General features: G+C 40.5%; 1 protein-coding gene and 1 long non-coding RNA gene across 3 annotated transcripts; one reads left to right on the plus strand and one right to left on the minus strand.

Moving 5' to 3' along the window:
- Window positions 1-30,098: 30,098 nt before the first annotated feature.
- Window positions 30,099-37,260, minus strand: BMP4 (bone morphogenetic protein 4). Of its 2 annotated transcripts, none has more exons than XM_081289120.1 (4): window positions 36,989-37,260; window positions 33,690-33,814; window positions 32,197-32,576; window positions 30,099-31,229 (listed from the first exon to the last, which is right to left on the minus strand). In XM_081289120.1, exons 3-4 carry the CDS (start codon window positions 32,567-32,569, stop codon window positions 30,373-30,375), a joined length of 1,230 nt encoding a protein of 409 aa, XP_081145246.1. In that variant the 5' UTR covers window positions 32,570-32,576; window positions 33,690-33,814; window positions 36,989-37,260; the 3' UTR covers window positions 30,099-30,372. The 2 variants fall into 2 exon arrangements, with proteins under 2 accessions (XP_081145246.1, XP_081145247.1); XM_081289121.1 differs by having other exon boundaries at window positions 32,197-32,523; window positions 37,199-37,258.
- Window positions 37,261-37,420: 160 nt separating this feature from the next.
- On the plus strand, window positions 37,421-53,140 carry LOC308647614. The gene is made up of 3 exons (XR_014021665.1): window positions 37,421-37,528; window positions 39,844-39,898; window positions 52,967-53,140. It is a non-coding gene; the product is annotated as an uncharacterized lncRNA (long non-coding RNA).
- The last annotated feature ends 18,949 nt before the right edge of the window (window positions 53,141-72,089 follow it).

Here is a 72,089-nt window from a genome sequence, read left to right on the forward strand (position 1 = left end):
CTGCCGGTCGGTAGCAGGTCTGCCTACCTTGCAGGCGCAGGCGCCAGCTCTGCCCCTCTGCAGGCCGCTGGGCCTGTTCTGTTGGTGGTCGCAGTTCTGCCTACCTTGCAGGCACGTCGGGGTGGCTCTGCCCCTCCGCAGGCCACTGGTCCTGTTCTGCCGGTGGGTCGCAGGTCCGCCTACCTTGCAGGCACGGGGGCAGCTCTGCCCCTCTGCGGGTTTCTGGGCCTGTTCTACTGGTGGGTCACAGGTACGCCTACCTTGCAGGCGCGCGGCTGCTCTGCCCCTCCCCCAACCGGAGCGATGTGTCTACCACACTAAAAAGAGTAATTTTTTAAAAAATCACATGGATTTACTTAAGTTTTGGTAAAATGAAGAAGATTTAAGTTGGAAATTTGCAAAACAACATAAAATTAGAAATCGGTCACCCTTACTCCTAAAAGTTCTCTTGGTTGCCACCATTGTTAATGCCCTGGCTACTCCAACAGAACATGCCAGGTTTCCTCCTTCATTGTCCTATATCTGTCCTCCACCATCTTTCACTCCCCACCAAATGACTCCAATTAAAATCTCCTGTGTGATAGGATAAGTCTAGCATCATAGACTTACCTTTAAGCACGAAATAGTCCTGTCCTGAATATGAACATGACTAGACACTTCTTCAAAACAAGTTTTGGGATGCCAGTTGAACTACTATAACCCCTAAGTTAAAAGAGAAACACACCACCTGTGATTCCTCCTTGACCATCATGTTTTGGTTCTTCCAAAAATCAAAATTTGTATTTCCATTTAACCCCTCTGTCATAGACTGGGATTTTCCAAATAGTGGTCCATGTTTGAAAAGGTACACTATAGTCCTAAGGAGCTGACAGCAAAAGAAAAACTGGACTTTAAAAATTGGAGTCAATGTTTATATCAGCCTGTAAATTAAAAATAGGGTTTTTTTATTTATTTATTTATTTATTTATTTCAGAACTAGGTACTAAACCCAGGTCTTCATACATGCTAAGCAAGCACTCTACCACTGAGCTACATCTAAAGGCCTTTTTAATTTATTTTGAGACAGGATTTTCCTAAATTGCTGAGGCTAGCAATGCCTCAGCCTCCCAAGAAGTTGATATTATAGGCTTCACCATCATGCCCAGCAAGAGGTTACTTTTATTTCTCTCTCTCTCTCTCTCTCTCTCTCTCTCTCTCTCTCTCTTCTCATTTTTAATGAATATAAGATAATGTTAAGAAAAAATTAGAATTTGACTGATGGAAGGAGTAGATGAGAGAAAAACTATTAGAGTGAAAGTGTTTATCAGACTTAGTATTTGCACAGAGATGATTCTTTTTTCAGCAGTAACATGTTTCAGGGTCATTTTCTTCGAAAGGCTACAGACCATATTTCTGTGGGCTATTGAAACCATGAATTAAAGTGATTAAACCTATAACTACTACCAACCATAACAATCAAAATGTCAACTAATGATTCTCTAGCTGAAAGTCAGAGCTCAGGGGTATAAAATAATTTTCCATTAAATAATAATCATTTTTCCCCTGAAGTCTTAGTCTCATGTTCCTTGAAATTAAGTTCTTTCCTAAGTTTTCTTTAAAAGCTTTCCTACCAATTCCAGTTCCCAGAACCAAAATGCTTGTCTAGTAATTGGGAGTCTTAATAAAGATAATACAGGACTGTTTATACCCTGTTTTTCATATTTTTTAAAAAAAATATTGGAATTGCATAGATCCTCTTATCATCCTTCATCCATCATAACAAAGGGAAATATTAAAGATATTCTCAGTTTCAGAGCTGAATTATGTTGCACACCTGATTATTATTTCTTTCCAATTCCCCAGCAATAAAATTGTTTGGTCTAACACACATGTAAAGTCTGCTTAATAAGCTCAATCACAACTAAATAAATATAAATAACAACAATAGTGAAAAACTTTCCTTTTCATCCAATGGATCAGGTGTATGAGAAGGTATGGCAATAGCCAGTAAAAGTGATGGTTCCAGGATGTGAACAGGTGCACACACTGTTCATGGGAATACAAAATGGTGTATCCTCTTTGGAGTATAATTTCAGAATCTATGACATTTTAAATACCCGTTTATAGTCATCCCACTTCTAGAAATCTGACTTATGTGCTTAATAGTGATACATGAACTCATACATTCTTTGCAGGATTGTTGCTTTAAATTAAAGATTGGATAAAAGCAATGTGTCCCTTAATGGAAGAATGGATGAAGAAGCTACAATAACCCTATGCAATGGAATAGCCTGTGAATACTAAAAGAATGAGAGATCTATGTGAACTGAATTGCCTGGAATCTGCTCATGACTTGGTTACATTAAAATTTTCAATACAAAATTAAAGCAATGTTTTTGAAAAACTAACTAGAGGAAACTTATCAATGGATATACAGGAATAATTGACAATTTATATTGCCCTCCAGAGTCATGTGTTGGTGAAGATCAAGTTCTTTGTGGGGCAGTGCTGCCTTCCACTCTGTGTTAATAATATTGTTACATTTTATAACAAGTTCACAGAAAGTCTCTGATTTAGAAGAAACTATCACTTATTTGAAAGCCAGATCTGTACCATAGATTAATTCAGAAGTAATTGTCTATTTCACAATAGTTCAGTTTACTTTCAAATGGATTCAAATCAAGAATCTTTTAAAAGGCTATTTTTGTTGGTGCTTTAAAAATATGCTCCATTTACATAAACTTTAGAAGAATATATCTTTTATGTAAATCAAGGAGTGCAAACAATCTAAGATTCCTGGCATTCCCTTTTTAAAAAGTATCCTGAACAACCTTTGGATCTGTCCCTCTTCAGTTTGCAAGTACAAATGGAATTACCCCATCATCCCTGCTCTCTCTGTTTACAATTCATCACTCTGCACAATGCAGGTCAAGTGCAGTGTCTAAAGACCTAAGTTTTATCACCAGAAGTCACACAGGCCCTCAGTTATCATTCACTCAAATGCTGGAATATCAGAATTTGCTGGTATATCATATTTTTACGTAAGAAAGTAAGTTTCTATGAACTGCATTTTGGCAGGGGTTGGGGAGGTAAGTCACAAAACAGGAATCACAAAACACGTTGGATTCAACTGTCTAGCCAGTGAACGACAAAGACAAAGATCCCTTTAATCAGAGGTACTATTCAAAGCACAATTCAGCTGGATTAGACATCAGAAGTAGCCAGGTTCTGGGCCAAGCACAAAACATCCCCTCTATGGCCTTAGGCAAGGCATTTAGCAACTAACTTCAGTTTCTTCTCACCTGTAGCAGATCTTCATCGTTTTTCTCAGAGACATGTATAAATTAATTGATATTCAGAAAGGGATGTGAAAAAAAAATGATGCTTGAAAACGCTAAATATTCAGTGCTTTTCTTTTTGGCTTTCATGGTTTTATTTTGGCATCATAGATCACATTACATACGCTGAGAAGCAGGGAATATCACCAACGTGCATCTGATTATTCTTTCTTAAATGACATAAGGCTTAACCTCAGGAACTAAAAATAATTCCAAAGAACTCATAAGTCATCATACATTATTAATAAAAAATTTGTCATTTCCAAGGCATCTTATTGTCCTAGTAACACAGCTTGTTATTTTTATTAGCTATGTTCCACAAACACTCAGAGGTACTGTAGTTTTGTCACCATCTCACTGCTTAGGAAATAAGCAAAGATTGAACAAGGCCCTTGCACAGACAACTTCCCAAAATTAGACATCTTGGTTTCTAAATTCCTAATACTCTCTCCTAGGAATCACATCTTGTATATAAAATAAAGCGTCCATACACACACCCATAAGCATCTAAACAAAAAGGAAGTATGGTTTTTAGAGACTTTGCAAATGTCAGAAATAGCTTTATCCTGTCAAGAAAAAGTTCTATAAGCTCAAAATTTCCTTCTGAAATTTTTTCATTGAGACAAATCATGTACTGAAAATTGACTTTGTTGTTGTTGTTAGAGACACATGACAGCAGAGTGAATTTTGACATATTATACATACAGGGAGGATAACATTCTAATTAGGACCCTTTCTTGTGGTTGAACATGATGTGGAGTTTTCCTGGTGAAGTATTCATTTATGGACATAGGAAAGTTATTGTCTTTTTTAAAAATATTTCTTAATACCAGAGATTTCATTAACCTGCATGACTACTATCTTGCTAAAAGGTGATCTGTTATCTGCTCCCCAAGTTAAGCAAAGGTTAGACCAGGACCAGCTCTGGATGCCACACTGGGGTGGGTGTTTGAGCCCTACTAACAACCAAGGGGAACCCAGGGTGGAGGGATAAGAGGAAGTTATGTGAAATGCTCAGGTTTACAATCTGGAAAGTTCACTGACTTCCTGAGGAAGGATGGTCTAGAAAAAGGCAGTGCTATATATAGGGAGTCAAACTAGGGAACAGAGGGATTGTGAGAGATTGTGATGGTTTGAATTAAGACAGAGGCAGTGAAGATGGAAATACAAAAGGAAAAAAAATCTAAAATGTAAGGTAGGCAAAATCAGTGAGGCCAGAGGGAATGGAATCCTCAGCCTAGGAATAAGGATTGACCTTAGGCAGAAAGAGGAAGATCTTTTCAATCATGACAGGGAAAAGGGGAGAACAAATGATGAAGAAGGAATGTACCAAAGCCAGCAATGGATGTCAGAGGAAGGGGAGGGAACGTGGCCAGAAGATGGTGGTCAGGAGAAGATAGCAAAGGACGGAGATGACCTCAGAGGAACAGCGCTTTCAGCAACCATGTAAGGAGAAGCAGGGACTGAACAGGAACCTGGGCAAGCAGCCTGAACTGTGGAGTCCCCAGAAGAAGGACCCCTGGAGAGAAGCCGTATCTGCAGGAGACAGAGAGAAGCTCTGTGAACCTGGGAATGCATTTGCCATAGAATAAATTTTGCTCTGCTAATTCCTCAGCTTCTGTCAAAAATTTTCTGAAGTCTAATTCTGACCTCAAATGTATGCTTTTAGGCTTTTGCTTCCAAGAAAGTGTCATCTATAAATTAAAAGGGTCATGTTTTCTAGTTCTACTCACCAAAGGAAATACTGAAATATCGGGCCATGGGGAATGTGCCGACTGCTATCAACCCAAGGGTGGGCAACCTTGGTTCCAAAGCTCCATGCACTCTGGGACAGGCGGTCCCCATGCACTGATCACTAGGCATGATGAATAGTCTCAAAAGTCTTCTAAAGTCATACAAAATAAGACAAATTTCAGAGATGAGAACATGAGCATGCACATGCACACACATACACCAGGAATGGTGTTATTCAGGCCAGATATGAAACAAAAACATATTTTAAAATACTAATAAAATACCAAGTAAATGTCCCCCGTGATGATATGAAGTGCTTCATAATTGAAATATAAATTTAGATAAATAAAATAATCATCTAGGGAAATTTTGTCATGTAGCCTACAGAAAACAAACATTAAAAGCCCTGAGTTCATCTCAAACATCGTGCTTGTCAAAATATTTCCCAAGTTTACTAATATAGACCATGAGACAAAATAATGTCAAGGACTCCTTAAAGCAACATATAGTACTCTGCTCAGAAAAAAAAAATGTGTTTTTTCCATTCCATAAAAAAAAAAACAAAAGGTCATCAATTCAACCCAAAAATTCATATAGAGGTTCTTCCAAGCTGTGGAGTCTATTATGCAGCAGAAAACATCAGTTAGGCAGGTGTCTTTTGCGAAACCCTTCTATCTGGGGACTTCCTTTTAATGCTTATCTCCTTTCACTTAATCTCATTAATTCCAATTTCTCAAAGCCAAAAATGACACAAGCAGAAGATGCTATTTATGGAATTTTTTAAAAGCTTAATCTCTATCCAAGCTGAAATAGTAATGATACACATGTTCTATTGCAACCACAAAATAATTATCTCTATTCCCTACCACATCCGTCCATGATTTTGTGCTTCTGGAAAACTTTCTATCCCGGGACACATAGTTTATATACACAGGGCCAGATACAGAAGCTCAGCCATTGTGCAGGAGAAACTGTGTAGGGCCATGTCGCCTTGTTTGTTTTTTCTGGCAAGCTTCCCTGGAGGACCCTGCTGGAGGGAAAATGCATACCTCTTACAGACAAAGCTAAATAACCACCCCTAGAATTGTCCTTCCTCCTTCAATTATTATTATTATTTTAATCTTGAAGAGTAAATTCAAGAAAAAAAGGTGAAAATGGTGGCCCTTCTCTTTCTAGGGTAGTAGAGAAAACTCCAGGACTTCCCTGTAAAAAAAAAGGAAGCCAATTGCATGCAGCCATGTGATTAGAAAAGGAGCTATTACTCCGTGTCCTTCTCCATATAGATTTACGAGGGTTTCTGCTGACATGAAGTATGTTCTTTACTGAATTCCTCAAGTGAAGCAAAACCACATATATCTGGTTCTGAAGCAACACACTGAGTCATTAGTTTACATAGTAAATGTGAAATAGTCATTTGCAAGCCTGTGGCGTACCTGTGAAGTAGAATGAACCATAACTGCTGTCTGGGAAGAGAACAAAAAATTTTTTTTAATTAAAAAAAAACACATTTTAAAAATACCATTCCAAAAATCAGCTTACAAACCACCTTCACAGCTACTCGATAATAGAACTTTACCAAGAGAGAGGATGCTGGACAGAAAGCAGGGAATCCCGGTGAATAGATTTTCCTAGTGAATGAACTCTCACAGCTTTCGCAGAACAGACACACCTGATGCAACCTAGTTTCCTCCCTTGAAATTCAAAGTAGTGACTGCTCTGAAATCCTCTGCTAGGAAACTGCCTTTCTTGTAGTCTTTGGACCTCAGGGTCACATCTTGGTCTGGTCGTCTACTGTGGCCATGCAACACCTCTCAATGCTACTTCTGTCATCTCAGCCTCAGGTTCGTCTTTCCTTTCTCTCCCACTGCAATGACCTGGGTTTTGGCTCTGGTGATCATTGGTAACTGGTGATCATTGGTAACTGGTGATCATTCCTAACTGGTGTTGAGATGCCCCGAGCTTTCCCTGCACATTAAGGCCAGATTAGTTCTCTCAGAACACTGTTCATCTAATGGCTAGAAATGAAAAATTTTAAATCCTTAGGAGCTCCATCCTCTGCCCCCTTCCCATCTATAGCATAGCTTTATCACCCATTCATACCTTAGCACATGCCCTACCCTCAAGCCACCTGACTCAGTTGCTATTCCTCAAGTTGACCTTTTTTTTTTCTTGTCTTTATTATTATGCTCTTGTTCCTTCTTTTCCCACTACCTAGGGTGCTACTCCATCCATGGAAAGCCTCACCATCTCTGAAGGGTCAAGACAAATATCTCCTTCTGTGTGAAGTTTTCTATGAAAATCCAGGATATATTTTCTTTTTCTTTCTTTTTCTCTCTCTTTCTCCTCTGAACTTCATTCATTCTACATAAGATGCTTCCAAAATTTTCCTGGCATTTTTTAAAATATATGCTTGTGTTTTAATTCCCACCTTATTTATACATTCAAGGTATGGATATTAAGAATTTATTGGTGTAGGGGGCAGAACTCAGGGACAGAGCATTTTCCTAGAGGCCCTGCCTGGGTCCAAGCTCTGGCACCAAAAGAATAACAAAAGAATTTATCAAATTTCAGGCACTGTGCTAAAAGATGAAGATACTGGAGAAAATGAGATGAACATAGTCCCTGGTCTTGTAGAGCATTAGTCTCACAGACAAACTAATGAGTACATTATTTCTTGGATAAATAATTACAGAATGAGTTTCATAATGAATAACAATGGCAATTAGTATTCTAATTTTAGCCTTCATAATAGGGACCCTCAACCTATAGGGAGCATCAGGCAGAGTTTCCCAGAGGATGTGATGTTTAGACTGAGATGTGAGGGATTTACTATTCAAAGAAAACTTTGATGAAGGACTAGGGCTATGAGTGGCAGAACGCTTGCCTCGTATGTGCAAGGCACTGGGTTCACTCCATAGCACTGCAAGCAAAAATCAGATGACAAGCATACCAAGCCAAGGAAATTGGAAACCAGAAGGAACCTAAAGAAACCAGTAAGATTTGACCATAGAAGGAAGTGGAAAGAAAAAAAAATTACTCAGAACAATGATGCATAGGAAAAACGAACCAGATGATACAGGGAATTCCAAGCCATTTAAGAATTTTATACTTTATTCAAGTTCACTGAGAGCCTGTTGAAGGTTATTAAGTGAAGGTAAGAGGTAATTAGATATACATTTTAAAAAATCACTCTGGAAACAGCGTAAATACTGGAAGGAAAGGGCAAGAGAAGTTGTAGAGGGGCCTGTAAGGAAGGTATTTCAGCCATCCAAAGAACCAGTGTTTGGACAAAAATGATATCACAAAAATTTAAAAAAATGAACACAGTTGATAAGTACTGAGTTTAATCATTTGAAATGGTGTGCTTTTTTGTAGTAAAAAGGGATTGCTTGCAGTTGCATTTTTAGAAGGCAGGTGTGGCAGGACTTGTACTTCAGCGGGTACAGGAGATGCAGGAGACGGTGTTAAGGAGAATGTCCCATTTTCTGAATGTAGAAATGATAATGCCACTTACTGGAAGGAGAAAGGTAGGAAGAGGAACAGATTTGGAGAAATAAATCATGATTTATGTTGAGTTTTATGAGAAGCCTCTGTGCTACTCAAGAATGCATTTGTACATTGTGATCTGGAATTAAAAGCAAGATCTGGGGATGAAATTTAGATTTGGAAGTCACCAGCATATGGAAGCCATAGGAGAGGATGAGATCACCTAGAGGAAGGGAAAAAGAGACAGACAGACAGACAGAGGGAAATTGAGCCAGAGTGCTTAACAAGCAGTGTTACTAAAAAAATCACCGGTGGAATCGTCTTTTTTCAAAACACAAAGAGCAGAGGCCCAATAAATCAGATTTTCTGGGGTTTGGATATGTGGGCCTTAAAAAATATAACTCCCCAGGTGCTTCCAATGTACATCTGTGATTAAAATACCCAGAGGAGTGACATGAAAAAAAGACCCCAAGATAGATCTCAAAAGAAAAGCCAACACTCGAATTTAGGGAGGAAAGGGAGAGATGGCAAAGGAGACTGGGAAGGAGCAGTAAGAAAGGTAGAAAAGGAGTGGAGAGTAGAAAATGAGGAAGTGGCCACATGTGTCCAGTGCTCCCAGAGGTGAAATTAATAGTCAGAGAGCTAAAAAGTGAACTCCCAACATGATGACCTCAGATAGAGCAGATTCCATGGAGTGAGGGGTAAGAACATAGAAGAAAAAGGGCTAACAGTGATTAGGAGGTGGGGAAGGAGAACTAAGAAGCTTAGCAGGGAGCGTAGAAATGACCAGGGGTGAAGGTGGGCAGGGTCAAGGGGACATGTGGTTTCCACTGGGCCATAGTTTCTTTCCTGGGAATGGGAATTAATCCTATCTGGGACTTCTCTGCCACTATCTCTAATGCTCAGCACATTACCATATACACAGCTCATAATGAAAAGCATCTTAATTTAAAATCTTGGTAAAGTGTATCTTTTAGAACTTGAATCTCCACAGAGACATATACTTCAAACCAACTTGATTTCATTGCTTTCATTGATTCCAAAGACTCACTGTGTGACCCCATGATGTGCCACACACCCTGCTCACCACCAAGTATACAGAGATGGCATGGTCTATCATTACACACTTTTTAATGGGCTTATGCCCAATGGGGACCACATAGGCACAGAGGAATGGGTTCTGAGGGAAAACAGGAGATTTCTCAAGGTTCTTCACTGTAAAGCCTAAATTGAGAGGTCATTTGAATTTACAGCATGTCACTCAAGTCACATACGTATAACTATATGAACTATATTTTTGAACTTCCTAAAGGTTCCTATGAGAAGGTCAAGAGAACTGGACTCCATCCCCTCCTTCTGAAGCTGTGCAGGAAGGATAAGACACCCAAAGTCAGGAAGCTACCCCCAGGGAGCCCCAGCTCACAGCTTTGGTGCCTTACTGAGATCTTCTGTCTGCACTGCCACTTTGAAGAACACTTTATGGATTTTGTGACCTATCTTCTGCTCAGCTGGCCTCTCCCTTCCTTGGAAAGCCTGCAGAGGTAAAGGCCAGAACTCCCTGAAACATTTTGAAACCAGGGAATCAGACTATACCCAAGAACCAAGTTCAGAGAAATCTGAAGAAAGGAAGAGCTAGGACTTCAATTAGGATAAGCTCCCAAAAAGAGGGGGCACCCAGCACCTGATTGGGGTAACCTGGCCACTAGGGGGCTTTAGCGACACACTGGAAGACGACAAGATTCAGGTCAAAAACATTACACCTGTTCTCCAGTACACTGTAGCGCTCTTGACCAGTTCTTGAGAATATATTCATATTTTCTCCACCGAATCAGATCTTCCCAATTCTTAAAGTTCTCATAATATCTACTACAAGACGTCAGTCAAACCCCAGGGTCAGAATGAGCATAGAGCTTTTAAGCAGCATTGTCATAAATGATTCATGATTAGCAACTTCTGCAAGGATCTAGGAAAGTAAAATCACAGACTATCCATGAACAAAATGAGAGGTTGTGGAGGGACAGCCACCAACTGAATCCATTGACTATTTTCAAGGGAGGAAAAAAAAAAACAGAAGAAGAAGAGACTTAGGAAGAAATCGACTGGAAGATGCTTTGGTCATCTCTGGGGAATTCGCTACTCCAGGGCATAGTTTGATTTTAGAGGCATTTGGAGTTAAGACCCTTGCTTTATAAATGAAATCCAGGCAAATCTAAGTGCTTACTTTAAAAACATCCTTTCCTAGCTGTTCAAAAGAGAACAAACTTAGGCCCTGTCATAAAATGTGCCTGGAAACTATTAATGTATCAATGGCCTTAAATGGAAACATTTCCTGTAAATACACAAGATCCAACACAAGTTAAGTAAAAGTCACTTTTTTTTCCACAGGATTTCATACTTCGTAACTATCAAGTAGCTTTGGTAAAATTAAACCCTTCATTTACTAATATGCCTTTACATTCCAAAATCTTAAAAGCTTCATCTAAAATTTTTAGATATTGGTAAATAAAAAGTACTATATGGACTTCATTAGTCTCTACAAGTTTTAAAAGGCCCACCAATTTAAGAGAAGTTTAGCTTCTTCCCATTTTTTTTAATTCTCTAGATTGTGGGTTTTTCCTTCCCCCAAGAAAAGTCTATGAAAAGTCATATACATAAAAAAGCAATGAATGGAACAAAGCAGTAGGTTCTTTAATTTTGCAAGATGCAACACTGATTAAAGTCACATTTCTGTTCCAAATACTTTTATCTAAATAAATTACAGAACTCTACACCTATGTGTATAAATAACTTTGCTAAAACAGCTTAATCTAAGGATGATATTGTTTCATTTCTTTAGTATCAATTTTAGGTTTCTAAAATGGATTTTTGATGATATTTTAGGTGCAATATCATGAAGTTTATATTCATATTTTTTTGCTAACTTAAGCAGTTTAAAATTTTTTTCAAGACCATGTATGTACAAGAGAGTTAAATAAACTTTGAAATATTGCAAAATAAAAACAAGACTCTCAGAAGAGATGAAGTGGGCTTACTTGTACTAGTTTGCAAGGGCTTCCAAAGCAAAGTACCACAGACCCGGCACCTTCAACAACAGAAATCTATTTTTCACAATTCTAGAAGCCAGCAGTCCAGGATTTAAGTGTCTGCAGGACTGATTTCTTGAAGCTTCTCTCTGTGTCTTATTGATGGCCCTCTCCCTGAGTCCTCAAGTGGGTTTCCCTCTGTATGTGTCTATGTCCAGATTTCCTATTCTATAAGGACTCCAGTCAGATTGGATTGGGCTGGGCTAAGAACTTTATTTTCAATTATGTCTTCAAAGATCCTATGTCCAAATACAGTCATATTCTGGGTTATTGGGGGTTAGTAACTTCAGCATATGAATTTAGGGAGACATAATTCTGGGAGACACTTGTCTTGGATGAATTTGTGACATGTTCCTAATTTGGCCTGTTGAAATACTTCATGCATGTTAAAACAAAAGTTCACAATATACTGTAAACACTTTTAGTAATATTCTTCACATAGAAATTATTTCTATAAATGAAATCAAAATATTTGAGCAAGCCAGCAGTTTATGGAATAAATATTAAATGGAGCTCATTTGGTAAATATCTTAAGAAACACAATTTTATTCAAAAAAATTTTAATTTACTTTTTTTCTAATTAAAAGGATGTCACAAAGAAAATATTTAGAATTTGTAAAATCTAAAGAAAATTTTTAATTCATTAGATAATTAACATAATCTCAAATCTTATCCCCCAAATTGTCATTGTGAACATGATGAACAGTCTGCCAAATTAGCTCTTTGTCTATACATACACACACACACACACACACACACACACACACAATTTAAGACTGAAGGGATTGTCCTACATAGTTATTTTCAAAATTGTCTTTTTTTAACTAAACAATATGCTATTGAAGTATATTTCTATGCCAGTGAATACAGTTATGACTCATTCTTTTTAAAGGCAACATACAGTTTCCTTATATGAATGCACAATAATTATTTTAATCTATTCCTTATTGTTGGAAAGTTAAGACTCTAGCCATCTTTTTTCTGCAATTATTTCCAATGCTGTGTTGATTCATATATACATGTTGGTATATCTGAGACAAATTCCTAGAAGTAGAATTTTCAGTTTTGATATTCGGTAACACACTGCCCTCCAGAACACTGTACCAATTTACACCCCATTAATAATTTGTAAGTTCTGATCTTCCCTCATTCTTGCAAATATAGAACATCACCAATCCTTAAATCTTTACCAAACTAAGTTCAAATATGATACCTCATATTTTCTTTACTTGCATGTGTTTGGTTACTACTGAAAGCCTCCACCTTTTTTACATTTTACTTAAAATGTTTTTATTTTCATTGCATTTATTTGGTGAAAAATGCTATTTTTAAACCATCACAGAAAAATACAAAATAACAAGATTATAAAGTATTGCAAGCACCCACATACATCTTGTCCATTCACTCTTCCTTTACAGTGAATTCACCAGCTTCATCCATAGCTGAAATGGTGATAACCTGTGACCTGGCCCTAAAAAATGAATTGACCAATGACTTCTAACCTCCTGCTCCTCTCACCAAAATATCCCAGGAAAGGCTGCTGGTTTGCAGAGCTGAATATTGAAGGATCACACAGAGGTAGGTCTTTGTTATTATCAGCCACTACCATGAGCAATTTAAAATTAGAAAAAAAAAAGGGGTCTGGGATGTAGCTCAGTGGTAGACCCTGGGCTTAGCATGTATGAGACCCTGAGTTCAACCCCTAGCACACCAAAAACACAATGAATAAGAAATAAAATTAGAAAAGAGAAGATATGACAGAGTTTTATGGAAGTGGCGGGGAAAGTCTTACTTAAGAAAAACAAGTCCTGAAGCAAAAGTTCAAAACTTTGGCTAAATCTTTATGTAGCTAAAGAAGCATTTGGTTCAAGTGTGATACCATTTCTTATTCTTGGTTGGGGGAGGAAGTAAATGAAAATGGGTAGACAGAGAGGAATGGACAAATAAATAATATTTGAACAACTTAATAATAATTAGGTGTATAATGATGTACTTTACTGACTGCACGTGGGCTGGCAAATTATGGGATGGTGAGGAAAATGTTTCTCTTTCTCCTTATGAGTTTAGCCAGAGATTGCAAACCTGACTATTTCTAAGGACCAAACTGATATTGTAATTGTAAAGCAAGTGTTTGTCCACCTTAAAGGATTCAGACTTAGGATTATTCAACATGATGTTGATCAAATAGATCATGTTCATAGGCCTAAAGCTATCTATGACTTGCCAAAGTGAAACCTGCTCTAGAATATACAGAGAATTTGTGTTTTTCCTGGTCCAAAAACAATATCTGAGCTCACATAAAACTTTCCATACCTCTGTTATCACTCACCTCACCCTCATGCCATTCTCATGAACTAGATTCATATGAATCCTAAGAGTCCTGTGTTGAATCCCTGACCCCAGGATCTCAGACTGTAACTCTGTTTAGAGATAGGACTTCTAATGAGGTAATTATGTTAAAATGAGGCCTTTGGAGTGAGTGCCAATCAAATCTGGCTGGCATTCTTTTAAGAAGAAGGAATTTGGGCACACAAAGAAACACCAGAGATTCTCACACACAGAGCAAAGACCACATGAGGACACAATAAGAAGGTGGCCACCTGCAAGCCAGACAGAAGCCTCTGGAGAAAACAAACCTGCTAACACCTTGATCTTGTACTTTTGGCCTCCAGAAGTATGAGAAAATATACTTCTGTTGTTTAAGCCACCATGTCTGTAGTATTTTGTTATGTAGACTCTAGGAAATTTCTGCAGTTGTTATGTATGCACATATGTGTGTACACATAAATATTATATGTGATATATAATATACATACACATACATATATACTCGTATACTATATATGACATATAATAAATAAATGTGTGTGTGTATATGTGTGTGTGTGTGTGTGTGTGTGTGTGTGTGTGTGATGCCAGTGTTTTCAAATAGACTACATTCCTCTGGACCAATAGTTAGTACACCTACTGCCTGGTATAGTGAAGCACATGGAAGTAGTTAGTCAGCAATTTATTGAATTAATGAGGGAGTTTTACAAATTGTATAGATTTTTGCACTTAGCAGCCATTAGGTTTTTAATGCATTTTACTTTGTGACTTAAGAGAGTTACCAGTTGAACAGGTTGAGGGAAAAAAAAAGCCAAGGATTTCCACTTGATCTGACAGCAACCATGAGCCAAATGAGGGGTGCAAAAGGAGAATTTGAGTCATTTTTTTTTCTGTTCAGAGATTATAGCTGTAGGAGAAATGGAGAAATGCTACAGTGAGCACCAGCGTTCCTCATAACAACCCTGACCCCCCAACACACTTGGAACTGGGTTTTCTCTATTATGGAAGGGGAGGCCTTATCCTCCCAGGTCCTCTCTGGGATGACGGGAGGGAATGGCCCGAAGCTTCAGCACCCCTCCATTCCCTATATACAATGAAACTGAGTACACCAAGCCATAAAACTAACGCTGCGGGCCTCGGCCATTGATCTGCCGTTGTGCAATTACCTAGACTCTAGGCCATATTTTCCCAATTTGTTGAGAACTATATCATGTGGGAAAGAATTAAAAGGTTTACTAAGGTCAATACAAACATAATTTATTGCTTCCCCTCAGTCAACCAAGCTCATCTACTTAGGTCTGTGACTAGTTAGCTAAGTTGGTTTTAGCATTGTCCGCTCAGGGGCAAGGTCAAGGTATCAATTTACAAAATCTGTTACTTTCCCTCTGTGGCACAGTCACAGACTACGGCCCTAATAATTCAGTATTATTTTGGTCCCAGGAGGAACCTGAAGGGAAAAAAAAATCTATATGGAAAAGCTATGCAACTCAAAGACTAATGAAAAACCACCTCAAAGTCCATGCTGGGTATGACAGGCCAAGAACTCCTGAAGGAATCTTAGTGAACTGGCATTGCGGTAACAAACTACCATAGACTAGGTGGCATAAACTACATTTCTCACAGTTCTAGAGGCTGAGAAATCCAAGATCAAGGCAGCAGCAGATTCAATATCTGGAGAGAGCACTTCCTGGTTTATAGACTACCATCTTTCTAATGAGTCCTCACCTGGCCAAAGGTGTGAAGTGTGTTCTACTGTCTTTCTCTTCTTATTTTAAAGATACTAACATCATTATGGGGACTCCATACTCACATGACTTCTTCTAAACCTAATTACCTCTGAAAGGCCCTAGGAAAAACACAAATTCTCTGTATATTCTCTGTATAATGGCATTTCACTGGAGATTAGGTTCAGACACATATGAATTGGGGAAGGGGAGGTGATACAGGCACAAACATGCAGTCCATAGCAAGACCTTAATTCTAAATTTTTAGAAACTAGTTCAAGTTGTATTTGCTCCACAAAAGCTTCGATTTCAGGCAATTTGTGATAAACTTGAGAATTTGCACATATTAAAGCTAAATTGTCAGGCTGATTGGTTCCCATTTAAAAATACATTTATTATTCATTTAAACATCTTATCAGTCAACTCTGAATTCCTCAGAACGTTTGTTTCACATTTTATGGTAACTTCACCTGAGTCTTCTTTGACCCTAGGACATTAATTATCAGTACCTATAGATTTGAATACTGCCGGATCGATTTCTCACAAGTTCTTCTTCATGCCAAGTTTAGTTTTCTTTTCTCCTATCATATTTATTATCTGTTCTTGTTTCCATCTCATAATGAACAAATGTAAAAAATCTAAAATTAAAATGAATAGCCTTGTTATCAGCTATAAATGATCTCTCTTCATCAAATTAAAGGAAACATTTCAGTTTCTCTTCTTGATCTTTACCTTTGTTGCAACATTCCAACTTCACACCCAACATAACCATGAGCTTTCCTGTACCTCCTTGATAATACAACCCAATTCCTCATTTTGAGACCCTGCAGTTATAGTACTCAAAAGTACACTTTATTTTTTGAAGTATAAGTACTGTAGATTAATTCAGTACTAAATAATGCAACAGGGCTAGGGATATAGTTCAGTGGTAGAGCATTTGCCTAGCATGTTCAAGATGCTGGGTTCAAATTCCAGCATGCCAAAATAATCACAGTGAAGTGAATTCTATTTAAAAGTAATGCAGTAAAATTAGTTTTTAAATATTCTTTGCCTTTCTCCAAATCAATCACTTTGTAAATGAATGACATATAATTCTCATTGATGATTTCATATTTCCTTAGCTCAACAGGCAAACTAAAGTTTTTATTGAAAATGAAATTTAAAGAAGAGAATAATTTGCATGCCTGAAAAAGTATAAAGAGCTATTGAGAAGCTCAAATCCAATACAAGTGAAATTGCAAATCAGCACTAAAATATTTGAAAACAATGTTTTCATTATCACAGTAAGTTTCCCCAATTTGCAAGTTCACTACTAAATGTGTTTAGCCTATTTAAATGTTTATGAATAAATGAACTGCTGATTAAGCATCTTTTACAAGAAACTTACAACATGATATTAAAGATATTTTAAGCATCTCCTTTAATTACAAAGAAAGGCTATTCTCAAGTATTTAAAAAAAACAATTATTCTAAATTAAATAGGATGGTACTTCTTTGTTTGCCTAATAGCATTCATTAAATCACTGGAAATGCTGCTCAATGCCTGACAACTGTGTTAATTCTGTGTTTTATACCAGCAACTAAAGCACAGGTTGAGAAACTATAGAAGCACATGTCAATTTTATAATGTCCCAAAACACACGTTATTTTTTAAATTATAAATTTAAAAATATATTTTTATGCTATGTTACATTTAAAATTACTAAATAAATGTTTTTATATCAAATGTCATTGGTGAACCAATAGTATTATAAATACTGTGTGCAATTGATTTTAACTTTACAACTGTGTTTATCTTCTGCCTTAAGTGTTCAAATAATCTTATAAATAGCACACAAAGATTGTCTAGCTTGCAACATTAAAATTATTTTTTAAATTTCATTGAAGTTGGTTGTGGTAGAATATACCTGTAATCCCAGCTACTCAGGAGGCTGAGGCAGGAGGATCACAAGTTCTAGGCCAACCTGAACAATTTATCAAGACCCTATTTCAAGAGAAAATATAAAATGTGTTGAGGATATAACTCAGTGGTAAGAGTACTTACCTCATGCTTACTCTGCATGAGGCCCTGGATTTGATCCCTAATACTACAAATTTTTTTTTAAAAAAATTAATTTTATAGCATTTAAAATGTATCGTGATTTAAATTTTTAAGCCTGGATGAAAATTATATTTGCATGAATCAAATATATATTTCTAGCCACTATGTTTCTTTATACCTATACACAAGTTTTCCTGGACTATAAATTACTAGTATGTTTTACAGAAATAAAATTTGCTTACTGTGCACACTATAAAGAAGTGGTACAAAGCATATATGAACTGGATAATTAATTATATGTGTTCACTGATGAAAATGATGATGATGATGATATTTCACTTACATTAAGCCCAGTCAAATCTCAGTTCTTCAAGTTTGTATGGTGGCAAAATATTGACATACTCTACATCAGACTCATAAAATCAGAAATTTGCCAAAAGTTTCAAAAGAACCCAAATGAAGGTTCACTTTCAAATGACAATGATGACAAGAGATGCCCAAGCACCTCTTCCAGTTTAAGAAGACATCATTTCCCAAACGACTTAACAGGTTGTCTTTACAGAGTGCTTTTCTCCCATGAATCTGGACAAGTCTTCATAAACATTAATTAATTCTCACTATCCTTATGACTCCCACTTCCCAGTACAAACTATTAGGGTAGGCCAGGTGTCGCGTCAGACGCTACAGATGCTATAATTACATAACAGTTCTCCTTTGACCAGTGTTCATCCACGGAGCTCACGTACACACCAATGGATTCTTGCACTGCAGATCAAACAGCCTTGTCTGCAAATACTAAGGTGGGCACTCTGGCATTCATACCTTACTGGAATGGGGCTACAGAGCACCTCTAAATCTCTTACCTTTTAGTGAATCATAGCAGGGCCAGGCTTGGGAAAGTTTTTGTTGTCGAAAGTTTTAAACAGCAGGTGTATGTTAACCTTTTAAACCAACAGAACAAAGCTAATAAATTTAAGGTGTAGGAACTAAATGTCTTCCACGTAATTTATGTCCGTACACCCTGTTTAATGCAAATACTTCATAGTACACAGCAACCTTCTATTTCTCAAAGGACTTAGAGGACAGCAAAGTGAATTAACTGAGAAACAAGAATGCTTTGGGGATCAAAGCTCAGACTTCTTGAGGGGCTGAATGGGACAAGTTTTGCCACCTTTAATTCAGGATATTTAAGTTTTCTCTCTTTGACCTCAGACAAATTAAAGCATGTTCAGAACCGGTTTTCTCTCCTCAGTGTAGACAAGTGCCAATCTCTTTTCTTTTGTCAATTTTTTTCACTTTACAGAGGAAAGATTGCAACAAATAAAATTTAATTTGCTTTATTGCAATCTCTTTATTGCAATCTCTAGCTGTTTAGCAGATGAGTGCATGGTTTTTTTTTTGTTTTTTTTGTTTTTTTTAAAGAGAGAGTGAGGGGGGGAGAGAGAGAGAGAGAGAGAGAATTTTTTTTTAATATTTATTTTTTAGTTCTCGGCGGACACAACATCTTTGTTGGTATGTGGTGCTGAGGATCGAACCCGGGCCGCACGCATGCCAGTCGAGCACGCTACCGCTTGAGCCACATCCCCAGCCCCAAGTGCATGTTTTTATATGAGTAAAATCAAAGGCACAAATTTTGTTGTCGTGCTCTTTTAATTTAATATTGCTTGATAAACACAAATTCAGCTACTGATATAATTTTCTTTATTGCCATTTTTAATAGCATAGAAAAATTGTTTCCAATTTATTTCTATTATAACCAGGTTGATATCAATTTACTGATAAAAAACTGTTTTCCTCTTCAGATTATTCATATGACATATATTCCCCAAAGTGTCAAAGATAATAAGGAACTTTTAGTTTTTATGGTCCAGAAAACAAATAAATGAAAGCATTTCCAGAAACTCCAATAATTGATGGGTGTGATTATGTGAGCTATTTAGAATAACCTTTGTTTGAGTTGCAATATAAACTTTAAGTTTTATTAATTTGCATTGTAACTACTAGTAGCATTGTACATTTTTTCAAGTGATAATTTAACACTTGTGTTTTCTTTGTTATGATAAAGCATTTCTCCAAATGTGAAATATAATCTGTGAACTCTTTTCTCTCTTCTTCTCCTTCTCCCTCCCTTCCTTCTCTCTCATTCTCTGTCTCTTGCAATGTCTGAATAAAATTATATTACATTTATTTTATATAGCAGACACTTTTGCTAGGGACAGAAGAATCTAGCAAAGACAAAAAGAGCACTGTCCCCACCCTCATGGAACTTTCATTATAGAGAAGAGATGATACATTATACATAAATAAACAGAGATAGAGAGGAAATTTCATAAACATTCAATGAAGAAAACAACTATAGGCAAGCAAGTGGGACACATCTGTCATTCCAGTGGCTCAAGCAACTGAGGCAGGAGGATCTCAAGTTCAAAGCCAGCCTTAGCAACTTAGCAAGGTTCTAAACAACTCAACGAGACTCTGTCTCTAAATAAAATATTAGAAAGGTCTGGGAATGTGGCTCAGTGGTTAAGTACCCCTGGGTTTAATCCCTGGTAGTCTAAAAAGAACCAAAAACAAAACAAAACAAAACAAAAACCAAAAAAAAACCCTGAATCCTGTGGTTGAACATGCTAGAAGGAGGGAACTGTTTTAGAATAGCACAGAGAAGGCTTCACAGAGGAGGAGACAATGGAGTTGAAACCTGATCACTAGGACAGCCACTTGTGAAGATCTTGCAAAGGAACATTTTATGCAGAGGAGACAGCAGACCGTCCAAGACAAGAATGAATGTACAGGTTGGTTCAAGAACAAAAAGAAGGCCTGTGTGGCTGGAATGTAATTAACAAAGCAAAAAGAGACAATGCCATTAGAGAGATAGGCAAGGGCCAAACCACGCACAGGCCTTTCGGAGTTAAAAATCTGTGGAACAAAAAGGGGTTACTGAGTCTAAATTGGATTGACTAAATTTAAGCAGGTTTCTCCCTGTGGAATTTCAGAACGTCTTTAAAATGTGAAAGATCTGTGTAAATTTTCAACTGGATGATACAGATCCCATGGTTTCCCAAGCACATTTCCTCATAGCATCCTTTCACACAGAAGTTCTTAAGATGTGTTTCAAGGAAAATGCCTCAGGGAACCAAGGCCCAAACAAGAGGTGGTGATCTACAGCTTGCTGGCCAAATCCAGCCCCCACCTGGTTTTGTATAGCCTACCAACTAAGAATTTTAAATAGTCTTTTAAAATCAAAAGTAAAGTATTTTATAACATGTAAAAAACTGCATGAAATTCAAATGCTCATATCCATAAATAAAGTTTTATTGAGACACAGCCACCTGCATTCATCTACTATTTTCTGTGGCTGCTGTTATGCTATGACCAAAGAGTTAAGTAACTGAGAGAGAAAGACAAACCCTAAAATATTTACCATCTGGCCCTGTATGGAAAAATTGTGCCAACCTCTGCTCTAAAGCATCTGTTCAGTAACTTTGACTATAAATTTTCATGTGACCTTGAATTATATTCATAATTTGTGTTTTGTAGTTAATATTTATCAAGAACTTATCATAATTCATATTCTGGAGTTTGCTTTTTATATATGTTTTCTTACAATTTTTTTTAAATTTCTGATTATAAAATCTAGTCTCTCTTTTTTTTTTTAAAGAAAGAGAGAGAGAGAATTTAATATTTATTTTTTAGTTTTCGGCGGACACAACATCTTTATTTTTATGTGGCGCGAGGATCGAACTCCGCACCATGCGCAATGCCAGGCGAGCGCACTACCGCTTGAGCCACATCCCCAGCCCTAAAATCTAGTCTCTTTACTGCTAATAATCCCCTTATTTCTTTAGTAGTGTCAATACACACTTCTGCAATACATTGAAAAATAGGCAATTCTGTTTTTTTCGTGTGTGTGTGTGTGTGTGTGTGTGTGTGTTACTAGGAATTGAACCAGTGGTCCTCCACTGAGGCACATGGCCAGCCCTTTTGGTCTTTTGAGACAAGGTCTTGCTAAATTGCCTAAGTTGGCCTCAAATTTTCAATCCTCCTACCTCAGTCTCCTGAATTGGGCCATTCAATTTTCTTATTCCTAAAACTATGGTTTCCCATACTTTAAAATACAGTTAACTCTTTAATATGTTTAGACATTTCTGAAATTTATTGTAAAGTTACCCATCTACATGAAATCACTTTTGCATGATATCCATTTAACCAAGTAGTATTTCTTGGTATTCCTATGCTGCATTTCTCCTAGCTTGTCAGATGTTAAGTGCTAATAATATTTTAAATATATCTCCTGGCTATTTGCTTATCCCACTGATATCTGCTCTGCCTCTCTCTCTCTAATAACCTAATAACAAAGATCTTTATAAAGTATCATTTTTAAACATCAAAGGCTAATCTATTCTTTCCCATGTACTGGCTCATCTGAATATCTTCAAGTTCCATAAAGTATTTTTAAGGAGATTTTTTGTTGGTATTGTATTAAATAGCCTAGGGGGCATTTTCATTTTCATTATAACAATTTTCTCATTAATGGTCAAACTCCTGTTTATCTATATACTTATATATAGATAAAAAAAAGAAAAAGGAAGGAAGGAAGGAAGGAAGGAAGGAAGGAAGGAAGGATGGATCAGGACCAGTATCCCAGCATTACAACACAGGAGTAAAAATAATTCTTTATATATTCATGTTTATCTTAGTAGATACTATTCTATTCTGTTAAAAGTTTGCACTTAGTTATAGACAACCATAACTATAACTAAGTGTAACTTACCCTAGAGGAAATAGAAGCCTCTTCCTGACCCTCTCCCACCCTCAAGCCATGCATCTCCTAGAGAAATCCAGAAACTTTCTCAGTGGACTACAGGATAGGTCCAGGCCATTTTCTTCTGCCTGTCATTCTCTTCCTGCAACATTTTCCTAAATTAACTTTTTTCAGGCCACTATGACTTGAGCATGTGACATTAGTGATCGTAGGGAGATATAGATGAAAGAGGATTCTTCTACAAATGCTTAAAAGGTAACAGTTTTCAAAAAATGCCATGAAAGTGGAAGGGATAACTTTAGGGTAAAGTAAGGCAGTCTGGGGGAGGCCAGAGGGGAGGTTCTGGGGAGCTAAAATGATCAAATTCATTTTTATGTATATTTGAGTATAGCACAATGAAACTCATCATTTTGTTTAATTAATATGCACCAATAAAAAAAAGTAACAGTTTACTTAAGTCACAGCTTATCTTCTAACAGCAAACCTTTTATATTTTTGCAATTGCCCTACTTATCAATCGAGCTCATTAAAGGTTTGGTTTCTTCCTTCAGATTCCTGTGACTAATCTCCTGACTTGGAAATAATAGATGGTAAAAAGACTACCAGTAGACCATGTGCTAATTAGAAACCCAGAGTGTTCAATCTTCTAGAATGCTGAAAAGTCCCCTTTATTTATGTTGTTGGGTCTCTAAGGTGGGCCACATTTGGTTAAAATAAATTATGAGCAAGTTCTGGAGAATGGCTAAGTGACAACCAAATAAACAATAACCTACACATCGAGTAGGCCCTCAGAGACGGTGATTAAAGTGTATAGATGAGTTTAGGTAGAAGAAACAGTGGCGAACATAATATCAAGATAAGTTTGTATCATTCCCATGCAAAGTATCATCACCATTTTAGAAATCTCCTCCCTGATTTATTTGGGTTATGTATTTAAAAAATAAAAAGCACTGTCAGTGAAGAGGAAGAGGGACGTTGATGAAGTTTGCTGTCTCCTGCAGTTTTCACCTGTAAATCTACACTAACTCGACAAAACAAACAATGTTAGCAAAACTGTGCTTTCAGCAGCTATTTGCTAAATCCTACAGCTCTTCAATCCGGAAAAGCTAGTCAATCTCAAGATAGATAATGAGCAAAATAGCCTGAAGTTTTGGGGTTTAGGGAGGGGAAAGATTGATCAAACCCACTTACCACACTGCTAAGTTTTGAAAGACTGTGGGAAAAGGGACTTTGCCTGTTAACAGTCCCCAGTCCCTCCTTTCCAGCTAAATGGAATGCTTTGCTATGCAAATAACAAATCTGATTTCAAAGGAAGTAAAGGACTCAAGACAGTAAAAGGAACTCACCTTTTGGAGGTAAACTCTTTTAAGGTACCATTGAACAAATGACTTCTCCAGCTCTAAAAGTCCTCAGTGCCCTAAAAACCCCAAATCGCCTAAGATTAGCTTGCTTCTTCCAGGGTCAGAGTGAGTCCCATTGGAAAAACATCTTTTGTCTGCTCTGGTTAAGGTACACAAAGGAAGCACGTGGAAATCACTCAGCAACTCCACATTTGTGTCTGATCCCAACTAACTGGAGTCTGAAGGTTGAAAGTGTCAAGGTCAGTCTGAGCCTAGTTAACTGAACTATTTAAATAGGTTTCAATTTGGTAATTATTGTGCCTTTCTTTCCCACCACCCTCAATTCCCAAGAAAACCAGGAGGAGAAATCAGAGCAAGAAAAGAAGGGACAGGGATGTGGTCCAGGGACCAAAGTGTGTATGAGGCAGCGATCCTTTGGTGCGTTTCTCCCTCTGTGGGTCAGTTGACTTTCTCCAGGGAAGGAACATATTACCAAGATGACAAAATCATGTGGATACAAGTTGTCTGATATGCTCTGTTAACAAAAATGTCAGAGCATGGGATGTTCAGGTTACTGTAGGCACACAAAGAAGCATTCTGTTTAGTACAGGGGCCACTGTGCATAGGCTAAACCATAAGAAGTCAATATGAATCTGAATAAGATTTGGACATGACGCACACACTCCTGATATGATAGTCAGGATGTTTAAAATTGCCTCAGATTAGTAATTTAATTTTTATGCCCAATCTACTTTCTTACAAAAGAGTGGACATGATCCACCTTAACATAAGTATAAACCAATACATTTAGGAGTCACAATATGTTAAGGTTATACTATTGACCTGAAATTAAGAAAAATAAAATATAAAATAATAGCTACATGAAAGAAACAGAAAGCCTAAGTAATTGTTTTAGGATGATGAGGCTATAAATGAATTTACTTTCTCATTAAGTTTTTTTTCTTTATAGTGTCATTTTGTTAAAGATTAGAAACAAAAGAAGAAAAGACAGAGTTGTGGAAACCAATTGGAATGAGGAATTGCGAATGGACATTAGATACTCAGGTCTGAGCTTTCTGGAAATGAAGTTAACACTTCAGGCTACATAACTTGCTGATCAATTAAAGGAAATTTTTAAGGTAGTTCTCAAAAGATAGCCATTCTTCTACTTTGGAATCATGTCTGGATTCCAAGAACTCTAATTATAGCTTTAACCGTACCTTTTGTTATCCTTTAAAAAGAATATCTTACTACTTTTGCATAATAATCAATAGAAAACTAAAGTAAGTACACTTGGAAAGTCAGTCAGTCTGTATTTCCAGACTTATCTGTGGGTTCTTCTCCTGAGGCCCTACCTCAGACACAAACTGCTTTGCAAATGCAAATAACAAAGATTAAAAGATTAAATCAGCATGAAGCTTGAGTTGTATATTTTCTTAACTATATCATGGGCAACTATAAGTGAGATTGAGTTGGTCCCTGGTCTCATAGGGAGAGAGAAATTACAGGAGTAAACAAGTCTAATGGTTTAAAATCAGTGTGATTTGGACTTTTAGAGAATTATCTGGCCAAGGCTTCAATTAATACAACTGGAAAAATTGCTAAGTCTATAATGAAACTATGTAAAACTACAGTCTACTTGCAGCTTGGCTATGGAGTCCAAGGATTTGGAGCAGAGAAGCTTTGTTGTAGTTTTAAAATATTTTTGCTAGAAATCAAGTTACAAAAAATTAAGAGCAATCAAGATCTCTTCTTGAGAAAATGTGGCAAAACTGACTGAAAGCTGGACTTCAGAAATTCTCATTAGTAATACAACTCAGCAAATTATTGTTCCATCTTGTCTTCCTCTTCTCACAGAAAACATTTTTCACATTTTTAAAGTAAACATTTCTGAATCCTATAGAATTATACTTTCTAAATTACTTGATCTCATCAGGATACTGTACAACATTTATATTTTCATCCAGGATTTTTAAAGAATGTTTTAGAGAGAAAAAGCAGAGACAATTGGAACTCACTACAGTTAGTATATTAAGTGACTTATGAATGATAATTTCAAATGGCTTCCTCAGTTTAAAAAAAAAGAAATACTTTTCAAGAATTAACCTTGAACTTTTGACTTATTTTTTTCAAAATTTGTGTATGTTGTGTCATGTTCTTTTGTTTTAACATTAGAGCATTCCAAATTTTCTCCTAATTTTCACCAGCCACTTTTCTCTACTGGAGAGCATCCAACTTCTGAACTCTTTTAATGCATAATAAGGAAATGTGACCCTTGGTATCACACCTGGGTCACCCCTCTAACCACTTTTGAATTTATTTTCAGTTATACTTTTCTGAATTGTGCTAGTTTGTATCACATGGTAAGCCTGCATAACTCTGCATCAATTCTAACTTGGCATTCCATCAGTTATCCTAAATTCCTCTGGAGAATACTAATAGCCTTCTGATTCTCAGGTAATGTAAGGTCACCAATGTTGCTTTAGTTGTTGTTGCTTGTTTGTTTTGTTGTGTTGTGTTTGCATTTTTAAAAGATAATGTATGGGGCTGGTGGTATACTCAGTAACAGAGTACTTGCCTAGCATGTAGAGACCCTGGGTTCCAATCCTGGCACCACAATAATAATCATTTTTTAAATAAGTAAAAAATAATGTGTGAATCGTTTATAAAATTGCTCTGTGTGGAAGCAGAAGTATCATTGAAGACAGTTTGGAGAAGTAGGCCTCAGTAAAGCTTTATTCTCCTTGTCTGGGCTCACTGTAGAAGGGGAAGGCGTCTGGCACCCATGGAGTCCTTGGACCAGAGGCCAGAGGAGGTCAGCAGAAGTGCTATGGTTATGTATTATGGGCTTGGCACTTCTTTTCTGCAAGAAATCTACCAACTCCTCTGGCACATTCTCAGCCTCTCCTGTTCCCCTCCTCCAGCAAAGTTTGGGGAAGGGGGTCAGGTAGCAGTTTAGCAAGGTCTGGGGCTCTGCATGAACTCCGAGAGGCTAAGACCAGCTAGGCCTTAAAGCCTGTCTGCAGGTCAGACCCTCAGCCAGTAAGTAGGTCTGTCCCCTACTTGCTTATGCCATCCATGCCACGGTTCAATCACTCCAACAAGTGGGGCCACTATGCACTCGGTGACAAGAGAGGCTGGCTGCCGAATTCCCGCTCTCTGCCCCACAGAAGTCCCCTAAAGATGTCAACCCCTCTTACACCTCTCCACCCCAGAGAGTCTCCCTCCAGACTCTAGGATTCTGCGCGGCCATTTGACCCCATTTCATGTTAAATATGCCGAGCAACCGCCCTAGGGACCAGCGTGTGCTAATCAGATCCGTCTGTCTTCGTAGAGCTTCACCTGGGCCACCGGGGCCCCGTGGGCGGCTGAGCTGGACTGGTCTTCACCTCGAGTGGGGGACCTGAAACTGCAGTTGGCCTGGGGAAGGGTCCGCGGAGGACACCCACGGCGGACAGCGGCGAACAGCTGCCAGGTGCATGATCCCCGCTAGTCCCCGGAGGGGAGGACGCCCCCTGGTGCCCCCTCCGCCGCCGCCGCCGGCCGGGGAGCGCCAGGAGCCGGCGAGAGGCGGGGCCTCAGGGCCGGATCTTGACGTCTGTCCAAGGCCGGGGGTGATTATTGGGGTCTGCCAGCGCCCCGGGCTGCGCGGAGCATTCTCAGTGTGGCGCTGCCGGGCCGCTAGGGGCGGCGGGGGGTGGAGGGTGGGGGGTGGGGGGGGTGGAATGAAGCATGGTCAAGACAGAGAAAACAAAGTCAGCAGGTCACCTGGCAGGTTCTGAGCAAATTATGCAATGAAAGCAAGGGAATGTTTGATGCGTTTCCCCCTCTTTTTTTGTTTTGTTTTGTTTTGTTTTCGGTCTTAAGCTCCTAGGAAGCCGGTTCCAGTTTAAGGGTTGGGCAGGAATCGACCAAGCAGTGCCTCTGATGTGGTTACTACGTCTTTGCTGAAGTCCTCAAGGGCGATTCTCCCTCCCCATCTTTCTTTAAGTAATGGGAACATTACTCTAGGGTGGGGGTAGGCGGTACGGTTGTAAAGGGGGAAGATGGGAAATGACAGATCCCAAAGCAATGCCAAGGGCCACCCTACAACTTCCATAAGGTACTGGGCCTAACATAAGGCATAAATATAAACTAATAAAGCCTAGCTCAGCCTCCACACACTCCTTATCTCCCCAGACCCTAGGACTGTACTTTCCAACAGATTTTAAAGAGTTAAAGCTGGCCACAGCTCCTTGTTTTCCAGGCTAACATTTGTGGCGTTAGGGCTATTTTGTTAACTAGGTATATGCAATTCACAGAATTTCACGGTAAATTCCCAGACCAAATATTTGGCTGAACAAATAAACAACATTATCCATTCCTGAAAATAAGCCAGTAGGAATGAGAGGCCGGCGGGGAGGGGGAGAGGGAGGAGCGTTGCCGGTAGTGGTTGCTAGAAAGTGACCTGAGCTGGACAATCACCAGGCTCGGGACTCACCCCAGCATCATTGGTTCAAGGGCTGGAGATCTAGGGCTCCTTTTCAATGACAGGACATTTCAGAAAATTGCTGGAAATCGGGCAAAAGAAAACGAGGCCGCCTGAGGGAACCTGTAATGGGCTTCCCCTAAATGATTTATTCAAACTCCATACTATTAATCAAAGGGGCAGCGACCTGGGGGGCTGAAGGAGGGGGAGGAACCCCTCTTTGCGGGGAGTTTTGGAGGAACTGTGGAGTCTTGCTGCCTTTGCCTGGGGCTCTGATCTCCTCTCTCCACCTGCGCTCTCCGGGGAGCTGGAGCTTTGGCAACCACCCCACTTCTATTTTTATTGGTTTCCACTAAGCTGCTCCTTTTGGAGGATTGTAGGACTTCAGTAATTAAAAACAAAAATGAATCCTGCTTCACCCACCCCACCCCCAAGAGCATATGCAAGACTGTATGTACAAGAATGCGGGGGGGGGGGGTTGCTCACACAACACACACAAATATACAAATGCCAGGTACTTGCCTCACAGTTTCTCTTTGGGTGCACACACACCACCAGCAACAGCTGCCCTCCCACTGCCACGCCCATCACATCTTCCTCATGGAGAAGTGCACTCCTACCAGTCCTTTCCCAAAGGACTATACAAAGACACTGACCACTTCTTCCCCCTAACCCTAACCCTATGCCTATGCAGAGAAAATGCTCTCATAAGAAATGAGTCTGAGGAGGCTTCATTTCACTGTTGGTTTTAAGAAAAAAAATACCAAATACTTCTCTGGTTCTTTTAACTCCTATACCCCTATACTTCCAGAAAACCATTTCTCTATCCTTGACTGAAGAGAGTCCCCCACCCCCTCAGCACATTAGCATCATCCTTTTTTACTGTGGCCAAAAATCAAACTTTCTCCTTGAGGAAACCCTGGCTCAAACATCAAATCTACCAGGTGTATCACATTCTGCCCAGCTCCAGAGAAGGGTGTGTGGGGGAGGCAGCACAGAGAAAAGGAGGGCTGGCATTTGATTTGTAATAGCAGAACACTTTCACAGGGCCTACCTGATAATTCCGACCCTTCAGTATCTGACTCCATTACCAACTCTCTCCCATATCAGCCCAATCTGTTGGGTTCTTGAACTAAATAAAAGCCTTATTTGGAGCTAAGGAGCAAAGAAAAAAGTCCAGAAACACTGGCGAATCCTACCATATGATATATAGCAGTGGTCACCAAACTTGTTGAAGGCAGAGGGCTTTCTTTCTTTCATTGGGTAAAATCCCCTCTCCAAAACAAAAACAAAAAGACAACAAAAATATTCCTGTTGGGGGGTGGGGAGGCCCACATATTAATAGGTAAGTGTGTAAATTAGTTTTGGTTTTGAAAAATACAACACTGGTGCCCGTCATAACTGGAGACATCTGGAGTATCATAAAAGCAGAAGTGGGAATTGATTTCCTGGTTGAGACTTCTCCATCACACTCAGAGGTGACACACCTCTAACAGTGACCAAAAACAGAAGATGTTCAAGAAGCCCAAAACTGAGTCTTTAATCTGACCTATTCCTTTCATCCCACTGTTCCCCAAGGCATGTGTCATCCAGATGGGAGAGGATGCTGCGTCCTTGTTAACATTAAATAGAAATGGAAAACAATTCATCCTGGCAATTACCATCTCTCTCTGCCATCAGTTTACTTCCTGTTCTTATAACTTAACCACCTCCAGTTACCACCTTCTGATTTCCATCATGATCCCAACCCCACCTCAACAAAAACCAATTTCATTCAAAAGGTCTGGGGCAGAAAAAAAGAGAAAAAGGCCATAGTTTACCTTTAAAATAATGACTCATTTTATTTTTCTTTTAATATGTAGTTATAAATATATTTTGTCAAAATATATGATCAATATGGTCAAAACATTTGCACGTAAAGTCATAAATAAGGTCAAGGTGAATGTTTAGGTTTTTTCTTTTTTTTTTTTTTTTTAAGATAAAAGTCCAGCTATAAGGAAGCAGTCTGTGTGGTGTGTGAGTGAGTGGATGGGATCGTGTGTGTTTGTGTGAATGTGTGTGTCTGTCTATCCTCAAGGACTACCTGATCTCAGCGGCACCCACATCCCTCTACCACCATCTCCTGATAATTTTTCAGCACCACCTTGTCATACTCATCCAGATATAGCATGGAGATGGCACTTAGTTCAGTGGGAACACAACAGGCCTTGGGGATACTGGAATTGACAGAGTTGACCAGGGTCTGCACAATGGCGTGGTTGGTTGAGTTGAGGTGGTCCGCCAGTGGAAAGGGGCAGTCCCCGTGGCAGTAGAAGGCCTGGTAGCCTGGTGGGGCCACAATCCAATCATTCCAGCCCACATCGCTGAAGTCCACATAAAGTGAGTGGCGCCGGCAGTTCTTATTCTTCTTCCTGGACCGCTGTGGGTGATGCTTAGGGCTACGCTTGGCCCTCCGGCGACGGGTCAAGGCATGGCCCCGGCCATCATGGCCAAAAGTGACCAGGAGGGGCCGGAGCTGGGCCCAATCCCCACTCCCTTGAGGTAACGATCGGCTAATCCTGACATGCTGGCCCTGGTGGGTCCGTGTATGATGGAGGTGAGTCACCTCAATGGCCAGCCCATAGTTTGGCTGCTTCTCCCGAGTCCAGCGAAGGACTGCAGGGCTCACATCAAAAGTTTCCCAACGTGTCACATTGTGGTGGACCAGTCTCGTGTCCAGTAGTCGTGTGATGAGATGCCCAGGCACCACTTCTGCCGGGGACTTCATAACCTCATAAATGTTTATTCGGTGGAATCCCTGCTCCCAATCAGGGCCCTGGTCCACCTGCTCACGAAAGAGCCTAAGCTCTGCAGAGGAGACCACCTCATTCTCTGGGATGCTGCTGAGGTTAAATAGGAAACGAAAAGCAGAGTTTTCGCTGGTCCCGGGGATGTTCTCCAGATGTTCTAGGCACAGTTGGGAAAGAAAGGGAAAAGAAAAAGCTTATGAACTTTTTTGAGAGATGGAAAAGTCAAGAAATAGCTGTGTTGGGTGATGAGTGGTGAGTTCTGCTTATATTGTAGAAGACTATTAAAGGGAAATAAGTGTACCTTTCAATTTGAAGGAGTAGAGAAGTAGGGCAGTTAGCAAACCATCAAAACTTTGCTAGCATTTGTCAAACACCAAAGACAGAAAGTATCTCCCAACCTCCTTCATATGTCTAATAATTTCCATGTGTCAATTTCTTTACTTCACCACCCTTAGACTCCCCTTTGAAGACCTTCTTTTGGCTTTTTGCACACAGTTTTCTTTACAAATGGCTGTAAAGAAAGAGGGGCCAACAGCAGAGGCAGGGAGGAAACATGCTCACAGTCACCCTCTCCCTCTTCCACTTTCGAGTATGTTACTAAACATTTCCCCAGCGATCTTGGAAACACAGAGCATGCCTTGTTGATCATGTTACAGAGGGGAAAATAAATTCCAACACAGTAATGATGCTGGTGGATTAATAACTCAGATTTACTTTGGAAAAGAAACATCCGCTAGGAAACATTCAGATCAGATTACAAGGCCCCTATTGAATAAACCTGACAAACACACAGCTGTAATATTAAATTCAGTAGGTGCTTTGAAAAAAAAAAAGGCAGAAAACTCGGCAGAAAAGGCTTTGATATAGCAAAAACACACCGCTGGGGCTAGCCCTCGTCTGAGCGGTGTCATTCCCCTTCTCCCGACCCCTCCCCCTCTGTCTCCAGAAAATAAGTCCAGCGGCAGCTCTGGAAATTCTTGGAGGTAAGGGGCTCTGTTCCTCAGCCTCCTGGATTGGGGCTTTGATGTAACCTGAACTCTTCTTCCCCAGGGCTTCCAAGGCCCCTCCAGCCTGCCCTACTAGCCCTCCCCCACCCTCCACCCGGACTGGGGGCAGGGACTGACCTTCGTGGTGGAAGCTCCTCACGGTGTTGGCACGACTGGCGGGGCGCTCCGGGTACTCCAAACCCATGCCGTGGATCTGCTCTTCCTCCTCCTCCTCCCCAGACTGGAGCCGGTAAAGATCCCGCATGTAATCCGGGATGACTGCGCTCTTGCTTGGCTGCGGGCGGCGGCGCAGCCCGAACATCTGCAGAAGTGTCGCCTCGAAGTCCCGCAGGAGCTCATGGCTCTGCCCTGAGCGGCGTCCTCCCGCGTGGCCCTGAATCTCGGCGACTTTTTTCTTCCCCGTCTCAGGTATCAAACTAGCATGGCTCGCGCCTCCTAGCAGGACTTGGCATAATAAAACGACCATCAGCATTCGGTTACCAGGAATCATGGTGTCTCTGGGGAGGGGGAGGGGGTGGAAGGTTAAAGAATAAATAAACACCGATAAATAGAGAGAAATAGAGATGTCTCCGCATATGTATAGAGGACTAGTAAAGGAGGGTCAGGATGCAAATCAGGTCAGAAAGATCAAGTTTGTGCTTTCTCCCTCACACCCCACCACCACCAGCAGCTGCAGCCATGCAAGGCCTGAAAGTAAGAATTGCCCTGTAATTACTTGGTCTAACTTGTTTACAGTCAAATAACCCCAAATCAGATAGCCTCCATCCTGTTAATCTTTTTTTGTCCCAACTGCTATCTGAGCCATGATCTCAGCGTGGCTTCTTCAAGGATAAACAGTTAACATTGAGGGGGTAAAAAAGGGTGGGGGAAGGGAAAATTAAATTGCCATAGCTCTCCACTTCAGACCTTCAGCATCTCCCCCTCTTCCTTCACCCCCGCCCCCGTCTTTCTTCCTCCTCCCTCCGAGCCCAACTTCCACAACTTCCAGCTGTTTGGGAGCCGTTGGGAGGGATAGCAGAGAAGCCAGGACAAGGCAAAGACTGGGCGGCACGGTCCAGTGACCGAGAAAGAGTTTGGGAGCTGCCCGGGTGGCATGATGGTTTATTTTATTGTGGCCGATGAGCTGGAAATGCTCAGCAAAAAAACATCTGATCGTGTCTGCTCACTCACTCCCAGGGAAGGGGTGGGGGATGATTCCGGAGCGGACTCTGAGTTTTGACAAGAGCCTAGGAACGCGTCACCCGGGAATTGAGCGCTCCTAAGGCAAGTGAGGCAGAAGGGAGTGTTTAGTCCGCAAGGTACAACCCAGGGCTGCGGACCTTTCATCTCTTACCCAGGGCTGCGGACCTTTCATCTCTTTAGTCCCCTCGCGCCCCCTTTTATTGCAACGCACCGGATCTGAGAGGGCGAGTGGGAGCAAGAAGCACTTTAAAAGGAACCGGTACGCTTCGAGCGCCCGGGCTGCAGGGCCAAGAAGAGAGCGACAGCACTGCCAGAGAGCGGAGTGTGGACGCTGAAAGGAAGGTCCGACGTGAGGGACAGACGGCGATCAGGGATGGGGAGGGCAAAGTGAGTTCCCGAGAAGAGGGAAGGAAGAGGTGTCTACTCACTGACAGAAAACAAGGCATATAATAACAGTCCATGATTCTTGACAGCCAATCTTGAACAAACTTGCTGGAAAGGCTCAGAGAAGCTGCGGCAGTGCGTTGCTCGGAATGGCACTACGGAATGGCTCCTAAAATGAATATTTGAATATAATGAGACTCCGGCGCAGACAGGCTCTGTTTTTCTTCCAGCCCCTCCGAGTCACGTGAACTAAGAGGCCACGCCCCGTTTACTCAGGAGCCCGCCCTCCTCTTCTCCACCCTCCCGCCCCCGCTAGGTCCCGCCTCTCCAGGCAAAGCCAACCTCCGCGCCCGCCGCCGGAGCCGCAGCGGTCTGGGAGGAGCTCCCGGCAGCGCTCAGAGGAGAACCTCCACCCGGTGTCCGGCCGCTGGCGCGCTCTTTGGGCCGCGAGTGCAGTGGACCTGGTGCTCGCCTCTACCTGCGGTGCGCGGCGCGTCTGGCCATACCCTATCACTAGCGGCCTGAAGCCCGACGAACTGGGGCGCAGTGTAGGGACTGCGCGATTTGGAGTGTGAACACCGTTCTAGTGAGGCCCGGAGCGGGGGCAGCCAAGTCTTAGCTGCCCACAGCCTCACCACTGAGAGGCACTTAAAGAGGAAAATCGCTGTGGGACCCTACACACACACACACACACACACACACACACACACACACCCGCCACCTCCTCCTCAAGTCTTTGAGAGGCCAAGTACGCTCCCAGCGACAGGCAGCCAACCCCTGGAGAATGCCTGCGAGTGCTCGGACGGTCTGGGTAGCCGATTAAGCTCCGGGCCAAAAGTTGCTGACCCTGTCGCGCACCGGCCGGAAGGAGGAGAGTATCGGGGTGTGATCGGTGTGGGAAAGTTAGAGGGAGCGGCTGCTAGAGTAATTTCTCCGGTTCCATTACTTTGCCGAGAAGCCCCGCAACGGGTGGGCCGCGGCATTCGCCCCCACCCCCACCCCTCGCGCGCGTGTACACATACTCCAAAGCAGATCCCCTTGAAACCCGGCAGCGAGGCCGTTCAAGGCAGAGGGGCGGGTGCCTGGAGTCGTCGCTCCAGGCAAATTCAGAAAGAGGCGTCGCCAAAGGGCGCATCACATTTTTCAGATCTTAATATCGCCAAGTTTGTTTTTGTTTTTACAACTCCCGACTCGGCAGAGAAAAGAAATCCCACCACGTTTCCAGGAGTGGAGAAAACCGTGAACAGCTTTCGGCCTGCACTCGACCTCTGCGTTTGCGTCTCTCTCCCAGGCTTGGCTTATTTTTAAAACCACCATACTCCACCGCCCTCTACTTCCTTCCCCCACCCCCTTCCTTCTTTGCACCAGCTGCAGAGTCGCAGCAAATATTCCTTAAAGAATTTTACCAACCCACAACTCAAACAATTACTGGGTGACCTGACTCTAACCAAAGATGCCGCACGCATGGCTCGCTTAGCGCAAGGGACTATTGGAAAACTCGAGCTGGCGTAACTCTGCGTTTAGCCATAGTGCGTGCGCCGGGTCACCCCCCGGGCCCGAGTCCCTCTACTCCCACCCCAAAGTCTGCTTCACCCAGTCTCCTTTTTCTGAGGCGATTCCCAGTTTCTGTCCCGAATCGCTTCGTAACTCGAGGACTCCGTGTGGCCACCAACCTCTCTCCAAGAAACTCAATGTTATTTGGGGGAAAGCCTTTGAGGAAGAGGCATAAACGATAGAGCAACTCTGTTCTTCCTCCAGGCCACTGCTACCCGGCGCCACCCTATACTGAGGAACGGAGTGCGGAGGCCGCGGGCGTCCCTGCTTGGTCATCTATGCCCAGCAAGAGCCGCTCAGCTTTTTGAGCAGCTTTCGCCTTTCTCAAGCCCGCGCCACAGCTGGGGAGAACTGGGAAAGGGCTCGAGAAAGCAAAGATTAATTTTGAGAAGTCAGGAGTTAAAATAATAATAATGATGATGATGATGCCCCGTGATTGTGGGACCTCCAGAAGTGGGAAATAGAGAGAGAGCGGCCGCTGCCCGCGGGATGCGGTACAGTACAAGGGGAGGTATTTGAGATCCCGGTATAATCCTTGGTCCTTTAGGAGTCTCCCAGGGTGGCGGCAGAGCGCTCTCTGCGCTCAAACCACGCGTCTGGGGGAAGACGCGTTTTTAATTTTGGATTCACTAGGATTCTTCTCTAATCCTCTTTCTTCTCAAAATTTTTAATGAAAAAGATAAACGCCAAAGAGAACTTTCATCTCCAGAACTACTTCTTCGGGGCGGGAATGCAATTTGTGGCGATTGTCCTTCACTTCACTACATGAATCTTCTCCCATTGCCTAAATTTGTTTAGAGGTAGGCTCCCTTGACCAACTGTGTGCCTTTAGGGGTTTTAAGATCTCGAAACCTGCAGCTCATAAATTACGATATTCGCAAACCAACAACCAAAGCGGTGCTCAAGGACGCGCCTGAGGCTCCAGGTCCAACTCCTGCGGGAACGGGGTCTGCTGGGACCTGGCAAGGGACCTGGCAATTCCAGGGCATTTTCCCATGAGTTCGGGGCAGGGAGGGCCTGAAAAAGCTTCGCGTCCGACGTGCGTCCCATCAGAGACTCCCCATAAGACACTAAATGCAAGGAAGCTCTTGGCATTTTGGCCATCGTTCCTGGGAACCTTAAACCATGAAATGAGAGAGGGAAGGCTCCTAAAGTACCGCAAGTCTAAGAAAATAGCTCCTGGAAAAGGCGCATCCCGCAGTTGCAATTCACAAAGCTCACCGAGCGCCTGCCAGCTGGGAGCAAGAATGGGTGACAGTCCCCTCGAGGCAGCCCCTCCAGCGGCGCGCTCGCTCCAGAGGACCACCGGACTGCACTTCCTATCACGGAACCAGCTTCTGCCAGGTGTTCTCTCCCCCATGCTGCGGTTCCTCAGCCTCCTCAGGGTCTCTGAAACTAACAGCCAGCTCTCTCCTACCTCTCTCGGCCCTTCTCGTCCTGGATGTGCAACCGCCAGCCCACGGGCAACGAGTTCAGCTCAAGCCCACAGTCTTTCCCAACGACTTCCTACCAAGGATTTCTCTGACTTCCCGCCTCTCCTGCCTCGCACCTCCAAAAAAAAAAGTGGAAATTGCCCGGGGCCACCTGACGGAGAAGAAGGTGCCTGGGTAGAGGCAGTAGCAGATACGAAGGTGTCTTTCAGCTCCAGCATCCCCACTCCAGCACCACCGTTGGAGAGCAAAAATAGGCCACCTTTTGCCTTAGTTAAGGTCTCAGTTCCCAGCTTCTCCCCTAAGGATGCGCCCCGGACCCCTCTGACTAGCGCTCCTAGCCAGATAGCCTTGCTCACCATAGGTCCCTGCAGTAGCGGGCTCGCCAGCAGCAGCTCCTGGGGACCTCTGAAGGGCTGAAGTAAACCTGGGCGAGGGCCGGGGACTGGGGAGCTGCAGGCTCGAGACAGCTCGGACGGGAATCCCATCAGGGACAAGAGGCCAGATACTTAGGCCGGTCAGCAGCGGCGTCTTAGGCTCCTGTCCCTGGTCTGGGATACTCAACTCACCTAGCTTCCGCGCTCCTTCCCTCCCACCTTCCTCTTCTGCCTTCCCGCATCTACTTCTTCCTTCTCTTTCCCTCCCTCTCTTTCTTTCTTTCCTTCCTCCTCCTCTTCCCCAGGAGCCCCTCCCTCTTCCCTCCTCCCTGGCTCGCCTCCCTTTCTGGGGATAGGAGCCCCGCCCACATCCTCCCAACCAGCTGCCGGGCCTCGCCTCTCAGGCCCGAGTCCCGGAAGCCCGCGCAGCGCGCCCCAGCCCTCAGATGCAGCCAAGGCTGGGACACCGCTCTCTCCAGCTCCGGGAAGCAGCCGGGGCTCACCTGGGGACCACGTGCAGAGGTACTAGAAAGCATGCACCGACTAGTCGCGGTACCTTCCAAAAATACCCATGGGAGTCTGGGCTTCCCTGAGTTTAGAGTAACTGCTGCCCAAACTGATGATTAAAACACTGAGTAATCACCATTTACCCTGAGTAATTAGAGATAATGAAACACCTCTAAAATCAGGTTATGGAGAAAGGAGCTGTTGGATTGGTTTAAAGGGTGGCCTTCCATAAACTGTTAAAGAAGTTCCAAACGTTGAGAAACAGGCTGTGCACAGAGCTGCGTGCCTGAAAGATACTTCTTCAGTTCTTAAAAGGTGACTTTCCATCCAATTTTTTTTTTTAAGTGTTACGTGTGGAAAGCCTTAGTGATGACCCTTAGAAACACGATCCCATTAAAAGGGCTGCTTTCTCTCCTCTGTCTGGACCTTACCTTTAGAGGACAGAAGTGCCTTTGCAGACAGATTGGGGCCATATTTTTACAGTTAGAAAAGTGTGTTTATAGTTCAGAAGCCCTCTTAAGCACTGCCACAGCAGTTATTTTTGTTGTTGTTGATTGTTTATTTGTGGTGTAACTAAGAACACCTCACCTCAGCAATCTGACCTTCCAAGAAGGTAACAACCACAGAAGCTACCACCTTTTAGGCCACAAGGAGACAAGAAAAGATACCCTTTGGTCTGTTTTTATAAGAAGAAGGGGGATGCAGAATTGGCCCTTTTGTGCACCCCCCCCCCCATGCTAGTAATCATATTAGCAGGGAGGTGGAATGTGGCTTTTAAACCTTCCCAAACAGGAACTAATTTCACACACTGCCTCTGATGGAGCTATCAGCCCCATCTCTGTTTTACAAACAAGGAAGGGGAAGGACAGCAAGGTTAAAGGGACTTGCCCAAAGCCCTGAAGTAAATCACAGCCTCTGCTCTGCAGTCTTGAGGTAATGGTTCAGGGCAGAGTTGAGGCTCACAGCCCTGAGCTCCAGGTAGCCAGGGAGGACTGACCATTTCCTGTCCTGGATTTCTTTCCCTGGATAGTCTTTATACTTCCCTGTCTCAGCAAAGCATTGAGCTCTTAAACAGATAATGGCCAAGGGTAGCTCATCTATAAAACTTTACATTCACACACTTTCAATATTTAGAAAATAGAAACTATTTCCTGTAATCTGGGAGCACAGGTCACAAAAGATGAGAAGTGTGCATGGAGAGCAGAGAAACAACTATCAGAGCAGGACCAAAGCATCCTGCCCTCTCTTCCAGGCTTGGTGAGATCTTTTGTCTGAGCAACAGAAACAAAGATGTATGCCTTTGGCCAAGTCTTTTCATTCTTGTGAAAAGATTAGGACAGATATTCTCCATGCTCCCCTTAAATCTGAAAATGATTTGATTATTTTATTGTAGTTTTAATGAACATCCACCTTTTCATTTTAAACCACTCCTGAATCTCGCTCCTCTAAGAACCTCTGATTAAACAGGGCAGGGCCGTAACACCAGCCTGGAAAGATGACTGAAAATATACCTGCAGCTTCCAACACAGTCAAAATTACAATTAATTATTAAAACTAACAACACAAAATTAAAAGTCCATTAAATAGTTACTAATGTCTCTCCTGCGGCATCAGGGCAGTATGCTCCTTTAGCACACTGTAAAGACATTAAATGTTCACTGAGCCCCCTACATCAATCACTGTTATTTTAATTATTAACAAAATGTGTTCTTTAATATTTAAATTCAGAAACAACAATGATATGATACACTTTAAAAGCAGGACAGATGTTAATTTATTTTAAAGCCCTATGTCTTTGTTTTTCTAATCCCAAATGTTTTGGGATAACAGCTATTATCTCATTTTGCTGAAGCCCAGACAATAAAGTGGCAATCGCCCACCCATGAGTCTGTGAAACCCACTGTCTGGGAGTTCCCAATTAAGCCACCTGACATACCTTGTTTAGATACTGATATGGATCTTTAGGTATGTGATGGGAGAACAAGGCTGTAGTTCTCTTGGGACAGCTTTATTTCCTTCCCCACATTTTAGATGAGTGCAAACCACCTATTGTCGACTGCTTTTAACCCACTCTTCTCCCCCCCAAGAACAAATTACTTGTTGGTTAAAGAGCCTATCAAACACAGACCAGTGATCAGAGGTGGTGAGGGAAATCCATCTAGTTCTTTTCCCCCTCTCAACCTCCTCTTGAATCTTGATTTTTTACAAAATAAAGCTCTACTTTAAAGCATATAAATTAAGAGAAGAAGCCCATATAATTCAGGAGCAACTATGGCTCCTGTGCTCCTCCTGCTCAATGAAAGGAATTTGTTTGTTGGGTTTTTTCCTAGAGAGCATCAAGAAAGAGTAGCTGGTCAACAAGCTCTTGGGACAGACTTTCTCAAGGTAGGTTCTGAGGGTTATAAGTTTCACAATACAGGTGGGAGTGCTAATAAAATGCAGATTTCCTGCCCCTGACCCAGATCTGGATCTAGAAATCTGCATTTCATAAGGTTCCCTCATGATTCTGAGCACACAGAAGTTTGAGAACTACTGTTATAAAAGTGATTTTGCTTAGTTTCAAGACTGATACATACCATTAAAAACAGATACCAAGACATTATTGAATAAGCAAGGAAGTTGCTTGCTTAATACTTTATAAACTGTTAAATATGGCCCTTATAGGCTTACTATGCCCAGAACACACCAAAAAAAGTCTACAGAGGTAAAAAGTAAAATTCTAATTCTGTAGACATAGTAGTATTTGCTTCTGGGTCCTAAACTAAGAACCACATGGAGTCTTCAAACTTTCTATTGAAGCTATAGGGGAATACTTTAAAGAACTCCCAGCACCATTGCTAACTGTTGAGAAGCAGTAAGATAGAGCAATTAAAAGTGGATTGGAAGGTGTTTTAGTCAGCATTTTTGCTGCTGGACCCAAAGACCTGACAAGAACAATTTTAGAGTGCTCATGGTTTTAGAGGTCTCAGTCCATAGATGGCTAATTCCATTGCTTTGTGCCCCAGGGATGGCAGAAAATCATGGCGGAAGAGTGTGGTGGAAGAAAGTGGCTCAGGACATGGCCACCAAGGAGCAGGGAGAAAGAGACAGCTCCACTTTCCAGGGAAAAAAAATATATATCCCAAAGACATGCACCCAATAACTCACTGCCTCCAATTACACTCTACCTGTCTATATTACCACCCCATTAATCCCTATCAGTGGACCAATGCACTGACCAGGTTAGGGCTCTCATAACCCAATCATTTCATCTCTAAACTTTCTTGCATTGTTTTACAAATGAGTTTTTGGGAGATACCTCATTCTAAACCATAGCAGAAGGGATCTCTGAAACTGGCTTGGACCCTTAGTTTTTCTTTTATTAATATATACCATATGTTACATATCTGTTCTCTAGCCCTCAGGACAACCCACATAAATCCCTGTTCTACAGATGAGAATCTGAAATTTACAGAGGCTATATAAGTTGCTCAAGGTCACAGAGCTATAGTGATGGACCAAAAGTCAGACCATGTCAATCTGTCTCCTCCTCCACAGCCTGAACTGGGCCTGCAGGGAGATGGATGGATCCCCTGTGGGAATAGACCCTGTGGATCCCTGTGGATCCACCTAAAAAGTCCTGCCCTGAGGCTTTTCCAAGGCCAAGGCACCCCCTGCTGTACCTTGCAGTGTGCTAGTACAGGGAATTTCAGGAGATTTTCCCAAGTTCTCCAATGACAGAACAAAATCAAGACCCTGATGTTCATTTCTTCTTGACATAGAGCCCACCTTAGGGAAAGACTTTCTGTTCCCTCCTCTGAAAAAAGGTTGTGATCTTGAAAAAAGAATCTAGTTACCTCTGCTAGGTCAAAGTTTCCACATTGTAAAATGTGATGACTGAACAGGTTTTTCACAGGTTTCTCAAACCCCAGGATCTACAGACAGTAATCCTAGTAGTTAAGTCATAGTCAAATGGCTTATCCTTCAGTGTCTCAGTTTCTTCATTTATAACCTGAGAATCATTTTTTTAATTTCATTATATTCCTGTAATCATTAAATGAATTTATATACTCAGATGGCAAGCACAAAGGGGGTCAATAAATATTAGTATTATTCTTTACAAGAGTAGTGATTAAATGAGCAAAGTAGAAGGTAAAGAAACACTTTGCTGTTGAGTTTTATTTAAAGGTCATGATAAATTTTTGAAAGGAAAAGGTTGTGTCTCACCTTTATTGCGTACACCTCAAGTGTGTATTGAATACGGGCTGCTGTTTACATGAATAGCATTCATTGAATTACATTCATTATAGTTTTACTATTAATATACCTCTGCCAAAATAACCCATAACTGTCAAAGTCATACCTACTGAGATCAAAGAAATGATGGACTCACTGACACCTCCAAGACATTTTCCATCTCTGATTTTTCTGATTCCTAAGTCCTCTCACTTTAGAATTTTCTCTATCCATCTTGTTAAAATCTAAACCTGCCAGGCCCCGTGACACATGCCTGTAATACAAGCAAATCAGGAGACTCAGGCAGAAGAATGGCAAGTTTGAGGCCAGCCTCAGCAACTTAGCAAGACCCTGTATCAAAATAAAAAAAAAATAAAACAAAAAGGGCAGGGTATGTAACTCAGTGGTAAAGCACCTATGGGTTCAATCCTCAGTATGAAAACAAAAACAAAAAACCCTAAGCCACTTCCTTTTTTCCTGGTCAAGAAGTTTTTGTTTTGTTTTTGGCAGACCTGGGGATTGAATCCATGGCCTTGCATGTGCTAGACAAGCATTTGACCACTGAGCTGCACCCCCTAACACCAAGAAGAATTTTTAACCCAGTTGTACAAGTTGTTCCTTCTCTAAACATTCAAGACTGTTGTCCACTCTTGATACACCTCACTTGAAGCTATTAATACTGATTATAATATTTTCTCGTGAAAAAAAAGAAAATACAATACTGTTTCAGTTTCCTGTGTCTTGAATTATTGTCCTACTACTCTCTAGAATATAATCCTTTAAAAATAATTCCTTCAAAGTATAACATGAAAAATGGGCAGATAATTCTAAGTGAGATCTCAGTGATATCTGATGGATGAGAAGAGTGCTTCATGTTTAGAGCTTATATGTTTAACATGTATGATGGCAGACAGGGCACAGATGTAGACATTCTTTCTTTTCCAAGAAAGGTAAAGATGGGAGCAGCACACAATGAAAGATATTTAGCTTTGCCTATTTAAGTATTTAAGGCTTCCTTTCCTAAAAAATAGTCAACTGTACCCACCTAATTCTGTGTAGCAGGTGTGCTATTTGGAAATAAATTCTTATAGAATGTGTGAAAAAGGTTAAAACTTTGGAATGTCTTTGTTCTCAGTTCACATATCCTTCTCATTCACTATTTCTCTCCCTGGTGTGCATGAACAGTGTGACCTGGACAAGAATGCAGTGTCACTAGAGGATAGGTCTTGGAGGCAGGGTGCAGTACTACTCCAATGTCTGACTACCAAGTGATTATTGTGGTTTCCCAATCATATGTTAATTGGGTAGTAACAACTAATATTCTTTCCTCAATTCATGCTAGAAGCTTTCTATTCTTTTGCATGGAAACCTTTATTCACAGGAATATGTGATCCAAGAATTTTTTACCATATAAGTAAAGTTGGGTATTTTTACTCATAGTCCAAGGACATGGTACTTGGAGTGGAGGGAACCCTTTCACTAATGTCCTGTTCAAGAATAATTACAAATTGTTTGTAAGCCCCTCTAGGATTATATACAGATGAAATTGATGCTCACTATGTGGAAATTCATTAAGTTATGTACCTGAGATTTATGCACTTTCTATTTATGTTATATTTGAATAAAAAGTTTATGGAAAATATGACTTTGACCAACAATTGAAATACTTTCTTTGACCAACAATTGAAACCTCCAACAAGAGACAATGCTTAGAGCCAAAGGGATTTGCAGGGCAAAACTAGAAGTAGCTGATCTGTGATCTGCTGGTGGCCACAACCCCTGAAAAACAGAACTAAGGCCTCAGGAAATCCACTCTGGGTTCCTCTTCAAGGGTGGCCATACCAACCAAAGCCTGGCCTCTGGGCATCAGAGAAACCCAAGGTGGAAGGCAAATGCTCAAAGATCCCTGTTAACTTTTCTCAAACCTACGGAGGGCCAGGAACCTCTAGGCTAAAACAAAGATTCCCAGAGGCATCTGTGACTGGCTGAGAGGTTTGGACTGAATATTACTGGCATCAGTCTCTGGGGGGAAATGCCAGGGTCCCCCAATTTTTTTCTATAAAAATGCATGAAAACAAAACACAGGTAACAGCTTAAGAGAAAGAAATGGGCTCTATGTCCAGATTCTGGAAACTCAAGGCTTGGGAGATGGTCTGGGGAGAGAATAGTAATAAAGAAAATGGGACTCCAAAGAAGTGACTTGATCCTTCTTCAAAACTGAGTCCCAGCTTGATGCAAAAAGATAAATCTAGGTTCATGTGGCCAACACTTGGTCCTCTTCCGGGTCTTGAGTCCTCAGGGCCAGGTTCACAGATCAGCAAACTCAATTTCAAGGAAAATAGATGTGTTGAGAGAATGAGCTGCCAGTTGAGAAAGTAAGGTGCTGGTTTAATCCAGGGAAAGAGTCTTCCCCTTGGGAGGCAGCTAAGTTGCACCCTGAGCTCACCTCCTGCAGGCAGATGGAGTAGGTCCTGTCAGAGCTCATTCCATGCTGCACCTGGCCTTCCCTGATTGCAGGGGGTCTAGCATGCTAAGCTACAGGACAACAGCTTCACCAGGTCCAGAGTCTTCCTATCCTCCCCAGACCAGCTGCGGTGGGGGGTGGGGGGGCACATTTTTTCCCAGCTCCTTATCCTTCTGCCCTCTCTGGTCAGATGCATAGCTGAACCTCCCCCATGTGCCTTCGCCAAAAGAAACATCATGATTAGGCCTAGATGCCCAAGGGCCACAATGGCCTGGCAGATCGTGGCTGTGGCTGTTTTCAGAGGCACAGGAGGCTGCCCGGTCCACTCCTTGGGCACTCCTAGCGGGTCCCTGCGGCGATGCCCTAGTAACCTGTACGTATGTTCACCATAGGCAGAGGGTTGGCGGGACCACGCAGCACAGCTCAGCCTGGGTGCTCTCACTGCATCCTCGCCCCTGGTGCGGCCCCAGCCTTCACCTCGTGCCAGTCTTTCTCTTGCCCTCATTATTTTTAGCTCGGCGGCTGCACCCTCCTACCTGCAAGAGCTCGCCCCGCTCCCTCTCAAGACTCGTTTTGCAGGATTTGTGCCCCAGGTGGCTAACCTGACCCATACTTGAATAAACAGCAAGCACCCAACAACCCTTCCGTGAGCCACTCTCACGGAATTTGCATTCAGCCACTCCAGAGGCTCCTGAAAGCAGAGCTTTCCCACCTTCTTTTTCATCTACCAGGACTTAGAAACTCTGAACCATTCTCCCAATCATAAGTAAATAAATAAAATTTAGAAAAAGAAAGAGATGGGAGGTCCTAAACTGATACTCCTCTGGGAGGAAGTGAGAGGCTCCTGGTACAATTTTATCCTTGGTCCCTGGCATTCGCCCCCAGAAATCCTAAGGATTCTGGGACAACCGAGTACAGAAGCCTCGATTATATTTGGAGAAAATTGAATTTGGAAAGTATTTGCAAGCTTACTTCTCAAGCTAGACACGGGTTCCACTGCTGTTTCCAAGGACAGGTTGTCCAGGGGCTAGAGTGGGGCTTTTCATATCAGTTTAGGGTGTGCTTCCCTCAGTGTCTGCTCTTGTCAAGTGAAGCAGTAGTAACTTCAAGTTTAAACAACACTGGCAAAGTGGGATTTGTAAGGCCAGGTGTGGGCGAAGGGACCTGATGTAGAGAAAAGAAGCAGGAGGTGTGAGGTTCAAGCTTTGGGCTGCTGTTTCAGATGGGCCCTGGTGGGCTAGAGGATCTTTGCAGAGCAATCACAGGGGGCCTCAGCCTTTCCTTGAGCCAATTAAACAACAGTTTCTCTCTTTTTTTAATATTTATTTTTTAGCTGTAGTTGGACACAATACCTTTATTTAATTAATTTATTTTTATGTGGTGCTGAGAATGGAACCTAGGGCCTCAGACTGCTAGGCGAGCGCTTTGCCAACGGAGCCACGATCCCAGCCCCAAATTAAGCAAAAGTTTAACTGAATAAAGGAGTCTTCTTTATTCTTCTTCTTTCATAAGGGGGGATGACTGATTAGATTTTGTAGCCTATGCTTCAGAATTCTGATTTTCATTTTGAAAATCTGACTTTTCCTCTTTGTTCATTTCCTGCATGTTAGAGTGTCAACTACAAGTGACAGGTAAACATGACTTCAGCTTGAGCCAAATGACCTGTGTGGGTCCTGGAACACTTTGGATGATCCCATTTTATTTCTATAGTATTGGATAGAATGGTTTGGCCAGTACTGGATGGTTGAAGGTCTAAGAGTCTTAAGGAGAAAAGTGAGTGTTGACTGTCTTTGTTATACTTAAATTTAAAAGTTAACCTGTTTAGATTAGAGATTCTTAAACCTCCTATAAAGCTTCACTGGATGGCTGTTAGGGGGATCTAAAAAACTGACATTTATGTATAAAATTTTGGGTGCATCATTAACATGCTTGGGGGCCATAACTTTATCAAATTTTCAAAGGTATTTGGGATCCAGAAAAAGCTGAAAGTCTTTTTCATACACACCATATATGATCCAAGATTCCTTTTGGGATCTGTCTCTAAATGGCCTGCAAAACAACTTTGATTCAGTGATACATAGATTTCACACTCCATAATGTTCTTAAGTTGTCACTGGGTTAACAGAAAGTCACTCTGTTAAGAGCTAGCACTAGCAGGCCAAAGGCCCCTAGCAGAATAATGACTTGGAGCCCAAATCCCTGCTCTGCCCATGTGAATTAAACCCACCATTTACCCACCTAAGACTCTTGTGACTCTTAGTGTACGGAGCAAATGTTGAAGTGTATGTGAAATTACTTTACAGATCACAAAATATATGGCTGGTGGCATTTACGAAAATACTGATGGGTTTTCACATTGCTAGTTATAATTAAATGAACAATTATGTAAATAATTATAATTAAATGAACATTTGCATATTTTCTTCAACCATATACTTGTAAGGAAAGTCAACATACTTTGAATCCCTAATAATTATTAGACATTTTCATGTTTCATTATCTCACCTAATCCTTGAGACAACCTATGGCTTATATGCTATAGTTATTACCCCTCCCCCCACCCCCACACACTTTTTTTTTTAAACATTTGAGGAAAGAAACAGATTAAATTGCCTAAGGCCACCCTGCTAACAAGCACCAGGTTCCTACTCTAAACAAAATCCCTGCTTTAAAAAGTGGGTATTAGATAAAGTGCAAATTTTGCTCAGATTTAACTAAATTATATTCCTTGTGAGTTTGTTATAAAAGTATAGGAGTTTAAAATAGAGCAGCCACACTTGAGATGTTCTGTCTTCTCATGGACTTTTTGTTAAAAATTTGTCTTTAACTTCCCTTCTATTTCCTCCACAGTTCAGGTGTATTAGCATCTTAACCGAAATTTATGTACATATTTCCTTATTAGTGGCATAGAGCTTCTTCAGCTAATTAAGAAGGCTTAGGAAGGAAAGAGCACCTCTGTCCTCATCTCCTGCAATTCTTCCAGTGACCCTTTGTAGTAGAAACCATTATCTTCAACAACCGGTGGAGGCCCAAACTGTTATCTGTCCACATGGTTAAATATCTCACTCAAGGTTAAATAACCAAAACAGTGTGTGTGTATGAGTGTGTGTGTGTGTGTGTATGTGCGCGTGTGTGTGCTTACACACACACGTGTGCACACATAGCACCAAGTCATTGGCTAATGAAAATAAAACAGATTTATTTTGCTGCTCCCTGAGTTTGGGGCACATTAAAAGAACTACTACAGGCTCTGGTCCACTCTCTTTTAAATAATTTCTGAAGTAATTTCCATGGCAGGTAGATTTGTTCAACAGATAGTTCTCCATTTTTGTTCCTCTTTAGCGGAAAAATATATAATAGCAGAATCTGTACAAAGTTTGTGGAAGATCCAGAGAGAGTAGGCAGACATCTATTCTTATCTTTAATAATTATGTTTTAATTATGTCTTGAGAACTAGTATCTCAGAAAATTAATAACAAGAGCAAAAACAAGTATGGATCATAGCAGGAGCTTTGTTCAAAAACTTATGAAGTGTGCTGTGTTTCTGTATAGGACTCAGGTTGCTGAGTAGATGAAAACGTTTTAATAACACTTTGGTATTTATACAAGGAAGAATTGATGAAATGATTATTAAAAGTAAAGTAGTATGGTATGATCTTTTTTTTTTTTTTAATAGACTTGAAGACAGCCTGTCTTGGGCATAGCTAAAACCAGTTCATACTATATATCTTACTCTGTTCTGTGCTGCTGTCCAGAAGACCATGAGCAAGGTCATTTATAAACAACAGAAGTTCATCTGAGGCTGGGAATCTCAAGATGGAGGGGCCACATTTGGTGAGGACCTTTTTGCTGTGTCATAACGTGGAAGAAGGTATCACATGGAAAAACAGAGCATATGAGAGAGAAGGAGCCAAACTCCTCTTTTATAAGGATGCCATTTCTTCAATGACCAATTTGCTTCCTTCATAATGGCATTAATCCATTAATGAGAGCAGAGACCTCATGGCCTAATCACCTATTATAGGTCCCACCTCTCAATATTGCTGCATTGGAAATTAAGTGTCTAACACATGAACTCCGGGCAACACATTCAAGCCATAGTACTGTTGTCTGAAGTTGGACATTTCCCAAGTTACATGAGATATATGACCTCTAAATTTTAGGTATTGGCGAGTTTTACCTGTAAAGGGCCAGATAGTAAATATTTCAGGCTTTTGGGGCCACTACCATCTCTGTCATTATTTCTTCCTCCTTTCTCTTTCTTTTCCTTTCTTCCTTTCCCTCTTCCTCTTCCTTCCTCCTTCCCTTCTACAGTTATTTACAAATGTATAATCGATTTGTATTGCCTTTTTAGGGCTAGCATAGCAAAGTACCACAATTGGGTGGCTTCACCAGCAGAAATTTCATTATCTTTCAGTTCTGGAAGGTAGACATCTGAGTTCAAGATGTCAGCAGGGTTGATTCTTTCTTTTTCTTTTTTTTTTAGTTATGTATATTATTTATTTATTTATTTATCTCTTACATACATGACAATAGTGGAGTGTATTACATTCATAATTATCTATTTACAGCACAATTTTTCGTAACTCTGTATATAAAAGGTTGATTCTTTCTGAGAGCTGTAAAGAAGAATCTGTTCAAGCCTCTTTCCTAATCTTCAGTGGTTTGCTGACCATCTTTGGAGTTCCTTGATGCTGTGGTTTGAATGTGTCCATATGTTGGAGACTTAATCCACAATGCAACGGTGTTGAGAGGTAGGACCTTACAGAGGTGCTTAGGTCATGAGGGTTCTGCCCTCATGAGTGGATTAATGTCGTCATCCCAAGAATGGGTTTCTGATAAATGGGTGAGTTTGGTTCCCTTCCCCTCTGGCTCAAGCTCTCTTGCCCTCGCCTTGTCTTGACCGTCTGTCTTCTGCTGTGGGGTGATATAACAAGAAGGAAAGCCCTCACCAGATGCCAACATGTTGATACTAAGAGCAGAGACCTCAGGGCCCAGTCAACTATTATAGGTCTTATAATAGGTTCCCAGTTCCCAGAACTAGGGCTTCCCATTGCCTGTGAATTACTTAGTCTGTACTATCCTGTTATAGCAGCGTAAAATGGGCTAAGACACACTTGCCTTATAGAAGCGACACCCTGATCTTGGAATTTAAATTTACGTAGTGTTCTCCCTATACATATGTCTACATCCAAATTCACCCTTTTTGTATAAGGTCACTGTCAGATTAGGGGCCTACACTATTCTAGTAGCATTTCAAGTTAACTGAGTATATTGACAATGACCCTATTTCCAATCAAGTCACATTCTGAAGTTCTGGATATTATTTTAACAAATGAAATTTGGGGGAGACACAGTTCAATCCATAAGACCATTCTTAGCTCATCTAGATAGGTCATGGAGTATATGTACTTTGTTGATCCCTTTAGTAAAATTCTCATTTATTCTAAAATCCTATAATTTTCTATTCCACATGACTTTATAGGACAATTTTTTTTTTTTTGAGATGGGGGCCTCACTACTTTGCAAAGGCTGGCCTTAAACTTGTGATCTTTCTGCCTCAGCCTCCTGAGTAGATGGGAACAAGCAACCATGCCCTGTTGTATGGGACAAATTGTCTATTATATTTATTCAATTAACAAATTTTATTGAGCACTTACATATGCTCAAGCACTATTCGTGGTGCCAGGACACAGAAGTGAAAACCTGATAAAAATTATTTTCCTCCCAAGTCTAAATGTCTAATATGAAAAGCAGACCCCCAACAAAATAAACAAAAACAACCCAAAATACATAAGATGGCAGTAGGTTCTAAGAATAAAATTTAAGGGGCAAGAGAAAGAGAGCCATTCAATTGAATTTTAATAGAGTAGTCAGGGAATGTTTCACAGAAAAAGTAACATTTGAGCAGAGAAAAGACCTGAATGAGGTGAGGAATTAGCACATGATATAAGGTGCTATGGTTTGGATATGATTTGATTATGTTCCCCAAGGATTCATGTGTGGAAAGTGTGGTCCTCAGTGTGGTGATATTGAGAGGTAGTAGAACCTTTAGAATGTAGGTTAAGTGCAAGGTAAGTAGGTCACTGGGACCACTGCTCTCAGAAGAGATTAACGTAGTTCTCAGGGGACCCCAGTTAGTTCTGTGAAAGTGGGTTGTTATTTTTTAATAGGGAAGATTCAGCCATCACTGGGATATTTTAGAATCCCAGGACATCAGAGTGAAATTATCAGTTGTCAGATTCAGTTGTCAGTGTTTGCTTTAAAATCTGAAAAAGCTTCCTCTTCTACATCCCTGCAGACCATTGGGTGCTGTGGGTGAGGCGACGCCCTCCTCTGCCATGGCCCCTTAGGAAGCTGTCCTTCTGTTGAATACTCTACCTTTGCTCGCTCTCAATTCGAGTGGACTGTGCTTTAGTGTATTTATAAATGATGGATTCAGTTTCTGAAATTAAACTTTTTATTTGTGGTTTTCAAAAAAAAAATGTGAGTTGTTATAAAAGATCATGTGGGTCATTATAAAAGAGCTCTCTCTACTCTCTGATCACCATGTAATCCCTCTGACATGTACCTCTACCACAATACTATATGCCAGGAGGTCTTCACCAGAAACCAAAAACCAAAAAAACAAAAAACAAACAAACAAACAAAAAAAGGGTTTGCCCAACCTTAGACTTTCATTCTTCAAAACTGTAAGTTAAATGAACTTCTTTTCTATATATGTTATCCAGCCTCAGATGTTTCATTATGGCTAGTACATTTAGGGAAGTCATGTTTCTGTCAAATGAAAGAGCAATCTAAGGTAGAAGTGAGGGCCAGAACAGCAAGAGGAAAGTGTGCTTGAGTAAAAAGGAGGCAGGAGAGAATATGAAGAGATGAAATCAGAGATATGTGGGGTATGAGGTGTTCAATGGTAAATAGTCTTGAATTACCACCTTAGGTAAGGGTCAGTGTCAGGATGAGGGTGGGGCAAGCAAAGCACACAGTTTAAGGAGGCAGTCATTCTCAGAACTCTGCAAGTGTAGGGTGGGCACCTAAGAGTGAGTTCCTCCTTAAATTATGCACCCCAGGAATCTCCCAGGCCTCACCCTAGTTCTGGTCCAGGTAAAAGCTTTGGATTCAATAACAAGTGGGACAGGAAGCCTCTGAATGGTTTTTAGGAGAGGGGCATGAATAACATTAACTTTTATCAGAATTACTCTGACTGCTGTATTTAGGACAAGGATGGGAAAAATGAGACAAGTTAAAAGCCCACTGAACTAGCTTCCCAAGAAAAAGTGAATCAAGGCTTTATACCTAATAATCCACCTAGGGGTAGGCCACCCTAAAAAGCTGTCATGCATATAACCAGTGTAACTTGTGTTGTCTTTTTATTTTCACATGACTTTCTTTGGAGGTCATCTGAATACTAGACTCTATGGCAGTTACTGGGATTCCATTCAAAGAATCAGCAAGAAATGGTCCCTATCTCAAAGAATTAATATTTTCCTTCCATCTTTTCTTCTTTTTTTCCTTCCTTCTTTTCTTTTATATTTTGAAATTTTGCAAAAACAAAAGCAAGCAAACACCAAAAAGTCTAAGTCTCCACTCTTCTTAGGAATTCTCTATGCATATTTTCTGATGCATGTATCTATGCCCATTCCATTTAGAATAGTAAATAAATGATGATAAGAATTAGGGTATAGGGCTGGGAATGTGGCTCAGGAGGTAGCGCGCTCGCCTGGCATGCGTGCGGCCCGGGTTCGATCCTCAGCACCACATACCAACAAAGATGTTGTGTCCGCCGAGAACTAAAAAATAAAAAAAAATATTAAAAATTCTCTCTCTCTCTCTCTCTCTCTCCTCTCTCACTCTCTCTTTATAAAAAAAAAAAAAAAGAATTAGGGTACAACTTAGGAAATTGGCCATAATTTATTATGAATTCTCATGAAAATATTAGACTCCCTTTCACTCATAGGATCAGGAATTTGGAGTACCTAAATGTTAGAGGTCCTCACACTCAACCCTCTCATTTGTCTGATGATGAGACTAAGACCCAGAGAGACAAACCTCTAATTACCCACCTACTTAGTGGTTGAGTGTGGCAGATTGCATTTTTAAAAGCTGTCTACAATAATCTGTTTTGTTCCACATGCTCTTGAATGCAACTTTGACACTGATCACTGAGAAGATGGGAGTCTGTTCCCTGCCTTGAATCTGGGTATATCAGTTTCCTGTAGCTGCTGTAAACAAATCACCAAAAACTTGTGGCATAAAACAACACAAATCTATTATTTTACAGTTTGAGAGATCAGAATTCCAAAATATGTCTTAGTAGGATAAAATCAAGATATTGGCAGGGCCAGATCCTTCTTGAAGCTCTAGGGAGAATCTGTTTCCCTGCCTTTTCAAGCTTCTAGAGGCTGCCTGCATTCCTTGGCTCATGGCCAACATCCCTCTGCCCTCTGCTTCTGTATGGTATCTCCTTTTCTGATTCTGAACCTTCTGGATCCCTGTTATAAGGACTTTGGGATTATATTGTAGCCACCTGGATCATCCAGGATAATCTTCCTATCTCTGAGTCCTTAACTTAATCACATCTGCAAAGCCCCTTTTGCCAGGTCAGATAACAAATTTACAGGTCCAGGGATTAAAATGTGAACATTTTAGAGTGCTCTTTGTTCTGCCTAACAAACCAGGTCAATTTATGACTACAGGAGAATTGAGGTTATGTGATATCCAAGGCAAGGTCATGAAAGTGATATTGTCAATTGTCTCGAATCCCTTGCTTTTAGAACCCAGTTGCCCTTGCCATGCCTTGAGGAGGCCCAAACTAACCCAAGCAGAAAGGCTACAGGAGAAGCCATGTGTCAGTGTCCTGAAGAACAGCCAGCTGTGGCCTCAGCTGATACCAGCATCAGTCAGGACCCATGTGAATGGAGATGCCCCCACATGATTCCAGAACATAGCTGTCACTTCACTTAGCTTCATGTCTTCCCACCTGAGGCTCTAGGTATCACAAAGGGGAGATAAGTATCTCCACTACACTCTGTTGAAATCTTGATCCACAGATAATATGAGAGATAATAAAACAATTGCTGTTGTTGTAAGCCACGAGTTTGGAGGTAATTTGTTACAAAGCCATACACAACTAATATGGAGAGCCACACAGCAGAACCTAGGTCTTTAGTTTCTCAGCTTTAGTGCTTTTTTCCACCTCAATTATTACCTTTCAGTCAAGCAAGAAAACCAGTGGTTGATGAGCAGCTATTAGGAACAATGCCCTCTGGAAAATGTAAAGAATATAAAATTTGCTCTTCATCCTCAAAAAAACATTCCCTTCTCCAGTGAGAAAGACATCCAGGTGCAGAGTTGGGAGGCTGGTAGGCAAGGCATGGTAAGAGATGGGAAGAACCCCAAGTGTGTCACAGGAAAAGGAGAGAAAAGAGAGTCCAAGGAATATTCTGAAGGTTAGTTGACAAGACTTCCAGGTGAGGAATGCGCAGAAAGAAGAGGTAAGGATTCTATTGTTTCTAGCTATTAATGTACATAGGAAATCTAGGGGGAGACCCAGGCCTGAGGAAACTTTATGATGTGCAATCTGGTCATCAGTGGAGCTAATATCTGTTCTCGAAAGCATTTTCATCACTAAACAATGCATGGTTCCCAATGATGGAGCAGTTAGAGAACTAACTGGGATCACCTTTGGGGGTATCTGTACTATTTATTTAAGGAATTAGACTTCTTAGCACTCATTCCCAGTGCATATCTGGTTTTCAGTACCATATATGGCAGATGCTACAGTTTCACATAAACTAGTAGCAGTTGTTCATCCCAGTAAGTCAGAGAAGGGTTTGTGGAATAGGTGTTGTCATCACTATTTTACTTCTAAGAATATATTCAGAATGTGGAGTGCTCCTTCCCCATGTGTGCATCCTCTTAAGCAGAAAGCTTTTCTCCTCCCAGAGATGAAGCAATTTGCTCCCCATTGTCTGTTGAATTCTGAGACATTTTCATATGAATTACAGAAATACACAGATACAACCCTAACCCTAACCTCTAACCCTAACCCCCATGAACATATTCTGTTTTATTTTTACAATGGGTCACTTTCACAATGAGCTAGAAAGTTTGCTTCCACACATTTATAAACATGGTATTTCTGTCTGAAGTTGGGAAAATGTTTCTTTTTCAACAATGTCCATGACTCCAAGGAAAATCAGTGTCTTAATGATCTGATTTGCAGAAAATGCTATTTGAATTTACTTGAGCCACAGAGGAATTATTTCTACCTTTTATTTCATCTTCCTACAGGCAGAGATGGTATGTTTGACTCTATGGGAAGCAATACACATGAAACATTCAAATGGTTGAGAAAAAAATTAAAGGACTTTAAGTTTTATGGTTTTAGATGGGATATGCATAAAAATAGGCATATCAATGCTCCATTTTTAAAGAAATAATATTTTCCTGATTATAAAACACATAAAACTTTGCTTTTAAAATTTCAGAAATTATTACATTGCTGGTGGGACTGCAAATTGGTGTAACCACTATGGAAAGCAGCATGGAGATTCCTCAGAAAATTTGAGATGGAACCACCATTTGACCCAGCTATTCCACTCCTTGTTTATACCCAAATGACTTAAAATCAGCATACTACAGTAATGCAGCCAATGTTTATAGCATAATGCAGTCAATGTTTATAGCAGCTCAATTCACAATAGCTAAACTATGGAACCAACCTAGGTGTCCTTCAATAGAGGAATGGATAAAGAAAATGTGGTGTATATATTCAGTGGAATATTATTCAGCTTTAAAGAAGAGTGAAAATATGACATTTGCCAGTTAAATGGTTGGAGTTGGAGAATATCATGCTAAGTGAAATAAGCCAGGCCCGACAAACCAAAGGCATAATGTTTTCTCTAATATATGTATGTTAATTCACAATAAGGCAGGAAGCACTAGAGAAGAATAGCATTACCTTAGATTAGGTAGAGGGAAATGAAGGGAGGGCAGGGGAGGAGATGTGGGGATAGGAAGGATAGTAAAGGAAACAGACATTATTACTTTATGTATATATGTGACTGCATGACCAATGTAATTCTACAACATGTACACTCAGAGAAATAAGAAATTATATCCCATCTATATATGATATAGCAAAGTGCATAAATGCATTCTATTGTCATGTATAACTAATTAAAATAAAATTAAAATTTAAAATTAGAAAATATGTTAAAGGCACTAAGAAAAAAACCAAAAATCTCTTGTGAATCTTTACCCAGAGATAACTACTGTCTATAGTTTGAAAAAAAAAATACTTTGGGCCTCATGCTTTGCAGAAAAACCCTTGGAAATTCTTAATGAAATTATGCATTACTTGCTGATTTACAAGTGATTTTTTTAAGCCAGGGTGTGTTTTTTTTTGTTTTTATCTTTGTTTTGACTTACCATATCACAAACAATTTTATGTCAAATTTTATTTAGGAAGTCAATGTGACAGGTTTTCAATGGGCTGGATATACTTATTACATTAATGTTGGACTATACATTGATTTTACTTATATTACATTTATCTTCTTTCTCCTTAGTCAATACATTTTTACTGCAGACCCACTATGAGCTCAGCATTGTTCTAGGCAGTGAGGACAAGGAGAAGAATGAAACAGGCAAAATCATTACCACCTGTGAATTTGCATTCAAAAAGGGAAGACAGGTGACAATCAAATAGACAAACACGTAGTGTGATAGGTGGTATAGTATTCTCTGCCTATTATTTAATAAAAGCTTTGCATATAGACTTCCACGGATTCTGACTTGTATTTTCAGAATAAAATCTTATTTAATAAAAACTGAAAAAGTCAGGCACAGTGGTGCACACCTGTAATCCCAGTAACTCAAAAGATTGAGGTAGGAGGATTTTAAGTTCAAAGCCAGCCTCAGCCATTTAGCAAGACCTTTTCTCAAAATAAAAAATAAAATGTGTCAGGGGTGAAGCTCAGTGGAGCTCTCTTATGCTCAATCCCAAGTACCATCAAAACAAACAAACAAACAAACAAACAAAAATGAAAAGAAAAAAATAAAAGAAACAGTTTACAATCCTTATCTACAGTTTGGGTTTAAATGTATTATAACTGCACCCAAAACTCCAGAGAATCAAGAGTGCTCAATTGTCCAGTACTTCAAAATAAATAATCTCAAATAGGCTTAAAATAACAATTATTATATCTCTTATTGCTCTGTAGATTGGCTGGGCTCAGTTGGGCATTTCTTACTTGGGGTATCCTGCACATGCAGTCGGAGATAGCTGGGGCCTCAGACATCCACGGGTCTTATGGTATTTGAACTTTTAATATAATATGTAACATCCCCTTGAGAGAGCTTTCCAAGTGCATAAGGCAGAGGCTACTCTACTTTTAGCCTCTCGCCAGAAGTCACAAAAAATCCCTTATACCATACTCTACAGAGAGGACAAAGACTCTAGATTCAATATAGTAGAGGTCTTCACAAAGTTGTGTGCATACCAACAGGCATGGTTCATCAGGGAACCTTTGAAGAGACTGGATACCACAGCAGGAAATGTGGCTTAGACAAAATGAAATTACACCATCATAGATCACCCCACAGAGCTCAGCATAAACTAGGTAAAGATCCCTTTCTAAAACAATTTCAAAGACACAAGTCTGCTAACTCTCTGGATCAAGTAAAGCTGGCAGAGGGAAGAATTGCTGATAGAACCATTGTCTCCATAGGCATGACTCTGATGGGTGGGGCTGGTAAACCTGGTAAACTCCTGCCACTGGGAGTCTGAAAGCAGTATTTGTTTCTTTTCTCCAGAAGGAGCTAAGCACATCTAAATACCTAATTCTGCTCTGTTCAGCGCACCGGGTACACTGTGTTATGCCCTGCCATACACACAGTGGCAATCCGGTCCGATCAATCCTAAATGCATTTTGGACCCGATGCTAGTCTCTTTAAATGCATTTCATTCCTATTGTTTCGAAAGAACTTCATTTTTCAGATTAGGATACTGAGGCACAGAAATGAAACAGTTTGCACCAACACATAGATAAATGGTATCCCAGGATTCAAACCCAAACAATCCAATACCACAGCCCATTCTCTTGATGGTTGCACTCCTCTGCTTGGAGAAAATCACTTCAATTCTCTGGGTTGCAGGTTCCTCATCTGTAAGAGAGCTAACACCCCTTCCCTTACACACTTGTGCTAAGAAGTGAGAGTCTGCCCAGTTTTTGCCACTTAGAAGCTATGGAACCTTGCACAAATTGTTCAACCTTTCTGAGCCGTGGTTTACTTATCTAATCAATGAGTACATTATATTCTTATGAGGAGCTGATGGCATGATGCATATAAAGTACAGTGTATGGCATAAGGGGCTTGATAAATGCCATTAATTGGCATTAATATTATTGCTTATGTTGTATCACGGTTTTGAGGCTCTTTACTTAAATCTAATACCCTTACAAGTCTCTTGCTGAAATTTCTGTTATTTTGTCTGATTTTTACTGTTCTCTTATTTTCCCACCCAGGAAACAGCTGCACATTTGGGCAGAGGGACATAGAAAGCATTGGTAGATAGTCACGTTGCCACCACAGATGTCCCTGCCTTGGCTGAGGACAGAAGACAGCAGCCAATATTCACAGAGGACTGCAGATGTTCTCCTTTAACTTGGATCAGAAGGGCTATTATGGACAACACAATGTGTGGGTATTGCAGACTTTTCTGTTCGAAATGGAATATTGCAGAATATGCACACATTCATCCAAAGCTTATTGAATACCTACTCTGTGATGATTGTCTTGGAAATACAAAGATGAATGGGACATACTCCCTGTCCCCTAGGACCACAAAATACAGACAAGGAGACAAAATACACATAATTAACTATAGTGCAGTGTGAGGAGTTCTATGTATAGCAGAAATACAAACAGTGGTTGATCTCAGAAGGAGACATTTTGTCAGAAGAGGCTTAGAAGGAGACAAGGGAGGCTTCTTGGAGGATGTGGTATTTTATCAGTTCTGTAAATAATGAAAGGACTTTAATAAGAGATAGGGTAGGACAAAGATCACGGAGGTGGAGGAAATGATATGAAGGCAGATGGAAAGGAAGGACAGGGAGCTACCTGTTAGAATAGGGGGTGTGACAAGTGCTACGGATGGCTGGGCCACCTCCATCCATGACTTCACCTTCCCTGGTCATCTTCCATAATGTGACACCTTCTGGTCATTGAGTCATAAGCAGAAGATTGCTGGGTTAGGATTCGGGGAGAGTGTTTCCCTTACCCCATAAAAACAGGACAGGCTCAATTAGTAGGCACTTTCCTTCAACTTTTGCCCTTCACAGTCTCTCCTATCTCCTCTTGGGAATGGTGGGTGAGATTCCTGGAGGGATATCTTGAGGTCATGGGGTGATAAGCAGAAGAAAACTATAGAGAGACAGTAGCCTGGGTCATCATCAGGCACCTTACCAGCCCTTGGGTGGTAGACCTCTTAATTTCTTTTTTTTTTTTAAAGAAAGAAATAAACTTTCTTTTTTGTTTTAAAGAGAGAGTGAAAGAGGGGGAGAGAGAGAGAATTTTTAATATTTATTTTTTAGTTATCGGCAGACACAACATCTTTGTTTGTATGTGGTGCTGAGGATCGAACCCGGGCCACGCTGCATGCCAGGCGAGCGCGCTACTGCTTGAGCCACATCCTCAGCCCTTAATTTCTTATTTGGTGAGAAAAATAGCTCTCTGTTTGTTTAAACCAGAGTACACTGGATGTTCTGATAATTCCAAAGGAATTAATAGAGGGGGCAATAATGACTTAAGGAATATAAGGCCAAAAATAAATAAATAAATAAAAGAGGGGGATCTATATTGTGAAGGGCCATAGAGTCCACATGTGGAATGACTGTTCCTTATGTAGTAGGCAGAGGTGAAGTGTAGCCAGGTGGTAGAGCATCTGCTCAGCATGCAAGAGGTCCTAGATTTTATCCCAGCATATTAAACAAAAGCAAAAACCACTTGTTATTTACTGGGCAATGGGAAACCAGAGAAGGTTTGTGAATAGTAATAATACTGAAACTGTGCTGTAGGAGAAATTATTTGACAACAAAAGAGAAAGTGCTTGGAATCAAAGAAACTGAGCAAGAAGGAGTTCTAATGGTTGCTGTACAAAGTAGTGCCTCCTATTACAATCTCCATCACTAGCAGGTATATCTGTATCATCAGATATATGCATTTGATCATTTCTACATTTAGGTAAACTATACTTATAAAACTTGGTCCTGTTACTAATTTGTAAGTCTAACTAAGATGATATTTTGCTCTACAAATCAGTTCCTTAAGCGTCCTTTGCAACCAGACTATAATTTCTTCCCCTCATTCTTTCCCATTTCCTACTTAAAATTTTTCCTTTCCCACCACCCTTAGTAGGAGGATAGTAATAAGCAATGAAGGGAGGGAGACAGGTGAAGGCATTTCACGGGAAGAACTAACCAGTCTTGCAAATTGTTTAAATGTGGCAGGTCAAGAAGCAGGATGAATGAGATATGACTCCAAGCTAAGGCCTATGTGGCTCAAAGTCAGGAAAGAGAATGAAAGGCATGCAGAAGGAGTGGGAAATAGTGGGTTCCTCAGGCCAGTGACTGCCAGAAACTGTCTACATTGGGTGGGTCCCTTCAGGGAGACCTCCTGGTGCTGCACCTTGGTTTAGGGGATATAAAGATCAGTGAGACCCTTGAGGATCTCACACTTCATCCATTTGTAAACATTCATTGAGTTGTCTACTGGTAACCAGGCTTTGTGTAAGTGAACACAAATACAATATGCTAAGTTCCAGGGCTCATGGCGTTTGATAATAGAGAAAAACAGATAAACTAACAATGGCAAAGCAAGACATGCCCCAGTTGTGTGGCGGAAATGTTGGGATAAGCAGAAAATTGGAGGGATGTCTGGGATGCCTTCACAATGGAGAGGACCTGTCTGAATACTAAGTAGGCAAAAGCATTCCAGACAGAATAGACAGTATGTGACCGAGGTGTCACCACACCTAGTACATCCTGCCATTGGGCTGCTGCAGCAGTGGTGGGGGAGGAGTATGTGTAATTAAGTGGATGAATGAAGCCCAAAATGTAATCTGCAATTTATTTGCACAATTTTCTTAACCTCTCTGAGCCTCCTTTGCTTCTCTGTTAAATGGGAATAATTCCGTGGGACTTTTAGGAGGATTAAATGGGATAATGAATGCTTAACACAGTGCCAAGCATAGTAAATGCTCAATAAGTGTTAGTTCTTGTTATCCAGTAGGTCACAAGCTGGATTAGATGGGCATTTTAGAAAGACAGCAGTAGTGTGTGTGCAGGAAGTCCACCTGGGAGCAACAAGACGGAGCTCAGTGTGATCAGTGGTAGTGGACAGCCCTGGAAGATGATCAGAACATAAATATCCAGTTATCCCAAATAGAGTTTCTTAAATTAGGCTGGCATAGTAAATTGTAAATTCAAATGCTGCAAAATGAAAATAATAAAAAACTACTATTAATCTGGGAAAAATGTTTGATTTATGGAATCGATCCTGAAGGTACTGGCATTTCCTTTAATTCTAGAGGGTCAGGTAGCTTCATTCAATGTAATATGTTTTGCACTTTTCCATCTGATTCTATTACACCATGTCCATTATTCAGGCAATGGAGTATTTAATCAGATACAAAAAGTATGTCTTGAATATTTACTGTGCGCAAAGTATTAGTAAAAGTGTCATAATCTTTAGCACAGGATCCAAGTTTGTTCTACAAGGTTGTTCTTGTGCTAAAGAGCCCGGGGGAGAAAGAATGTATGATTTTTAAAATTAGAAGATGTAGAAGCAAAAAAAAAAAATAGTTATAAACAACTCTGAAAATTCAATCACTGATTCTTTCTAAACTAGTATAATACTCAAAATAAGAAAAAAAAATAACCTCAAAACTTTCTCATGGAATTTGTTCAGGTCCCAAACAATAACATGATTCTAAGGTGCTGTCCTGAGCTGCATCAGCAGGGGAAACCAAGACACCTCCTCAGCTGTCTGTGGACCTCAAGAGGGTTTGTTCTCATGGATGCACATGAGTCTGAATGCTCACCAGGGTTTCCCACAGTTCTCTCAATCCAATGGTGGGTGGTGTAGTAAACAAAATCACCACAGACACTAGGACCATTGATCCAGAACCTACCATGTGCACATTGCTTATCACTAACCTGTATAGTAGCCGTGACGCAGGCATCGCCATCTCCATTTAACAGAAGAAAAGAATGAGTGCCCAAAGGTTCAGGATGAGGAGGCAAGCTGAGGCTAAACTGGGGTTGGCTGACTCTGTAGCTGAAGTTCTTTCCACTTCTTTGGTGCCTTCTGAAACTACCTGGTGGCTGATCTAACTGACTCTTCAATAGACTTTGTGTCTATTGTTCAGACAGACACATAGTTTGATTTGCCTTCTAGATTTTTTTTCTTAACATTTTCCCTTCCAGATTATAAGAACAATAAACACTCATTGGAGAAAATAGAAACATGTAGAAGCATTATACCTACAATTTTTTGGTTAGGTTGCCAAGGTGAAATTTCATTGTCCTCATTTCAAAAGGAGTGCTCACTTCTCTCTCTCTCTCTCTCTCTCTCTCTCTCTCTCTCTCTCTCTCTCTCTCTCTCTCTCCCCCTTCCTCTTTCTCTTTTGGTCCCAGTGATTGAACTCAGGGACACTCAGTCACTGAGCCACATCCCCAGCCCTATTTTGTATTTTATTTAGAGACAGGGTCTCACTGAGTTGCTCAGTGCCTCCCTTATGCTGAGGCTGGCTTTGACCTTGCAATCCTCCTGCCTCAGCCTCTGCTGGGTGCACCACCATGCCCAGCAGGAGTGCTCTCCCTTATGAGTTGAATTGAAAAGAAAATGCTTTCAATCTTTGTTCTGTCAAATTTCAATTATATCAAATGAATAGGTACTGTGGTGGGGAAAGGATTTTCTTTTTCTTTTCTTTTCTTTTTTTTTTTCCTAAATGAGAGTTAGAGGTGGAGGGTGGCATATATAAGCAGTTTCTTGGACATGGCAAGAAGGATGTCCTTCCATGGTCACCGTGGTACAGGCTCAGGCTCACATGTTTTAGGAAACCATGTGTGTTACATACAAGTTACAACAAGTAGATCCCAATCCACTGCCACAGCTTTCTACCAGGGCTTAAGGAGGGTCTGTGTGTTGGTTGTAAGCCAGTGATGCAACAGTGATAATCTTGTTTCTATGTTAAAAAAAAAAAAAAAAGGCTCAGAAAGCCAGATGTCATATGAAAAGCACAGGAAGAGCAGTTGCCCCGTGCCCAGTGCCCCACTATATCCATGTGCCCAGCCTATGTATTAATGCTACTAGACTCTGAGACTACCCATCAGCACTTGAGATAGCTGCTGCCTTTCCCCTTTTCACCAAGGCTCCAAGAACATGTATATTCTAAGATTTTGAGGCAACTCTGCCCCAATTTTCATAATTTTTATTAATGCTTGAAATTTTTCTGGCTCCCAGCTGGAGTAATTTCTCTAGCTTGAAATGTGCTTTTCAAAGTGATTTGACCTCACTATATTTAAATTAGCAAAGTTCACACAAAAATCTTAATTCCTCACTTCTCTTGTCAAATCAGAAGATCTGGGGGCTGGGGATGTGGCTCAAGCGGTAGCACGCTCGCCTGGCATGCGTGCGGCCCGGGTTCGATCCTCAGCACCACATACAAACAAAGATGTTGTGTCCGCCAAAAACTGAAAAATAAATATTGAAATTCTCTCTCTCTCTAAAAAAAAAAAAAAAAAAAAAGATTTATAAGAAGATCTGGCAGTACTGTCTAGAGTTCATAGATTGCAACAACTGGCTGAGATGGTGGCCCCCTTGAGATGTGGTGGCCACTGCTCCTGGGTGCCCTACTGCTCTGGATACTGGAGTTGCAGTCCCTGGTTTCATTGCTTTAGCACCTTGTACTTCTTACAAGAGGAGAGCATTTCTCAATGCTCATAGCTCTATATCTAAGGCAGGGAGAAGAAAAAAAGGCAGGGGGGGGGGTGTTGGGCTGCCAGCCAGCTTCAGGGGTGAAATGTCTGCCTTGTGTCTTAAACACATCTGATGGTCAGTACTCAGACTCTTGGCTCCATCACAGGTTCATTTTGTAAGTACAGGTCCTGGGTTCTAATCCCACTTTGTTGCAAGTTGGTAGTATGACCTTGAACAAGTCACCCTCTCACTTTCCTTCCCTTGTCTGTAAAATGAGGCTTCAGCCCTGACTTCCTGTGGTCTCTTATCTCAGAAGCTTCCCCTGTGTAGCATACTGTCTTCTTTTTCTTTTTCATCTCTTTGTCAGGGTTACCCTAGGCACTTAGCTCTAGGGCAGGTGATCCTGACTGAGGAAGGAGAAAGAACACCAAGGGATGGGCGTGAGAGGAGGAAAAAACCAATGTAAGGAGAAATTCAACCCAGAGATAAGCAGAGAAGTGGTGAAGAGAAGGAGTTCCAAAGCTGGTGTTTAAAACATCCCACTAATGAGGTAAGTATGACCCATTCATCTTATAATTTACACAAAATTGCATGACATTTTAAGAGAAATATTTTATTATAAAAAACAGGAGAACTGAGAAATTAAAAAAGTAAAGGAAAAAAATCAACTATGATTGTACCACTTAAAGTCAAAGACTACTTAACTTTGGGAATACGGTTTTCTCTAAGCTTTTCTTTAAAATTCTTTTTATAAATGATATAGGATACAACTTTGATTTGAAAACAAAATATCATTAACTGTTAAAGTTAAAACATGGTATAGGTATACTGGTACACTTTTGTTTGCTTGTTTGCTTTTTTGCTTGAAGGCAGCACTTCAAGCAAAATGCAAAACAAACTTTTTTGTTATTACAAAAAAAAGTGGAACAAAATTTTTTGTTATTACCCTTTCTATTTACCAGTATAGCTTAAGGGTTTTTACATCATACTGAAATATGAAGTATTGGTTTTATAATTAAAGAGTTTTAAATAAGACCAATTTGCAAAGTTTTTAATGAAGGAATAATTGCATTCTGACTTTTAGGACTTAAAAGCATATTCCTACAATCATTTTTATTTTCTTTATTCTTTTTTTCTTCTTCTTTTTAAAGTAAAGGCTTTCCTTAGGGAAGGCCTGAGGTGTCATTTCAAAGGTCAAGCACTCCTTATGTCATGATATAATAATCATGAGAAAGCCCCCTTAAAATTGATGATTGTTCCAGTTTTCTCAGCATAGCCTAGAGACAGTTACATTCGGGTTTAGATAACCTCTTTTTGATGCACAAAGGTAAGAAGATGTGATTAAAAAAATTATAAAATTATAAAAGTGAAAGAATAACCTCGCTGCTGAGAAAGAGCATATCTATAACTTTTCTTGTCATTTAGTAGACTCAGACACAAGAAAGAGGAGAGGCCACCTCTACCCAAGTAGGGGCACTTGTTTGCAGGTCAGCTTACCTGATTTGCAGAAGATCTCTAATCTTATCAGAATTGAACTACCTGCCTTATTCATTTTCTGCTTTGCTGATACCCAAGCTGGCCTTTTTTTTTTTTTTAACCAAGAATGCTAAAGCCTGGGGCATACTTCTGGGTGTTCTTAAGACTTAAATGCCACTGCTTAAAGAGTTAAAGATCTCTGAGGATGTGGTGTAAGGACGGTAAGGCAAATCACCCACTGGAGATGCTCCCCTTGTCCTTTACCAAAACAAAGTCTGAGGAACATGGAATGCATCCAACAATTTAGGGAAACTCTACCATGCCAAGCCAAAGATTAGTATTAGATTTTTTTTAAGGTAGAGAAAGTTCTCATTGTAATAATTTATCTTTGAAAACAAGAGTTTATTTTTCATTTATCAAGAGTTCAACATTTCCCTCTTAGGAAAAATGCTTTGAGGGATACATTATATCCAGGAAAACACTCACTAACAACATATTTGTGTTTTTCAGTTTAAACTAAAAACCCTTCTTAAGAGATTAAAAAAAAAAAAAAAAGAAAAGAAATTTCATCATTAGGACCATCCCATTGGAACTGGCTGTTAAGAGTTTGGTGATTTTGGCTGTGTTTACAGCCTCGGTAATTGTTTTAGTCTACAGCAAGGGGAGAGTTGCCCCCCAAAGGTATTTTTAAATAAAAGGAAAGACTCTCTACAGTACCTGTTCTGTTGCCAAGAAGAACTCAGTTCTGTACCTGAATGAAAGCTTAGTATTTGGAAACTAGGTGTAACTAGCACTGGAGATAAGGCAATTCAATTGAATTGTAAAAGGGACAACTTTAAAATTTTGTATCAGTTACACTTATTAGAAAAAGAAAGAGAATAAAGGAGAAGAAGTAAAAGAAAAATACCCTTTTTAGTCAATATGGTCAGAAAGAAAGATACACTTAAGTGAGTTGCATTCTGATAAAATAAAAAGTTTAGCTCTTAAAGCCCTAAATTCTACTCCCTATACCAAAGTCTCAAATTATAAGTAGGTTGACTCAAGATTGGGGATGATGATGTTTTGGTACAGGTTGATTTCTAAATTAAAGACGGTTCCTTTACTTAGAATTCTCTCTTTCGGAATTAGTTATGCTGAATCCTTCTAGACTTTATGATGCTTACTCAAATTTTAAATGAAAACCTTTTTTTTTTCTAGTGAAGCTCACTATATGTGATTGACATGTTGGTGGGAGGCACAGGGCCTCTGCAAAAACATTTGAAAATGAAACACTCCTAGTGCATAATCCCTTCCTCAGCTATGAAGGTTTTCAAATAAGTGAAAAAGAGAAAAATGCATGTGAGATTTTTTCCTACAAGAAGAGGGTATGTGCATATGAATCTCACTGTGAAGTGCTGACATTTGACACCGTTTTTGAACCCTGAATGCAGCTGGTTATGGGCCTCTGAATTCTCTCTCACCTTGTTCCTTGTGGCCTCTCACTTATCCCTCTGGCCAAGTGCCCTGTGCCTTTCCAGATTCTTGTTCTGCAGAGGCTGAAAGCAGGGCAGAGGCTATGCCCGCAATGTTAAAGCAGGGTTCAGCAACAGTTATCACCGGTTATCATTCCAAAGAGACCTCAACCTGAGCTAGTGGAAATTAATCTGTTGGGGTACAACAGCTTTGGTGGGTTTGTATATAGCCATAATTGAATAAGTACCAGACAACAGTGCTTTGGGAGAGCTCCTTTCCTGAAGGAGCTGCTCTAGATATGTTGTTGGGGCTTCTGTGGTGCAGTCGCCATGGAAGCATTAGGGTGTGGTGAGAGATTAGGTGGCTGCAAAGTCATTGTGCCTTGCCAGATAGAATTATCCTTTGATGTATACTGGGGTCTAAATTGTTTTCTTTCCTTTGATACATTTAAAATTAAGATTCCGTGTTAAGCCCTAATTAATTCCAAGATCAAGCTTCTATTTTAGCTACTTCAATGAGTGATGTTGGAATGCTTTTAGGGAAGTGAAGCCATAATAAAATAATTTCCAATTACCTTAAATACCTTGTGGGCATGGTTATTAGGCATGGCTGTATTAAGTATGGGATTTTTACATCAGGATGGCATGATTTTAAATCAGAAGTCATTTAAAGTCATAAGTAGAGTACTTATGACAAGAGTCCAAAAGAGAAAAACAGGAGAGTTAGAAACTGCCATCAAAAATGAAAGTTCGGGGCTAGGGACGTGGCTCAAGCGGTAGCGTGCTCGCCTGGCATGCGCCAGGGCTCTGGGTTCGATCCTCAGCACCACATAAAAATAAAATAAAGATGTTGTGTCCGCTGAAAACTAAAAAATAAATATTAAAAAATTCTCTCTCTCTCTCTCTCTCTCTCTCTCAAAAAAATGAAAGTTCGCCTTAGTATGAAAATGCTAAGGGCTGAAGTTGTGGCTCAGTGGTAGAGCACTTGCCTAGCCCATGTAAGGCACTGGGTTCGATCCTCAGAATCGCATATAAATAAATAAGTAAATAAAAATTCTATAAATAAAGGTAATTCTGTCCATCTATAACTAAAAATATATTTTAAAAATACTGAATCATGAGTTGTAAGACTTATATGGATTAAATATTAAGTCTAAAAACTAAATTTAAAACAGCTGGAAAAGATGAAGAAAGATGGGAGGAGGTATGGAGAAAGAAGGGAACCTGTGGTTGATCAGAGCTTTTTCTAATCTGAAATCTGCAAAGTCAACCCCTGCTCCTGCAGGGCATCATGCAGGCCCTGACAGGGTCACAGACAGCTGACCTGGGCTGGATCCAGGCAAAACTGTGAGGGACTTAATGAGTCACCCTTTCAGACATTCCCAGCATTCTCATCTCAGGTGTTTGTACCTGAGCCCTAGAAGGAGACAAATTCTTTATACCAAGGAAATTAAAGAGCATGGTAATGACCACCAAATAATGTTGACATTTGGTAATCATTTGTCACTGATTTGCAGGAGGGTCACAATTTAAAACACTTAGATTCCTCATCTTCATAAATGCAGAATACTTGTCAGAGTATGAGTTTGAGATATTGTTTGGGGGGCGGGGGTTGTCACAATTTCTATTTTTTCATTCAGCCCTCTACACTGTCTCAAGGAAAGAGTGAACTTGCATTGTTTGGTCATCATTTTCTGTTTGCTCTCATTTGCTCTGGAAGTTGGGTGGAAGCGGGTGATTTCCTGCTTCTTTTTCTCAGCCCTAATTAGGGGCTTGAGTCCCCTATGATAATATCTTGAAGGACACTATGCCATTTTCAGCGGGTGGGGCAGGGAGTGAGCAGGACACTCTCCTTCTGCACTCAGGCAACAACCTCAGGGCCCACATATCTGCATCAGTCCTGAAAGGGCCTGTACCTGCTCTACTGGTTGCTAAGTACTTTAATATCACCTGCTATGAAGATTTCATTTGATGAGACTCCGGGTCAGCCAGTGAAGACAACTGAGGTCCAGCCAGACACATGTTAGGTGTGGCATCATCACGAAAATTCGGTTTGCAAGGAGCCATGGTACTCACAGCCTATAATCCCAGCCTCAGCAATTTTGTAAGACCCTGTCTCAAAATAAAAAGTCAAAAGCACCGAGGATATAGCTCAGTGGTAGAGCACCCCTGATTTCAATCTCTAGTACAAAACAATAAAAAATAAATAGAAAGAAGGTTGCATTGGGTTTGAGTGCCCACTCTGCGGAGATAAAATGAGACACAGGTTGAGCATCTCTCATCTCAAACTCCAAAATCCATAGGCTCCAAAATCCAGAACTTGTTCCAAGCATTTCAGAGGTGGGGTGCGCAGTCTGTGCTATATATATTCATGAACAGCTACAACAAGGGAATGAGCTGTCTGCTCTCATTTCACACACAAAAATGTGTAGGATGATCCTGTTTTGTTTTTTGTTTGTTTGTTTGTTTGTTTGTTTTCCTAGATTGCTGAGGCTGATCTCGAACTTTCGATCCTACTGCCTCAACTTCCATAGTGGATGGGATTACGGGCATGTGTGCCATGACACCCAGCTATGACCCATTCTTAAACAAGGCCCTTCTTATGATGCCAATGTGGGAAGCACACTAGGACCTTCCAGGTGAAGATGGCCAGGCTGCAGTTAGACTTCAAAGTTTGATGTTTGAGGTTTTATTGGTACAGTGATAAAACGTAGGTGGATATAGTAGGCCTCAAAACAGAGCCATAAGTCATTATTAGATCCAAAGGGTTTTAGATCGGCTATTATTGATCTGGCTGACAAATGCAGACCTGCTGAGCCAAACCCTCAGAAGGTGCAGGGCTAGGAATTTTCATTTTGCAGGAGATCCTGACAGACTAATATGAAGATGAGAACAAGTCTAGAGGCCAAACACAAAGCCCTGAGTACTGGTACTATTATATGCAGAACAGAAGCCAGTTTCTAGATATTCATGATTACTGCTCAAAAGATCTGTTCCTGCAATTTCTGAAGTAATTACTAGAAAAGTGTGTGTGTGTGTGTGTCTGTGTGTATGTGGGTTGTGAGTACCTGTGTATCAATGTTTGAGATGATAAATCTGAGAGTGTGTTTGAGAATGTGTATGTGTTAATGACTTGTGTGTGTTTGAGAGTATGTGTGTGTGCATGTGTGTACGTGTGTGTTTATACTGCAGGACAAACAGGACTCTCCTAACTGACCCTTGGGATTTATGCCAGCACCACTGATTGCATTTGATTTCCATGACTTTGGTCAAGCTTTCAGAGACCAAAGCTCCACACGTCCTTACCGAATTTAACCCCTATGAATTTTATGCACTGGGGAATCACAGTAGAGTCACTTGAAAAGTTACCTTTAGTTCACACTAATTTGCAGAAGTAAAGCTGCACAAGCTACAGCTTTATCAAAAATTTCTCTGAGATCTCAGTTTGGCATGGACTGAAATTGGGGGCCAAGATTCCTACAAGTCAGAAGGTTGGCCAGTACATATTTCATAAAGGATTGTCTGCACCTCAGTAGCCTCAATAAGCTTTTGTTGTCTTTCAACCACAAACTCCACAGTGTCAAGAGCCTTTCATTCAAATGCATGTAAGTGAGATAACACTGTTTCTGAATGACAAATGCCAGCTCTGGGTTTTCCTCTTGCTCTCCCATTCTCTTTTCTCCTGGGTTGGGTCCAGACTTTGCATGTCAATTCAGTTCAGTTCCATTTAACAAACATTTATTCTACACTCTCTAAGCTCCAAGCTCTAGCCCAAGGGCCACGCATTTGTATTTGCAGGCCAGGGTGAAGGGAGGAGGGTCAAGAAAGAAAGATGAATAAGATCCTATTTCTGCCCTCCAAAGAGTTTCCAAGACACTCTAGATAACAATATAATAAAGGCTAAAATAGGAATTTACCCAAAGTTTAGGAAGAAGGAAGGATTATTCTTTCAGAAGTTTTGGAAAGTACACTTGATCAGGGTCTTAAAAAAGAATAAATATTTCATACATGTTTTTAATTCTATCATGGTACTGGACATGTATTATAATAACTAAAAATGTTTTGAACACTTATTACACTTATTATGTATGTATAATCCCCATAATAATCTTGCCTAGTACTAAACACAGCTGTTACCCATGTTTCTCAGACGAGGAAACAGAGGCACAGAGCAATTGAAGCAACATACCCAAGCTCATTCTGAAATGTACATAAATTTTTTGTTAGTATTTATATTTGTTCTAATGATAACTTCTGTGGTAATTGACATTTTTAAAATTTTGAATCTTTGAATTCATAAACATAAATCTCAATTTAAAATTGTTACAATTATTAATGCATATATTTATTATACAAATCAATGCACTTCACTGGACATTTATATATATATACATATATATATATACATATGTGTATATATGCATATATATATATATACATATGTGTATATATGCATATATATATATATGTGTGTATGTGTATATATGTGTGTGTGTATCTTGCTTTGATCATGACCACCCTCCCTTCTACCATCTCTTGCCACCTGTTTTATCCCCTAACACCCAGGCTCCATCTTCTTCTTTATTGGTCTCCTTTCTACTTCTAGGTGAGGTCATTGTTTCTTTTATTTCTCTATTTGAAGATTCCATGTATGAGAGGAATTTGCCATTGATATTTGCCTTTCTGTGTCTGGCTTATTTCACTTAACATGATGACCTCCAGTTCCATCCATTTTCCTGCATGTGACATGGTTTCATTCTTCTTTATGGCTGACCAGTACTCCATTGTCTATGTATAAATTAGACCGAAAACTATGCAACTCCAGGAAAACGTAGGGTCAACACTCCAACATGTAGGTACAAGCAATAAGACCACTAAAGTTCAGGAAATAATGCCAAGAGTTAATAAGTGGGATGGCATCAAATGAAAAACTTCTGCATAGCAAAGGAAACAATTAAGAATGTGAAAAGTGAGCCAAGAGAGTGGGAGAAAATCTTTATTAACTACTCTCCTGAGAGAGGATTAATACCCAGAATATATAAAGAACTAAAAAAAACTTTAACACCCAAAAAACAAACAACTAAATTAATAAATAAACAGACACTACCCCAAAGAAGATGTACAAATGACCAACAAATATATGAAAAAATATTCAACATCTTTAGCAATTAGGGTAATGCAAATCAAAATTACACAGAGATTTCATCTCATTCTAATTAGAATGACAGCCATCAAGAATACAAATATTTGGTTTTTAAAATCCTCAATGACATGACTCTTTATTCATTCAAAAGTTCAATCTCCATGAGTCTACATAATTTCTATAGTTTTGCCTGTTGCTGATTTCTTGTTTTAGTCCATTGTGATTTATTAGGATGCAAGAAATTATTTTAATTTTTTGAATGTGTTGAAACTTGCTCTTGAACTATGAGATTTAATAATATGAGATCTATTTTGGGAAATGTTCCATGTGCTGATGAAAAGAATGTGTATTCTCAAGCTATTAGATGGAATATCCTGTAGATATCTGTTAAATCCATTTGGTCTATAGCGTAATTCAATTTTTGTCTGGATGATCTATCTATTGGTGAGAGTGGGGTATTGAAGTCACACACTATTATTGTATTGGGGCTTCTCTCTCTCCCTTTATGCCTCTAGTGCTTATTTTATAAATTTGGGTGCTTTGATGTTAGGTGCATATATATTTATAATTGTTGTTGCTGTTGTTATTATTATTTTTATTAGGTACTTGGGATTGAACCCAGGGGTGTTTTATTACCAAGCTAGATCCCTAGTACTTTTTATTTTTTATTTCGGGACACATAGGGTTTCACTAAGTTGTCGGGCCTAAGTTACTGAGACTGGTCTTGAATGTGGCAAGCCTCCTGCCTCGGCCTCCCAAACTGCTGATTGCAGACATGCATCCCACTCTGTTATAAATTCCTTATGAAATATTTCCTTTATTCATGTGTAGTGACCTTCT

Source organism: Spermophilus citellus (genome assembly GCF_964194105.1).
Source record: "Spermophilus citellus genome assembly, chromosome: 4".
NCBI lineage: Eukaryota > Metazoa > Chordata > Mammalia > Rodentia > Sciuridae > Spermophilus > Spermophilus citellus.

Excerpts from the sequence above, each read along its gene's own strand:
- BMP4 (XM_081289121.1), bottom strand. The coding sequence starts at position 37,248 with ATGCGGGAAGGCAGAAGAGGAAGGTGGGAGGGAAGGAGCGCGGAAGCT. Across the intron at positions 33,815-37,198 it reads GGAAGGAGCGCGGAAGCTAG|GAGCCATTCCGTAGTGCCAT; the intron begins GTGAGTTGAGTA and ends TATTCATTTTAG. Across the intron at positions 31,230-32,196 it reads GAGGAGCTTCCACCACGAAG|AACATCTGGAGAACATCCCC; the intron begins GTCAGTCCCTGC and ends AACTGTGCCTAG.